This window comes from Crocodylus siamensis, chromosome 8 (genome assembly GCF_052110815.1).
Source record: "Crocodylus siamensis isolate JL-2025a chromosome 8, ASM5211081v1, whole genome shotgun sequence".
Classification (NCBI taxonomy): domain Eukaryota; kingdom Metazoa; phylum Chordata; order Crocodylia; family Crocodylidae; genus Crocodylus; species Crocodylus siamensis.
Window position 1 is genome coordinate 61,373,478 of NC_143402.1, and position 72,089 is coordinate 61,445,566.

A 72,089-nucleotide genomic window follows, 5' to 3' on the forward strand; every position below is an offset into this window, starting at 1 on the left:
TGTGCTTCAAAGATCTTAAACATATCTTATCAAACACTTGACTTCTAAATGACTTACTTTGGGGAGAAGAAAAGTCTGTGTCTCAATCATTTTTTCATTTTTCTCATTTGCCAAGTAATTCAGTTTGGGTTGACTCAAAAAAAACATTTTGAGGTTTCATAACTCTTACAGAATTGACAACCCATTTTTTTGTGCAGACCTATTTTAAAAGCTCACTGATATAGGAATCAAGAAGACAAAAGATGATGCAAGAATCAAAACTAAAGCAAGCTGCACCACGGTGAATCAGCCACATATGAGATGCAAAGTGGTTTTTTTCCCTCTGTGATGACTCCACTTTTGTTACTTTCTCCTTGCCCTCCTTCTGCCTCAAGTCCCAGCTTCATCAAATAAGGATGATAATATTTATGCACTTTTTGCAAGGAGGGAAGAGGATTAATTGATGTTCGTTAAGAACTTTGCCAGCCTTGATTGAAAGGTGCCATCTCAGTGCAAAATGCTAGGATGATTGATTGGAAAGTGTAATGCAGTGTTTCTTCTCCATAATTATAATTTCATCATGTAATAATAATATGTAATGATTAATTGTGTCCCTTCACAGCAACAGGATGAAGTTGTTAGCAAGAACTGATTGATAACCTAAGCCAGAACTTGGATGGGGACAGTTTTCTTTTACATTTTGAAAAAGGTGAATCAAAATGACTTTTAATAAATAAAGCTTTTCAAGTTCCCAGATTATGAAAGGGTAAATAAGGTCCCCTTGCAGCAATGACAGCTGCAGACATAGCAAAGAGGGGGATTAGCACAGACTGGTCACTGTGCTAATGGACCGGCTATTGCTCCTACAGATGTTCAGCTTCAGCCTCAGGGGTGGAGAAGTGACGGTGTTGTCCCGTATTCTGCTCAGGGAACCACTAGGGCACAACCCAGCTGCTGAGGCCCTGAGCTGACTTTCTAGGCTTGGCCCTACAAGACTACAATTAGAGATACAATATATAAATTGTATAATACAGAATGTTTTAAAATCACTTTATTCATATTCCCCTTCCAACGTCGGAGTTTAGGATCTGTCCCTGAGTGATGCTAGACACCAACAGGCCCCTTCCAGTCTTCTGCTTTTCAGCTGAACATCATCCTTGGCAGTCAGGGTGGTGGAAGGAAGGCAAAGATTGTAGTCGCCTGCTGTGAAATGACAGCAGTCGCTGAAGGCAGAACTCTAGTGTAGCGGGATCATGATCTGTGACCAGGATGTCTTTGCCACTTCCACAATACTCCCTGAGCTAATACAGTGATGATGATGCTATTTTTTGGCTTGTCTTGTGTGCTTAAATTTTAAAGCACTGTGGACCTTCCCTTACAACACAAGTGTCCTCCTCTAAGCACAATGAGCCAGAGTCTATTCCACCAGCTGGGCATCGAAGTGGAGTTAGGCACCTAAATGCAATTCTGTTCCACTCTTTTCAAGACCCTGAAAATTCACTGACACTCTGCTCTTGTAACAGCCCTTCATCTTACCCTTAAGCCCGAGTCAGAAAAAAGGAGTGAGAAGAGGGACCCACCCACCTTTTGTATTAACTGGTTTTCTTGGACTCACCCAGGGTGGAACAGAATCATTCTTAGGCATCTACGCGGCACCACTTACGGGTCTGACAGGCGGAATAGAATCTGGCCTGATGGGACCTTGATCCTCTTTAAGACTTCTGGGTAATACTGTATTAATTTTCCTAAGCATAGGTAAATGCAGAATCATTTCTCCAACCTATCACCACCTTCAGGAATTATTAGGTTTCCAGTGAATTGCAAAGAACAAATGACCATAGTCAATGTGGTGCAGTAGCCACTCAAGAACATCTATAGCCCAAGTGAGTTCTTCTGCAATCTGACAGGGATACAGAGCTCACACTCTGCTAACATCTGCCAAAATGTTGGCAAGCAACCATCTGTCTGTAACTGAGCTCTCAGAAGTATCTGCCTTGAGGTGAACTGCAGAGAAGTTTTACAAATGAAGATACTAGATGTTTGTCACGCACAACTAGAACCACTTGCTCACCTGATGAATTCTTCTTCACTAGCAACTACAAGTACTGAGTGCAGGGCTGAATTTGGTTCTGTGCCTGTGTTTGGTGCATATGGACATTTGTATACACCATGGGGGCTTACTTTGTAGGGCCATGCGAGGCTTCAGACTGTGCTTCGGATTCGGAGCAGATTTGGATACTTCAGACACCGAAGCGGCATGTCCAGACGGAAGCACCGACTTCTTTAGGCTTTCCAAAGTGGTTCAGAGCTTCAGGGCCTGATCCTAACCTGCCTTAGGCAGTGGGGAGGGGAGGGCGAGCTGCAGGCGGGCCAAGTGGTCCCTGAGCTGCAGTAGGGGAAGCTGATGTTTCCCTCTGCAGCAGCAGTGGCACCCCCCAGGCATCACCAGGCCAGGCAGTCCCAGGGGGCATTGCCGCTGTGGAGGGAAGCACCAGGCCCCCATGCAGCTCAGGCAGGCAGGCAGGCTCCGCGGAGAAAGAAAAAGACCAGGCCCGCCTTTTGTTTTTTGCCTTCAGTGGAGCCTGCCTACACGGGCTGCCTGCACAGCCCCTGAGCTGCACAGGGCCTGGTGCTTCGCTCCGTGGGTGTAAGGTAGCAAATTAAAACACCTTGGAGATGTTTTATTTTGCTGCGTCCCAAAGTCATTTAACGCACGTTAGGCCGCTGACATGTGTAAACAGCTGCACCATTAAAGCGGTGCAAAGGGGCTGTAAGCGGCTTTAAAGGCCAATTTTGTGGTGTGCACAAATGGCCTATTGCTACTAGCTGACATGGAACTCGTTACCGTCCTACACTGAATGGAGCTGCCTCTCTACTATGATGAAGTACCATCTTCTTCTGCAGTACATTATCGAAAACATCCTCTCACCCGCATATGAGTGCAGGGAATGAGCATTCCCCTCCCTCCTCCCATGTTTAAAAAAAAAAGAAAAAAAAAACGGTGAGCCTCAGATGAGGAACTTGCTGAAAGTCCTGCAGGAAACCTGCGGCACAGTTAGGAAGAACTTGTAACTGGACAAAGAAGCAGGAGTTAGTCTCATGGGAAAAACAGTTCCTCTTCTAATATGGATGCACAGGTTTTGACACAGCCCAGGAAAGACTACATGAGCTATCCAGGATGACCAAGCAAACATCCAGAAAATATGAACCGAGATCCTCAGTTTGGCAGATTTGTTTTGCTTGTTTCGTGAGGAAGTTTGCTGGAGTAATCATCCAGACTTTAACCCCAGGGTGCCCCAGGGTACAAACTGAGGGAAGTCTTTAAAGAAACGCGCAAACTGTTACTTTATTAGGGGACAGGCTGTCAGATCCAAGCTTTGATGTGTGGCCAGCCTCAGATACCCCGACTGGCCAATCAGCTATGCCAGTGAAGATGCCCCAGGGCTGCCTCTAACCCATCCTGGCGTCGGAGGTCTCAAGAGCAGCAGCAGAAGGATGGCTGCTGTGGTTCTGCATTCGGAGAGCGTACGATTGCAGGAACAAGAGGGAAGGGCGAGCCAAGGAGTGGTCCAGCTGTGGCTTACTGCTGCCATGGTGCGGACATGCCCTTTCCAGGCTAGATCCAATTTTCAAACCTGAATGAGATGCCTTGCTTCTTTTTAGGTGTTGAAATTTCATTGAGAATCTGATACATAAATACTTTGGAAGTGATGAGCCATAGGAGCCTAAATCCGATTGATCTACGCTCTATTGATCTCACACAATAAAATATCAGTCCTTAAGTGCCCAAATCATTTTGAAAGTGAGATTGTAGATGTGTTTGTAAACTTTACGCAGGATCTTTTGAAGATCCAGTAATAATCAGAATTTCCCCAGTAGACCAGAACAGGTGAACATCTTTTTTGAGGAAGGCGGGGGGCTGGGGGGGGGGCAGGGGGAATTGACTCCAAATTACTGAAACGATGTGTTTCACAAAATTGACTCAGATAAAGTTGTAAGGACCTCCTGGTTGGACCAGCTATGGGGATTGAATCCTAATTGTTGGCAATAACTACAAACTGCTACCATGTGAAACTAACTTCATTAGCTGTTTGTCATCCAGTGATGATCAGCCACAGATAGGGATATGAACATATTTCACCAGTATGTTTTACACTTCCTCCCCCAGCCTAGGGAAACTCATCTGAAACTCCCAAAAGCCACAACAATTCAACTCCATCTGCTCCTACGCCATATGCAACTCATCATGGTTCCACCATATTTTCTGTTCTTTTTTCCTATTTTTAAATGGTACTGTTCAGAACATACCGAGGATATTGCTCAATTTTGTTACAGCTTTCTACATGTGTACTTAAACAACTGCATTCTCAAGCTTGCTCTCAAAGCAGTATAAAGAAAGCTTACGTGTAACGAGATCTTTGCGCTGTTGCTCCTCCAGGGCTGAATAATGCTATCCCAATACAGGGTGTGTGAATTTCCTGAGGCCTGACAACCAGCTGGATTTCTAGTACAACTGTATCATTTTATGCAGCTGCAGCCATGCCAAGGTATATGTAATTTGAATCCAATCCTGCCGGAGCTATGTAGCTGCTAGGGATGGAGTGGTAAGGAAACAAGCAACCTGTCCAGGTACTCTCCCCAGCCCCACCTTTCCCTAAATACCTGCACTTACCCGAAGTACAGACTGCAGATGTCTTAGTCACTGCACTAGAAGAATCTGCATCTTGGTCAGTGGAGCTATGCAGATTTATACCAGCTGAGGATCTGGCCTTGTGTGTTAGTATTTGGAGAAACTACCTAGGGGAAAAATATTGCTTTGTCAGATTCTCTCTCGCTGGCCTCAAACTCCCTGTCCCAGACATCCTCTGGAAAAGCGGACAGCATGTATTGCAGATGGATAAGTAATGCATACATACAGCTGGGCATGACTGATACACAAGCATTTGGTTAGGTATTTGCTAACTTAGGCACTGCACTTTAAAGGGGCTCTCTCTCAAAGCTGTTCCAAAAAGATTTCCTTTTCAAAATGTTCTAGTCTGATGACAGATTACAAATGAAGGAGCCTTGGAGGGCTCTTCCATTAATGCCATGGGGTACTTTGCAGTACGTGTCCTACAGGTTTCTGTTAAAATAACTGCGACTGGGTCTCACTTGTCTTCAAGTTTGATTTTCATTCATCTTTTCAATAAAGATAAAGCAACAAATTTTGGTTCTATTTTATTAACTAGAAGTGTACCCCGACTAACCAGCAGTCAGCAAATCTTTCACTGTTTTCCTATTTGCCTGCTCAATAGTGGATGAGCATCTATTACAGCCATTAACTGGGAAAAACTACCAGTTAATTTGTACTACAAAGACTGGCCCTTTCAGGTGCATATGTCCAAAGGTTGATCCCTTGTGGGCTGGCCAAGGTAGTTGCCATTATACCATCAGACTGTCTTCCCCCTGGAACTGGATAAGATGAAGGGCTGGAGAAAAATTCTCAGTCACAAATGTGTTTCAATATAAATATTCCCCCTACACACTTAAAGTTTCTTGCCAAAGCAGGCAGTGTCCACAAAAAATAAAAATTGTTGAACAAACAAAATCACGTTTGCTTTCAGCAAAAAATGTTCATTTTGGAGCTGACAACATTACAATTTTCAGGTCTGGCTTTGTCAATGGCAAGTTGAAGTTTTCTGCATACAGCTGAGATGAAAATTACAGGGGGTGGGCTGGGGGGATTACTTTCAAAAGAGATTTTCCACAGAAAATAAAACCATTTCCAACCAGCTATAGTTGCAATTGCCCAGGCCTTGATGGAAGAAACAAAGCACTGAGAAATCAAAAGTATCTCTTCGAATATATTCATCAGTTTACCTATAGAAAATATACTGATGTGCAAAGCAAGGAAAGCCAACTATGGTGTATGACAGCCATCGTGGTTTTCTGCGAGCAGCTTGGCCACACTTGCTTGATATTACTTGCTTTAAAGCTCCATGCGTTAGCTTAGAGCGGGGAAGGATAGGGTAAACACCAAAGCAGTGCTGTTTCTCCTACAGCAGGTCCTTTACAGTGCTGTCCCTTAAATCCTCCCTCTCCCAGGTCAGTGTTGCTTAGGGGCTCTGGGCAGGGCGTATCTGGCTGGCTGCACCATTGCCCTGTGCCCTGCCCTCAGTGGCTGCTCAGCCATTCACAGACCAATATGCTTCTACCGTTAATGACTGTGATAATGCACATGTGACACCCCTCAACTTCATTCATGCTACTTTCCCCTTCTGAGATCAGCTTTAGAAAGCTGGCAAGTAGCCTGGCTCCAGAAGAATGTGCGAGAGAGAAGAGGGGCCTGTTAAATGTAAGCCAGCTGCCGCCATCCAGCCTCTGAATGCTGTTGTAAAAAACACTTTAAACGGGAATGCCAGGCTATAGGTAACCTCTCACCATTTTCTTATTCCAAACCAGCAAAGGATGGTGGTTTGCTGTTGATTTGCATTTCATCATATCCATGCTGATGTTCCAGATGCATGTATTTTCTTCTTCCATCCATGTGATGGGGCGGGGGGGGTTCTCTGGTAAGCGGTATCACTGACATGCCTTTCCTATTCCAGGTCATTTGTCACAGGGCTACAAAGTTTCAGACTCGACTGATACCACATCCAGTAGCAACTGTTGGTTGTTTGAGTAGACTGAGAGCTACCTGGAGGAGACACAGAGGAACTTCTCCAGGTGCCTTGGAGCTGCAGGCTTTGTTTTATTGTTTGAAACAAGGGAACATCTCAGAGGTTAGCCCCAATGTACATGACCACCCAAGGTCTGAATGCTTTACAAGACAGATCATCTTCAAAATAGGACAGGAAATCTCATGGGAATAGACTGTCTCTGGAGATTTTGTGACTTCTTTAGATATCTGAGTTCACTCATTAAGAGGACAATGACAGAGAGAGCTCATGACTGCGGATGGAAAGAAAGCAGGCTTTTAAATTAAGGGCTTAGTACTCAGTTATAGCCACACTCTTCTTCATGAAGTAGGGAAGACAGTAGTATTTGTACCTCCATAAACTTACAACTGGCAGGGGTTAAAGCCACGGAGCAGACATGGTTTCCTCAGCTCAGTACCAACACAAGCAAAAACTGTGGTCCTACAATACCAGCCTATTAACTTGGAACTAAACAGAGCTGCCAGAGGGAAACCAAGGTAGGAACTACAACCAGTTCTCCAGGCCTTAGATTGCTGATACTAAAAAGTAGGAAGACTGAAGTCTACAATAACCATTTAACACTGAGGGAGACTCAGGTGTGTAAGGCAGAAGAACCAAGGCTATCACTGCCAAAATCAAAGTGTAGCCACGCTGCTTTGGTCTGTTTCTGTTGGAGCAGCCTATGGTCCTGCAGAGAATGGGAAGTCCTCAGGCTTCTTGCTGATGGCCTACGAATGGATGGATAACATCCTTTCTGGAACCTGCAAGAAAGTGCCGGACATGTTTCTTACAGTCCATTGAGTTTGCTTTCTACTGGGTGAGAGGATATTGGGTGCACTGGACAATCATTAGAAGTTGTAAGTGCAGGGGGCACATGCTAGGAAAAGCTTCTGCTTTTATGGATAGAAAAGGTCCCAGTCAAACCAGACTTCGGGAAATAAGACGCCTGCAACAGAATTAGTGTACGGTTTTGGGGGGGGAAGGGGGTCAGAGGGAGGGGGGTTGTTAAGGCATTTTTTGCTTCAATGCCAGAAAGAGATATAAAAAATAATTCATGATCAGATTAATGAGAGAGAGAAAGTCATTAGAAATCAAAAATGAGATAATCTTGCTGTAGACATGAGTGATAGCAGTAAATAAATTATATTTGGCTGACACAACTTAATTAGTTGGAAACATAGTGCTTTTTTAAACTTGCTTAGGTTAAGCTTTTAAGCTTTGGTGCATAAATTCCAAGTTAAGTATCCTAGATGTCAAGGCAGCCAGATAGATCTTTTCACTCATGCCATTATTTTGATCACATACTTTAAAAATTAGATTTAATAATTTTAAAATTTTGGTTGCTACCAGAACATAGGGCATATTTTTAAATCAGAGCACAGCATCCAGATCCTAGTTTATTCGTGAGGACAGCTGTTGTCACTGCTGTGGAGCCACTCTTGATATCACCGGCAAAAGACGAAGACAAATGGCGTTGTCTTAGTTGTTGTAAATGGCTTTAATAACTAATAATGCTTTGCACTTCTACAACACTTCTCATCTGAGCAGCTCAAAGCACTTAACAAGCACAAATTAAGCCTCACAACTACAGCCAGCTGGATAATTGGTAGCAAATAACATTCCTTGTGGATGTTGGCAACTTTTCATTGAATAATTGTTCACAAATGCTCATTTCCATAATTCTGCTTGCAAGCCCCTCCTGGAGTAGGGGAACATTAACCCCATTTCATAAAGATGGATAGGCCAAGGCCCAGAGAGGTTTACTTGGCTTGTCCAGTATTATGCAGAGCCTAATTCAGAAGTCTGTTAAAATCAACAGAAGCCTTTTAAGTCCACAGTGAGCAAGATGTAAAAGGAGAAGATAACCTCAGAAGTCTTGAGATCAATCCATTTGCTGTGTCCATTAGATGATGTCCCCTCTCACACTGAATTAGTAGCCATAAACTGGCAACACTCTGCAACACTTATTTTATTGAGTTACTAAAACTATAAAACTATGAGGAATTGTTACTGGCTGCTCCAGAAAGCGAGTTTTCCTTTTAGTGGAAAATAGCATCGACTGAGAGCTCTTTTTTTTTTTGAATTAAGCTGTTTAAAAATGTACAGAGCACTAACTCTACATAGTGACATTTGAAATATTTATAATTAGCTAGTAAGTAGCATTACCTCTTAAGATAAATATGTGGAGGAAAAAAAAGTAGTACTGTAGCCCTTAACCAGCCAGATAAACTGGGGGATAATACAATTAGCATTAAATAACGTACCAGTGGACAGACCTGGGGCAGAATTTGATTTCACTTTGTGCACCTAAATGGCAGTTTTCTGTCACACAACTGGCCTTTTTGGCACATATGCCCTGTTTATTAATCTATTACTGTGCTGCGTGGACACACGCATACTGAGCCTGTCATGGGCCATGCAGCGGCCAGGCAAGTATGCCGCTACATATACCCAGCTCGCCTACACGTACAAGTCATGAAATTGTATCCATACAAAACCCCTGTCATCATCAGGTGCCCGATGGAGGAGAGCAACAGCAACCCTCCCATGTTTTAACCCCAGTGGCTGGGTAACTAGGACACTTGGGAAGCAGGAGATAAACGGCACTTTTACATGTACTCTGGGGGTGAGAGGGGGCAGCGCTTTAATTCGAACAGCTCTGAGACCTGTTCTAATTAAAGCACTGCTGCATTTTGTGTATCTCATTCAATGAGCGTGAATTCAAGCACCCCCACTGCCATCTTTAAGTGTGGGGACGCTGATACACGAGATGCAGGAGGCTGCTGCAGTGCGGTAATGGCCACGCTCCAGACGACTCAATTAATTGGGTCTATTCTGACACGCTGGAATTCTGTGCTTGTGTCTAGGCCCCCCCATAGGTACCAAGCTCCCCTCCATCCCAAGGGGTTTTGAGCCTGTATCACTTAAACTTTCCTGTATATTACCCTAACCACAATACCACAGGTTAGGCTTTTCCCAAGCCACTCTCCATTGACCTGTTGACCCCATTACCAGTCACTAGATAAGATGGCTGGAGAGCAGTTCAGTGGGGAAGCAGCTCACCAACTGGGAGCAAGGGTCTAGGCACGAACCCACTGTCTGCTCCCTTCCAGAACAACACTCATCTCACTGAGCCATGGACCCTCAAGCCTCCTCACTACTTTTCCTCCAAAGCAGTGCTTCACCAGCTCCCTCCTAGCAGCTCTCAGGAAGCCTCCAAAAAAGCAGACAAAAATACAAACTAAGCAACTGCCACCCCCCTGGTTGGTCATTGTAGGTCCTTCCCAACTCTCCACTCTTCCACCAAAGCAAACTCACAAGACTGCTTCTCTGAAGGTTTGTCCTTATTTCAAGGCCTTTCCAGAGAAGTTATTACCATCCCTGCATCATTCCCATTCTTTCCCCTTTGCCTGTCTTCTTTCTAGGCCTAGTACAGAGGCCATAACCCAGCAGCTTCCTCCCCTAGCCCTGAATGCCTTCCAACTCCTTCCTGAGCCTGACACATCCTCCAGTGGTAATTAGGCTGGGCTAGCAGAGCTCTCAGAATATTGTTAATCCCCTCATGGTATGTGTTGAGTGAAAACCATATTACCCTATATTATGCAATGCTGAAACAAGACTGTACTTGGTCTTTGCATCTGTTACTTTGCAAGGCAAAGCTGTCCTGGCAGTTTTACCGAAGCCCAGCACAGCAGGACTTGACTTTACCAAAAAGTAGCTTTCAGTTGGACAAGCTAAACTGAAGGTCTTTGTGTCTATTTATGCAGGGGCAATAGGTCATCAACTTTACCCTGGCTTCTCTCATTAGCTTCTTTGTCTGAGGATCATCCATACAAAAACAAACATTACAGTAACAGCCAGAAACACAGAGCTATCACTTTTCAAACTGCAGTGTCCCAGAGAGTTGCTGTCTCACTTTTAAATGCCTCTCCAAAGGGGTGATCACCTTGCTTGATTTCAGCTGAGATGTCTAGTCACCACATTCTTTGGAAAATGCCTTTAACATGCCCCTTTTGGGAGCAAGCTCATTTGGCCCCACAGGCCAGATCTGAACCATTAAGTATCTCAATGGATAACCTGAAAGCTGAGGCACCAGCATTGATCCCCACGGTTGCGGGACTTCACTGCATTGGCATATGGCTCTGGAACCCATGGGGTTAGCACAGCCACCATTTGCTCCCAAACTTTTCACCCGACACTGATTCTTAGTTTCCAGTGGCACCAAAATCCCCCAAATTCAGTTGCAGGTAAAGGGGGAAGGCCGCAGGGAGCTACAGCGTTGACCCTCTGTCTTCCAGAGCCGCACTATGGAAGCAGCCGTGGTAGTTTATTGAGCTCATGGGGATGGGCTGTCTAGTCCGATGGAAGCCACGTCCGCAGGCTGGCTCTGACCCATGCACTGTATGTTTGACACCCTTGCAATAAAAGATATGCGTGCCTAAAATTCATGAGTTATCACATCTTATCTTTAGGCATACAGCTCCTGGGTGGAATCCTAAACCCCAGGGTAAGTGCTTCAAATAGGAATCAAAACAAGCAGCATGCTGAACAGGGAGCCATCTAAATTTGTATATTCAGCATGCAGCTGCTGGGAGCCAGTCAACATATACTATATTTACTTGAATATAAGATGATCCCCCCAATAATTAGATTTTACGTATGGAAAATGTATGAATTTGTTATAATTTTCCAGTTATAGAATCTAATTAGTGGAGGCTTGCCTTGAATTTCTCCCCTCCCACTGCTACAGCAAGGAAAATAAATCTGGCGGGGGGGGGGGGGGTTGTCCTCTGCCCACCACTTCTTCCACCAGCAGCCCCTACCCCACCCCCCTTACTATTAGGCCCTGTTCTCTCTAAACATATGGAAGCAAAAAACAAATTTGAAAACACTTAGAAATAAATATGCCTACATGCAAATTACTATGGGCACCCATAAACTTAATTCATCCAGAATTGATGCCTTTTACCCGTTTTGAAACTGCTGCAAATTTTATCATAGATCTTCCATAAACCTATTTTAAGCAGTATTTTCATGCCTACTTATAATATAGCACAAACTATGCATGCTAGTAAACTAAAACCAAAAGGCTTCTGATTTGCCATATAATTCATTGGGCTGGACCCCAGCAGCCAACAGTGTTTCAGGCCATAGTGACCCCATAGCTAGCTCAGCACTGCTCAGTATGTGTATGCACTGCAGATACCCCCCACAAAGCATCCATGTGCTAATTAGCCCCATACTCGTGACTGGAACCAGGTGTTTTTGTCATGAGTCCTGGGATCCTCCAAAAATGTATATGCAGATAAGGCACAAAGCAACCTGATTTGGCTTCACCTCACGGAAGGCAGGGCCACAGTGATTATATACAACAGGCTGGGGGGGGGGGGAGACAGACAGATTCTGGGTGAACTGTTTGGGTTCCCATGTGGTGATGTCTGCCAGGCATTTATGGCTGGTAAATAAACAGGAATCATTGGCTATGGGAAAGAAAGGCACAGCTCAGCTGTAGAAGTGAAGAGGAAACAAAAGTGTATTCAGCATGGTGGCTTACCATGACTTGAAAAAGAGTCAGTGTTGAGGGGGCCCGAGCACATTAAGTGTTACCATATATGTTATTCAGGCAAGTTACGCTAGTCTGTCTTATTTGAAATATTCTTATTTGAAAAGTATGGGTTTATATCTAATAGTACTAACATTGTGAGGCACTCTTGAAATGATCTCAAGGTACCCTGGTTGAGAACCATTAGCCTAGACTATGTTTCAAAGAGCTGAGCAGGAAGATCACTGGTACTTCCCCTTTTATATCAAGGGGGGTGGTTAGAAACCTTTCCTTGGAAAACCACCCAAGGCCAATTTCCTTCTGAGCTTAAAGGGGTTCAAACCTCCATCTCATCCCCCAAAATAATATCTTAACCACCTGGTGCACTCTGCAGTCCTCCTGTTGAAACTGTGTCACTGTGCAGAGACTCATTTTGTCAGGTGCCAGATCTGTAGTGATGCTCTGAAAACACATACTGGCTCAAGGCCCTTAAGGGACTTAGGTGGAAGAAAAGCTCATTTCTGGATTCAGGTGCAGGTATAAGCTAGGTGTCAAAATCTTCATCCCTGTTCAATCTGGAGAAGATCTGGACAGAAGCAGAAGTACACTTGGGAAACTTCAAATTAAGAAGTGCATCCACCGTATTTAGGCACCTCTGGGGTTAAATAAAAGACCTCACTTTCCTACTTCCCTAACACAGCAAACCCAGTAACACCAAAGACCCAAGTCCTGCATGAGGGAAGCTAATGACAAAATTCCCATTGCCTGTAATGAAAGTAGTATCAAATGCAAAATTCATTTTGATAAAAAAATAAATTATTGTTTCAATTAAATTGTGATGGCTTTATTAATGGTGTCTTTAATGTTGCTTACACATTGCTCTGGGTACATATTACTTAGCAGGTACTCTTCTGAAATCCCAACTTGTTTATCATTAGGCATGGCCCTTGATTCTGGCTAGAGAGACCAAATTGCCTGCTCTGGTCTTAGATTTTTTAAAAGGTGCGGAGAATTCTTCACTTTCCTTTGAAGAGCGGAGAGCAGTAAACACCTCAAAGAGCAAGCCCCCTAAAAGCCTAGCTGTACACTATTGAAGATAGTATGCGTTTTGAACGGGAGTTGGGACAATTTTGATAGTTACAAATCAGCAAAACACTTTGGCATGTCCCTTTTCATTAGAGGCCACCTCTTCAGGAATGCAGCCCTGTTCAGGATAGGAAAATAAGCATATGCTTAAATCCCACTGATTTAAAATTGGACTTTGAACACATGCGTTGGTGCTTTGCTGAATCAGTGCCCATATGCTAACATGAAATTTCATTGACACCAATGGGAGTTGCAAGTATCTGAAGGCAATCAAATACTTGGTGACCTAAAATACTACTAAAATAAACACTGGACCCAAAATGCTATTAAAATAAACAATGGAAGTGATACCATACCAATTACAGTTGCAAGTACCCGATGGCAAATCAGATACTGGTGACCCAAAATGCTACTAAAAATAAACATGGAATATAATGTTCTTCATTTACCTCCACACATCCAAATGAAAACAAATAGGTCCATGACTTGGTAAAATATATTTTATTTGTTCATACAAATAGTATGAATTATCAGAATTCCATTTTCCTAGAAACATTTTTGTGTAAAATTAATTTGTGTTGTACATACCACAAAATACTTGATTTGCCTTTTTTGTTTGGGGCTTTTTGTTGGTTTTTTTTTTGTTTTTGTTTTTTGGGGTTTTTTGTTATTTTTTTCAGGGTTTTTTATGCTTTGTTTCTTAAACAAACCGGCTATTCTACCATACCATATTACAGACAACAAATCGCTAATATCTGTACTGCACTTCTGAATACAAGGCTGAATGAAACTCAGCCATAAATTAATGTTACAATATGAAAAAAAAAATTCTAACCACACCTCTGAGTTTAACTTTTTCTTAAGAAAACAAAAACGATAATATTGACTCCAGTATTAACAAACCAGATGGATACTGTAAAGGAATTCATCTTGGTTGCCGTGTTGGTTAGGTAAGGCCTTTCATATTATGGTAATTGGTCTCATAGGGCTCCTATACACATGCAGGGAGGTTGCTCCAATGCACTGTAATTACAGCGTGTCAGAGCAGACTCTATTAAGTGAGACTGCTGCAGCATGGCAATTACCGTGCTCCAGCAGGCTCCAGCATCACACGTATCAGCGTCCCCACACTGAAAACTGGTGGTAGGGTGCCTTAAACTAAAGCTTGTTCAACGAGCTTTAGTTCAAAGTGCCTGGCCACCATTTTTCAGTGTGGGGATTCTGATACGTGATGCTCTAGGTGCTTTTAAGTAGCATGGCTCTTGGAGCTATACTAATTAAAGTGCCTCCCTTTCCTACCGCTGCTAGGAACACATCTATAGAAGCCCATATAGACTGTGTTACAAAAGATGGTCAGCTGTGATTAGCAATTTGCTTAAAAGTATTTAAAAGAATATTAACTTTACGTGCTTCTGTAATCCAACCTGGTTATCTCATGAAGCTATTCAGAAGCAAGGCTCAACCTAACAAAGAAGAAGAAACAACGGACCCTAAGCCAACATTGTGACAAGTTCCGTACAGCTGAGGAAGGTATTAGGAGATGTTTATGGTTACCAAGCATGTTCAGCTCTTGAAGAAACCAGTCTGAAATAAAATAAAGACATGGCAGCATGGATACCAGAACTTTGCCAAGTATTGGAGGGGGAGGGGGGAAGAAGATATCAAATGCTCGGGCAATGCCACCACATCACCATAAAGTGACATGGTTTTCACGAAAGCTGAACAAGCAGCTGGAGAGCTTGACTGGTTGCCTTGGAGAACGAGAAAGAAACAGAAGACTTAATTCCACACACTGCATAAACTGTCTAGTAGGAAGACACAAGTATCTGTAATAACTATTTTCTTCTGGTACAGTACTACTTTTCCAAAGTAAACACTTTCTCAGTTATTCAAGAGTGTCAGGCTAGTAGGCCTTTATGGTAAACTGGACATGCTAGTGTATTTAGTACTTAGTATTAGAGATAGGACCTAACGCCCCTTCTCCACAGAGCTGAAGCCAAAAAATAGAACTCCGACTAAACGTGTCTAGATCCAAAATGCCCCTGAAACTTGTGAAAAGTTTGCATCTGAATTTTATGCCTTGCTTTCCACTGTATAGATTACCTGCAACAGACTGGACACCACATAAAGAAGACTTCCTTTATACGACTTCTAAAATTGACTGACTTGATCCAAGGTCGTGCAGCTGTATTGCTGGAACTGCCCATGGCAAACCACGACCAGCCAGGAAACAATCCCATTTCCACCTGTGAAAATGTCACCATCCACTTGGGAGTAGGAAAGGTTTAAAACGCAAATACAAAATTTGTTCACACAATGGCAGACATTTGACTATGCTAAGCATCCGTATCTCCCTCTGGACCAGGGGATTTTTGCCTCTTGCAAGGGCAAACTTGTATACCACTCTCTCATCCCTCACTGATCTTGATGTGGTCTTCTCCATCCCAGTGACATTGCTAAACGTTGTTACTTCCCATGCCCTGACACCACTCGCGAGTGAAACCACCCTAAGGGCTTATCGGGGCTCTAAACTGGGCAGACCTTAGGTCCAGAAAGGAATATAACTGAATCTGTTCTTAAGGACACCACCTTGTTGCTCCTCTTGCTTACAGACCCAGAGGGCCAGATTGTTGGTCTCAGTCCCATTTGTGTAAACCTGCTCAGAATTGGGCCCAGAGAGAGCAGAGGCCTGGTAACTGAATTGTGCTGAAGGAAAATCGTGCCTGCATTTTCATCATTAAACAGCTGTAGAGACAGCTGTATAGGACAGGCAAAAGCAAAGAGACTGTTAAAGAAAAAGCCGTATCTGGGGAATGCCACAGAACACACACCGCCACAGCTGGGCATTGTTTAGTAACACGGGATTACAACTGTACTTGCTGTGGATGGGGGAGGAACAGGGGTGGAAATCAGACTAAGTTATATGGATAACGCACATGAAACTAGTGCATCAACACAAAGAAAGCCATGTACTGCTTGCCCATTAGTTCACTTGCTATTATTGCAGTATTATCCACACAGGATTTTTACAGTTTTATTACACTGCGCATATTATGCAAGTACTCATGCAGGAACATCAGCATGTTTATTTAGCAAATACCATGGTACTCCTACTACATACATTTGAAACACTCCTGCATAACACTCAATTTATACAACTTACTGAATGAAACCTATGCTCCGTGTTAGAGACTATAGAAATATATGTGTGTGCGTTCACCCTGTAGCTGCACAGTAATGATGGCACAGCTTTGCTTTTATTCTTTTCTGCAATTGCAAGGCTTTTTTGCAATCGCTATGTGACTGAAAGGTCCACTGAAGACGCGAGGGCTTCAGCCCAGCAAAGACACGGAAGGTGTAGAAAGATTATCCAGAACACCCGAGTCTGCAAAACTTGGCCAGAACTCTCCTTAGAGAAGGATTCCCTCTCACTAGCTACTTCTGCACGGGCTGGAAATTCTGCAAAAGCAGCTGCTCTAGTGCATTTCAACCTTTTTGTTTCCATTCCTGACTGGCACCAGAAACTGGGAGAGTAGAAACCTGGATCCGGAAAGCTCACGTCCTCGGAAGGCATTCAGCAAAAAGAGCAAAAACTGGGTTCTTATTTTATCCTCACTATCCAGAAGAACGCAGCAGTTGCTTCTCCGAGTAAGAACAGCACTCTGAGTAAGAACAGTTCCCTCTCAGATACCACTGGTGTTTGATTCTGGATCTCTTAACCCCAAATTTCTGGAAAAGTAACTGCACAAGAATAAGTCCGGCAGCAATGGTAGGCAGCAAGCCGTGTATACATTTCCCTGCATGGTTCTGTGGATTCCTCTGAACCTTGCCCGGGACCACCCTCTCCTACTTCAGCAGCAGTCCCTTTAGAATGGGCCTTTGGCTAAGAGGTTACACCGAAGAGTGATGTAGACAAATCAACATCCAACAGGGACAAAACTGAGGGCCCACTCTCATTTCACTGGTGACCCACTCAGATCTCCAATTACAGTAAGTGGCAGCAGGGCCTTACTTTATCTCTTTGCCACTAATGAGCACTGAGATTGATCCCACCCTCCCTCCCTCCCATCCCCCTGAAATGGCTCCTGTAGTTCTATTGATTTCTTTGGTGCATCTAAGCAGATTGCTCTGCTTGCATACTAGACTAGTGCTTTTTAGAATGGGCTCTCCACCATACATGCATATGCACATAAGAGTGGGAGATTCATTTATTCTTGAGTATTTCATATCAGCAATAAGCATGTCATCTCTTTACTAAGGACAAGATTAAGTTTAGGAAAGAAATGCATAGAGTTTCCAGAAACTTGTTCTAGATGGGCACACGGGGTATGGTGCATGAGGGAGTGATCCTCCTCATTAAAATAAAAGAAAACTGAAAGACTGATGAGTCTGCTCTCCCCTTGGACAGAGGCCTCCCTCTGTTGGTGCTCTTTTCCATAAGAGAAGCTTCTGCACCAAGCAAAGCCTATGGAGGACACTAAAACAAAAAAATGAAAATCAGCAAGACTCTCAGGAGCACTAGCAGCTGCACAGCTTGGGAGCAGAAATACTGAATACTGATGGGTTTTGCACATCACACCTCTCCTGTAAAGTAGCTGCAATGTTAGGTACAACTATGTTCCACAAGTAGTGTAACCGCTCCCTAACCCAGGGTTATTCTGATGGCCTAAAGGAACATGGCTGACCAAAACCAGATCTAATGCAGTAGAGGGGGTGTGGTGGGGGTGGGTAAACAGAACACTAGTGGAACAGACTTAAGAGTTGCAAGATGAGAGCATTTATAAAGGCCTAATACCCGTAACAAAAATAAAGTTGTGCTTTTTTCCACCCCCTCCTCCCATCCCCTTATTTAAATACTAATTTTATTTAGGAAAAATGGAAGCACCAATTACAGCCAAAGAAAAAAGACATTAGAATAAAATACCGCGGAATGTTAAACAGGTTATGGGCTAACATTCTAGCCAGTGTGGTTAGGCAGCTTAGTGAATTAATTGCTTAAGAATTAAAAATAAATTATTATAAAATAGATTTCTGTACATTTTACATACATATATCTCTTTATATAAGCAAACCGTGCCACACGGGTAATTACAGAGGAGTGCGACTGCATCAGCCTCAGTCCCAGCCGAAGTCGTGCCCAGTCATCTGGTAGAACTTCATGTTGAAAGGCCGGTAGAAGTCCCGCAGTCTCTGCACCACCTCCTGGTCTATCTCGGGGTGGGGCCTGCCTTTCGTCTTCCCCAGACAGTGGGGTTTGCTGCTGCCTTCAGCCTTTTTCAGGCACGGAAAACCCTTGGTTTTGTTGAAGTAGAAGTGTTTGTCTGTGATGATCCTCTTGAGGCCCAGGAAGTCCTGGACCCTGCCCAGCTCCCCAGCAGGGTCGCTGATCAGCCGCTCCCCACTGACAAAGAGGATCTGCCCGATGGGGAAGTACAGGAGCCAGTTCTCCAGGTGCTTGGCATAGATGCCAATCTGGATGGCGCTCCACGAGGTGTCGATCAGGCCTGTAGTTCTGTTTTTGAAGGTCAGGCTCTCAAAGGTGGGGATGTCAGGCTTCTTAGAGAGAGTCTGTGTGTAATCAGATATGGCTCTGGTTACAGGGTCCCTTACGACTACGATGAGCTTGGTGCCCTTCGACATGGCGGAGATACGAGCAGGTGCCTCCTTGGTGACGAAGTAGCTGGGCGTTTTCTCCATGGTGATCTGCCCGTCCAGGGTCCTGGGCATCAAGTCTCTGCCAAACAAATACATGTTATTTAGGAAGGGCAGATAACTGGTTCCCTTGCAGTGTAAACCTTTACAAGGCCTGCTACTAGCACACCATCATTTCGACTCGCTTACAGGGCCTGATATTAGATTCCCAATGCCCACACCACAGTAGTAATTTATACTTTATTTGGTTCCTTCTATGCATACAATATGTTAGTCTGCCTCCATAAGCTGTGAAATTGCTGAGGTCTCAAAATTATATCAGTTCAACAAAACACTTTGGAAAAAATATCTGCTAAAGCTGTGGTGCAGAGAAGAGGCATTCAGCTTAAAATGCTTATATAGTTATGAGGATTTTTGGTTGTAGCCATGTTGGTCCAAGAACATAGGCAGGAACCTTGCCTGCCTATATAGTTATCAGGCACAAAAAGGTAAATCTAATTTTTCCTTCTTGTCCTTACCCTGTCATCCCTTCCCCCAACCTTCTTCCTTCTTTCAGTGGGAGACTACACTCGGCGAATAAAATGCTAGAAGTGTGCAACACGCGTTGTGAATGTGCAACCCCCCCCCACGATTTGTCAGCATCAGCTCCACTATATTTATTTACTGAATTATGAATTAATTTAGGATTACTCTGGCACCTCTTATTTCCGTTCCTCCAGCTCCCATGATAATTACCTAAATAAGCTGTAGAAAATTCAACTGATGGCCTCTCCATTGCACCTCTGAGATACTAAGTCAGCATTTGATATTGTTCACTCCTGTATCATAATACATTGCATCAAGGACTCAATGCTATTATTGAAAAACAGGCCTATTCAAAATATATCACAGCGTTCCATGCATGTCTTTCACTGTATCACATCTATTCAACTGAAACGTGTTGAAATATCATTAAGATGCATCATAGCTATAACATGGCCTTTCAGATCTACCTGCCACTTCCACTACAGACAACATTTACTGTCCAGAAAACCCACTCTCCTTAAGACAAAGTATGAAATGGCCATCAAGACAACCGAGAGACGGCTGGTGGCCTTTGTACCTCGCCTGAATACGGTAAAGGCCCTCTTGCCAGCTGTGCATATAGGCTCGTATAAAGGGCAGGCATGTAGCAGGTCACTGGAAGTGTCACAAAATCCATACTTAAGTGAATACAGAGGTGCTCATAACCAGGCCACTTGTGGAAGCAGACTTCTCTCTGAAAGACCTATACTTCTCCCATGGCAGAGGCCAAATTTCAAAAACTTCAGGGCAAACGCAGCACATTTTACCAATGAAGTGGCTACCCCAGATACTGCCAGATAAAGGTGAGGGAGTTTCCAGTTAGAAACCAGTTTACTCCAAGGCCAAAAGAAGTCTTGGAGAAATAGAGCAGTACTTTTCCTGGGTCGGCTGTTCTGCGGTTTGGTAAATCACACAAGGTGAACAAAGAAGGGCGCAAGTCAACAACAGTACTGAGAGCCGCTGTTAAATGTAACTAGAGCAGATGCAGCTTTTGACAGACTACTCATTAACCAGCATCTCTTTCTAACATTAATCCAAGCCCTGCAACTTGCACTGGCTGCCTATCACTGCCCAGACTGGGTTTTAACATATTCATTTCACCTCGGAAGATTAAAGCAGGGATGCTCAGGTGCTCATCCCCCAGCCCACGTCACCTGGCCCTTGGGGCCCCCATGGGTCTGGAAATGTGGGCCCATCAACTAAGTTTCTGGACCCACAGGGAACCCCAAGCCCTACACGTTTGGTCTGGTGCCCAATCCCTGTGTGCAGGGCTGGGTGTGGGGTGGAGCCAGGTCCCGATCCTGACATGAGGGGGACTGGCACTGGGCCCCCAGGAGCTCATCCCAACGTGCTGGCGTAGGGGAGGGGGGTGACGCCAGGCCCCAGGAGGCCAATTCTGGCATGCTGTGGTGGGAGGGAGCAGTGCCAGGTCCCTGGGGACCAAGTCACAGAGCACAGGGCAAGGAAGTTGTGGTGCTGGGCTCCAGAGCCCAGTCCTGACACACACTGCTCAATTTTGCCCGCAGACCTGCCTGCCCCACTCATCTGGATCATGGTATCAAGGATTGTGGTATCAAAAGACTGAGCACCACTGCACCAACAGCATAGGATCCGCCTGTTCTGTCCCTGAACGTGCTCCTGTTGCTGTGTTTAGGAGAGATGCTCAAGTTGGAGCGAATTGGTAGCAAGGGTGGGGAAAGTCAAGCTAGTCTGCCCAGGCTCTAGCTCTCTGGAGCTCACTTCTTCCCCAGGGCCTGCTCTCAGTCCTTTGAGAAGCTGGGAAACTAGCGATGGTTAAATAGTGATGGTGCATGGGACTCTGAAACTATGCACAGCGGGGACGTAGGTGGAAGCCAATTTCCATTTTATTTATGGCAGTCCAAACTGAAAGCGAAAGCTCTGCCTATTGTAGTTTTAAAATAAAAAGTGTCAAGAACATTGACTGAGAACTCCATTCTACTTTGGAGAGCTCCAAAACAAATAACTATTAGGAAGGACACATAGCTGGTAGAATGATTTAATCTGTATCTCTTCAGGATGCTAGGAGTGAGGTCTTCATTGTAGACTATAGTAGTTATTTCTCCCAACAGGTCTACTGGATTCCTGATTTTAAAAAAAATAGTATTGTCCAAAGTATACCACATCCATTACCAGCACACTCACAAAATAGCCAGAACTTGCATTTGCATATTGTCATTGAGTCCTCAACTCCACTTTGTTTCAGCAAGATATGTGGGCACTCAGTTCTTTGCAGGATTAGTCTCAAAGCCTTCCACCCAGCAGTCCCCTGTTGAGGGAAGGAGTCTCAAAAGCAAAGTCATCTGAGCTCCCCCTACTGGGCCTTCACCGGCTTTCTGTAAAAAGATGCTCTTTCTAGAGCTATGAACTTTCCTACGGAAATGCTGGCACAATAACAAAGACAACAGTAAAATAGACTTGCATTGCTAATTTTTCTGCATTTGAAGATCAGAAGTCTTTTCCAGTGGAGATAAACAGAGCCAGCAAAGAGAGAAATGTGATATTCCAGCCTCTATAACAGCCATTATAAGCAAAAAGAGCAGCAAGAATAAATGAAGGGCTTCTCAAGAGGTGCATTACCAGGACCTAGTTCCAAAGCAAAAAAAAAAAAGATTTTCCCACAGTACCAAGGCACTGTTTTTTAATAGTTGCATCTTAACACCAGGGTCCCACCACTAGGAATCACAGCAAGTATATTAGTTTATCTTACTTTAAAGAGACATGTAGAATCCATAAGACAGCGAGTGTGTTTGGATATCATGGCCTGTTGAGACTAGAGGTTAGATAGTACTGTCACAACACCCTCCTGCTTCAGAAAGTCAGGATACATGCCCAATTTCATTTTTGCCCCTTCTCTAGCTGAAATCTGCACCACGGTTTTCAATATTTTCCTAGAAAGATTAGTTGGTTTGCTGACAACTTGATACTGGAAACAAAGTTACAGGCCTGAGATGTTCACAGATGGAGAAATTGTTGATACCTAGCTTAAATAATAATGGCTTGTAAGTAAACTGCTGGACTGACTTACAGGTGAACCAGAGAGCAAATGGGTGGGAGCATGGCACAGAGTCCAATTTCTCAACGCACTGACATTTGTCCTAAAAGCCTTCAATGCAAGTTATTTCACGTTTTAGAAAACTGCATGGCTCTAAGGCTAGGGACAGAAGTTACATATAAACTGGTATATAAGTGATGGGGAACCAGTTGAAATCTGTAACGCAACAGAAGTTTAGTGCGCATAAACTGCTTTCAAAATGGTTGAAGCTGGTTTAAGATAAACCTGGACGGATGTAGTATCAGACTTAACTGATTTAGGTTAAATTGGTTTAATCGACTCTGTCCCAGACCCCCTCCAGATTCAAGTTAACTTGCAATTCCCCAGCATCCCAGGATGCTTTGCACCTCCCTGCAACCCTCTCCCCCACACTTACAAGGTGTGTGAACTAGCCTTGGCCCAAGCTGTCTGCTTCAGCTGAGCAGGGAGGCATGCCTGAGCACCCCCGGTTTCTGGCCTGGGCCACTGCAGTTACATGGCTGCATTTCCAGAATCAAAAGTGAATGTTTGTTCACTTGCTTATCAGTTCAATATATGCAACTTAGACTAACCTGCAAAAATTGAATCAATTCAGCCTTGAGGTTTTTGACTGTCTGTACATAGCCTAAAAGGCTCTGCCAGGGCTGCAGAGATAGCAAGAGCAAACCAAAAGTAGGAGACACATTTGTGAGAAGAAAGCAGGACACAGGTCGGAAAACTGTCAACTGCAGCACTGCCAGGGACACACAGATGATGTCAGACTAGACCGCATCAGGGCTAAAGGATGTATTGATTTTGTCCCACTACTATTGATCCAATGTTGTATTCAGGTTGAAGTGGCCAATGCTCTGTTTTAACTACTCCCCAACTTGTCCAGGCTGCAATGCTTCAGCTTGATCCACCATTCTGTAGGGGTTATGTTCACATTAGAGATTTGGGTAGCTTCAGTCTCCAGTTTTGTGCAACCTGCAACTCTAGGAGTCTGGACAAGCTGCCAATATAGGGGGAGACTGAAGCAGAAAGGAAAGTTAAGCCAAGGGAACCGAGTGCCTAATTTCTTTTTGTACCCTTGAAATTCTCATCTTGGTTTGGAGACTAGATTCATAAATTTCAGAGGAAGCTTTCAGAAGCCACCGTTACCTGGCCATCCCTTGGAAAGAAGGATTCTGCACTGAATGCAATGGGCAAAGCTGAAAAGGCAAGTCTGCCTAGGTCCACTGACTCCCACTGAAGTGCAATAATCTACACTGGACTGCTTATGACTGGGGGTGAACAAACTGCAGTTGTACTTCTGAAGAATGGAGGAAGATGAAGGAGAAAGAGACAAGAGACCTGGAAGAGATGGCACATGTTTCATGATACAAGCACAAAAACAACAGCTGAAGATTTGCAACTCCATGAATGAGGACAGGGAAGAAAAAGGGGAGGGTCTGGTGTTGAGGTGGGGTGTGAGATGGGGTGGGGGTGGGTTGGGAGGAAACTAGAGGGGGTGCAGTGAACTGAGTGGTTAACTGTTAGTGAAGTGCTTTGTGAAATGTTTGGTCATGATGCTGACATGTACAACCAAACAACCGTATACAAGACTATTTTTTAAAAAGCCAATCCCCCCTCCCCAAACACAACAGTTTACATTAGCTGCAGATCTGCTTGGTCAGCTCCTGTGGAATAGCTTCTCAACAATGCAATAGGGTTGCTTCAGAAGAGCAGAGCTATGAATTTTCTGCAGGCGGAGAAGAGCTCCTAACTCTGAGCTATTAACATGTCAAGGGAAACAGAGGAAAAGCTTTTCCTTTAATGAATTTTACTTCAAAGCTTGCACCCATCGTGGGTGAAATGATAGGCTTAGCTTAAAGATGGATTGGCCTACTTTACCTATTAACCACTTAGACTAATGTAATAAAGGCTCTCTTTATTCAAACAGTTCTAATCCCCAAGCCCTTTGCAGTCCCAAAATCTTTATTAAGGCGGCGAGCTAAAATAAATGCTAAAATGCTGCAGTTTTGGAGGCAGGGGATTTGAAGGGGGGGGGGTTGGTTTTGTTTTTTGTTTTTCTACATAAAACTTCTCTAATGTGAAAAAGGGACTTGGCGAGAGAAATTTACAAGAAGTCAGAATGACAGGTGGCCACATGGTAATCCGATCCCTGAAGCCTAATGCCCTTTGTGGCAGCTTTTTGTCTGCACAGAGGGACTCTGAGCTAATCTGTTGACACTTCTCAATAAAGAATATTGAGAGAGGCGAGGGGTGGTGGGGGGGAACGGGACCCAAGTTGGGGTTTACAAACTGTTGATTTGTTATTCATTTGTGACAAGTGTGCAGGTACAGCAGACCTATGTTTGCAGGGTGGACAAAAGCCTCCTAAGACTTGCAAGGCAACCTCGACTGAGGAGCTGCAGTGATGGAGCAGGCTTATGTTAGACCTGGTGAAGGGACTGCCATGGGCTTATTGCAATGGGTCACAAAAGTTTTTAGCATTAAGGTACCTCCCCCCCCGCCACCATAATGTGCCAGCTCTTAGCTTTCATTTGGTTTGCTGACTGCAGAAAGATAGAGCAATTCTTCTGTTGCACAGAACTCCGAACGATCACAATAGGTCAGCATGTTTTTGGTGTTATGGATTCCTACTTGAAATCTTTGGGTGCCTATACATGAGCCAGGAGGCTGGTCCAGCACGCTGTAATCCAGCGTGTCAGAGCAGCTCCAGCAGCCTCCCGCGATCATCAGGTCCAGCCACCCTGCTCTAGGGCAGGAAAGACTGCCAAGATCAGATGACCCCAGCAAAATGTGCACCCAGTTGTCTTTTGAAGATCGCCAGGGAAGGTGACTGTACCACCCTCATATTTCAGCGTTCTCATGCTTCAAAATGATAGCAGAGGCACTTTATCTAATGCTTTTTTGATGAGTTTTAGATATCTCCTGCCTCCTCACCCTTTTGAAGTGCAGGGATGTTGATACAGGAGATGCTCAGGCTGCTTTAATTAGAGCAGCACCCCCTATCCCCACCACTCCCAGAACACATGTATAAATGCCCTTCGTGTTTATCATGTGAACTGTGTTTGCACAGCTAATAATGCTAACAGTGTGGCACCCATAGCACTCCTGAAAGGATCAAGGCACCGGGGTGCCAGGGCATTCTGAGTATCATTGGTCTATTCTATGAAGAGACATGCATACAAGAAATTTTGCATGTACACTAGGGTAGAGGAAGATGGGTGGACAGTTGAACCCAACTTAAAAAACACATTTTAAAATGCCGGTAGCATACAGAACCCAAATCACTAAACACCGAGCATAGATGATATAACCACAGCGTTATGACCCCAGTGGTTCTTACTGTCAGGAATCCTATCTGGAAATGTTTCAATAACACCCACAGCAAAACAGATTCAGTTAAGAGATTCCCCAGACTCGCGTGAGGTTGCCCAGATGAACTTTTATTAAGAAAAGCAGCCATTTTCACTTGTTCCTGCTGCTCATAGAAGTGGCAGTTAGATCCCTAGTTAGGAGTCCCAATGTCCAAGTCTCTTTGCAAATTTAGTCCCACACACCTGTTTCCCTACCTGTGTATGCTTTTATCCAAAGTACTATTAATGCCACCTGGAAGGAGCTCTTCAGCAGAAATCAACTGCCTTGAAGTATTTTAAGGAGTTGAGGAAGCTCTAGTGAATATGATCCAGACCCTATGCATCACTGAAGGTCTGGCAGAGGAAGACACATTGGGGCACGTTGGAGCAGGTATACGTGTTGTTTTATCCCTCGGTGACTCGTCTCAGGGTTATCTTTTCCAGTTGTTCATTATCATGCTAGAGAAGCATCCAGGCTATTCTAGCTTATGCACAGGTCCAGGTGCATAATGGGGATTAGAAAATAGCTCTGAACCCTTTTCCTTTATTGCATCCACTACTAAAGATAGAGCCAACCAGCAGACATTACCCGGTATCGTGCACCCTTTATTGTTTTTAATTCTATACCTTTTACCAAATTCTTACTGTTACTGAAAGTCACCCCCAGAACAAGGATGGAGAGATTAAAAAAAAAAAAAAAAAATCATGATCTTTGCTTAAGGCCTACAGTGCTTATGAACTAAAGTGGTGTTTTTGGTACAATACTGATTTTTGGCATTGGATGGTCTGAGTCTCTTATGGCAACCAACCATGGAGCAGGCTCAGACTGCATCTTGCAGCTCTAGTCTTGTGGCCTGAGCAATAGACAAAGCTCCAAGAACTCCTGAATACTAATTCTAACGCCATCTCATGTGATCTTGGGTCAATCATCCTTTCTGTCAATCTGTCCATGGGCATCAACTTCCTCATATCACAGAGGGGCATGACACCAGCCACAGTTGTATTTAGAGTGTTTTGCAGTTAAAATACTATAAAAAGCACGTAAAATACCTGGATGCTTATGAGAACCTATAGAGCTGGGCAGGAAACCACACTCTTAAGCCCATGGCTTTGCCTACTTTGGGTCTGGCTGCACATGGTAGGAGAATGGTCTTTTGCATTGTATTTCTGGATGTTGTTCCCAGCCCTTCCCTGGCAATAAGAAACAGAAGAAAAGGGATATGGTGAATTAGACAAACTGACTGGCTGCAGGTCAAACTGTTAAAGTTGAGACCTGTAATCCAGATCCGTGTGCCTCTCAGACGGATGTCCATGTGGAGCTCGCAAAACTAATTCTGCCAAATGAGTTGTTAAAAGAAAGAGACCAAAGCAAGAAGGAGACTGTCAGGGTCTATTTCTTGTGGAAAGTATTCAGATACTGCCCCAGTAACAGGACGTCCAGAAAACGTAGCAGCAGCCTTTCCTGTAACACTTCTGCTTGTCCTCTCCCTGGTCTTGATATGCACACTGGTTCACAACTGAGGGCAAGAGCTTGCAATGCCTTATCTGCTTCTATAGGACTCCCCCCCCACACCACTCTTTGGAATTGCTGGGAAAGGGGGCAGCTGGATAATAGTCTTCCACTGCTTTATTGGAGGCAACAACTGAAACCCATCCAGTCATACTGCGGATTCCCATTCAAAATAATCTTCAGCTACTGGAAATGCAGATGAGTTGACTTCTGCCTCCCTCCACTGCTAACTTTTCAAGAAAATAAAAAATTGAGGGACAGGGTACATCAGGAGTTAAATTTAGCCCAGAAGAGCTAAGCCTGGTGTTCCTGGAAAAGTTGGAGTCGCTGTAAGAGAAGGAAGAAAATATACCCCCGTTGCTAGCACCAAGCAGCCATGCTGTACATTTCATCCACTTTGCCAGGGTGATAACCAGTTGTTCCTCATCTCCAAGATAGCAAGCTGCTGACAGGAAGGAGGAGAAAATTTACAATGGTTATCAGTACAGCTGAGGGCCAGATTAAAAAAAAAAAAGCCAGCTTGCAGACCCATAATGGCGCCTGGTAAGTCTGGGAAGCCAAAAAATAAAGCAGTAAGGCAACTTTCTGCAGTCTTTTGTCTTCAGTCAAAAGAATCTGTTCTTACTCGCTGCATCCTTTCTGCACATAAATCCTTTGCCATCTATAATGCATTAATTGTTATTTTGCTTCCACAATGACTTGCAAGCTGAGACCCTGCCCACACGGTACCTTTGGACTTGCACTGGTTCCCACAGAAGAGGATGATGAGACTTTGTAGGCTCTCACCCTCCATCGCTAACTGGTGTAGATGGCACGGCCAGAGAAGGGACAGAGCCAGAAGAGCTTAATGTCACTGAGAAATACTTGATCACAGCTTGCTTTAGTGTCACACTTCTAGAAGGGCTGAGTGTCTGGGTCCAGTCCAGGTACAGTTCTTAGAAAATGTTTGAAAAGAAAAAAAAAAAAAACCCCAAAAAACCACGTCTACAGATAGTTTCACTAGGGCGTGGGGCATTAGAAAGGATTTTAAAGTGCTTCTTGTTCAGTCCCTGTCCCTTCCCATAAGGGCATAACATAACTTTTATTAGTGGTCATCATAAAAGATGATTTATTAAAAAGTTAAACTGTTGGCACACAGCTCAGCTCATGTATTGCCGGTCTATACCATCATAAGCGAGTGAAGCTCTTTTCAATACCTAAGAAAATATCCAAAGCAAGGGAAACAAGGGCTGGTATGCAGAACCAGATTTTTCAAGTCTGTGAGAAAAGTTTCACTCTCACCCACTATCAGTTGCTGAAAAGAAACCTACATTAAAACCCCCCAAAACACAAAACAACCCCCCTATAACATTCATTATTTAGCTAGCCACTCAAAAAGATGTTTGAAGTTTTAACGGCTGCTCTTTTCTCCAGCTTGATAATAAAATAATCAAATCCCAGAAATCTGGAAGAAATACTATTTTAAAGCAAGCATCTGACAGGCCCAGTGAAAGAATGTTAAAGTAATAAAATGTTTTAATTGCATCAAGGAGGCTGCCATCAGCACCAAGGTCAACTGCCTTTGAAATTACCACTTGGCTTTTGTTCCATGTTCTTGTGGTGGCAGATGGAGAGGGGGAGGAGATGAGAAACCTGCTTAAGTTTGGCTTTGGGTTGAGACTGCAATATGGTTTTTCATATATATTTTTCCAAGTAATACCAACTCTGGGTTAAGCTAGCACCTCTCCTTAAAACGCAGCATACGGACCCTTACAGTAGCAATGCTACTTCTCAATCTTTTATTACCGACTGGATGGACAGCTTGTGTGCCTTCATCTCAAGTGGGAGCCCATTGTTCAGGTTGGCAAATTATACAATAAAATGAATTACTGTGAACCAACCTCGGCCTTTTTGAAATGGATGTAACTCAATACTGCTCCGTCAAATGCAGACCCTGTAACCTACACAAAACAGATGATGGGAATTAATGAACTTCAGAGGGAGGGGGGGAAATAAATTGGGCCTGTAACTGAGATGATTTCTCCCTCCAACAAACACCTCTGCCAGTTCTCCCCCATGTGTCATGGAAGTGGAAGAAGATGCAATGACCCGTCCAGGATTCTGGCGTAAGCTGAGGAAGAGACTGTATCCAAGCTTAAGACATTCATAGGTATACAGTCTGGGTGCCACTGTATGAATCACTTCTGGCCCAAGAGCCAGGATTTGTTCGAATCCTACTGAAACCTAGAAGAGGGGGAAAACAAACAAGCAAACACTCCCCCTTGGTAGGGAAAGTGAGGCACAGGGAGGAGAAATGGCTCAACCAAGTCACTATGCGACTAGAACCCAGGACCTGCGGTTCCACTAGACAAGGCCTCCCTGGTCAAACTCTTTCTGAACCAAACTGTACACAGCATTACCGACTCTGAAAAATCTGACATACAATGCACAGTCCAGCCACAAACTAGCCCCAAAATACACCAAAACCATGTTTGTTAAAGTTCACAACTTTGGGGATTTTGCAAGAGCTCATGGGAAATTTAGTGCATACTTCGACTTCAAGTTTTAAAAGGAAAAAAAAAAAAAAGAGAGAGAGATGAAAGGAGAGAACCAGCTGAATAGATAGGGATTACCTGTGCAACTAGGAACGGCTGGCTAAGTGTGCCTTTGCCTGCTCAACCGCTTTCCCCCTTCTACAATCTGGGAGCCCTCCAGCTCAGCCCGAAAGGGCTGCTAACCTCTTCTGAAGATAGAAAGAGACACCTCTAAGCCATCTTCAGAAGAGCAGCGGCTTCGCAAGCACAGAGGATGAACGAAGGCCTCAGTATAAGTGTCCATGATTTCAATAGAACGACATATTTGTCATAATTGAGGAAGAGGGGAACCCCCAGAAGAAAGCCCCTTCTTGCAGGGCTTCAAGCCTAGGGGAGCAATGGAGAACACGCTCCCACCTTTGGATTCTCCTGGAAGCCCTAACCAGGTCATCACTTCTCTCATTCTTGGTCTCCAGCTAATCGGTTACATGACGTTCAATAAAAATAAGCTGTCACTGCAAAGCAGTTCAGAGATTTCATCTCACCACATGCTGCAGTGCAGACACACCTATGCCCTTAAGGGAAATATGGAGGTGGAGGCACATCTTGGTGGCCTGATTCTCCACTGCCTTGCACCATCTTGTTAGCAAAGTAGGCAGGAAACAGAACCACTGTGATACAGGAGCGTTAACACTTGCTGCAGTCTGGTGACAGACTCTAAACCCATGCCGAGTCAGGACCACCGCGTACTGAACTACGATGGGACGAGACATGGGAAGCTTCCTCCGTCTCCATCTGTTCTTCTCACACTTTTCAGCAGCAGCTTCAATGGAAGGAGACATTATAACTGCTCAGCAAGGAAATTTTCCTCCTCCCTTTAACCACCTGCCTTGCTGGAGCCAGTCAAGATATTAGTTGCCTCTGCTGGCTCATTATGCAGCGCTTTCTTTTTACATAAACACCGAAGCCTCTCACTGCTCTGAGTCATATTTAAAAGCCCTGAACTTCCACTAAATAATGATCTTCATTTGCTGGGAGGGGTGGGGTGAGTGGGGGGGAGCACTTTACATATCAAAGGGCTGCTTTGGAGGGATTTACAATAATTTAAGATGAAGTGGTAAATATTCTGTTCACTTCAGTTCATCTGCAATAATAATTATAATCCCATTAGTGAGGTTCCAAGAAAGTGATTGCATTATCTACAGAGAAGCTCGCTAGATGGTTTCTTTCTGTTTTTTTGGGTGGGAGGGAAAGATGGAAAGCCAGTGAAGTAACAAAACATGCATTTGCCAGTTCCTCCCCCTTTCCAAGAAGGATTTGGTCTCCATTGTCCTGATACTTCAATGGTGCTTTGGGCTGAAAGCAAAAGGCTTTTGAGTGCAGCAAGGGGGTGGAGCCGAAATGAGCATCTTACTCCTTTTGGTCAACTCCAGCTTCCTTTCATTCTTTGCGGGGAGCCCCAAGTTGCTGTTTCACTTAACAAAGACCACAAGTTCCTGTTCCTGGTGGGGGTGGGAGGGGAGCAAAGGGGACAGGGGTAATGCTTGGATTAAAAGCTAATTGCTGTTTATGGATGAGTTATTCAGAATACCTCTCATCATGATCAGGTTTTGCTGCCCACTGATCAAGTCATGTGACAAGAGTCATGAGTCTTCATTTCCTGAAAATAAATGTTTGGATTCAATTTCCAGGAGAGGAGATTTCTGGAACAAGCAGATGATGGTTGGGGGGAGAAAGGGGGAGAACAACTCTTCTAAACCCAGCTGGAAACACGACTGAGCTAAATAGCAAACTGGAGTCTGTTGGAAAAAGAGGTTTTGTCCCAGAGGCAGATGTCTGAATCACCCTCCAAAAAAAAAATCTGTATGCAATAGCAGACTTAAGGACAACTTTACCCCCTTGCTCCCCACCTTCATCAATACTATGATTACACTGCAGTAGTCTTATGGAGAGTCCCTCCATTGTCCTGTGGCTTCAGATATATCAGAATTAAGCCTAATAATGCTGTGTGTTATACGGTACTCTAATGAGGCCTCCTCCTCTCTTTTCAGAGGTCAACTGGCATGATTCAAACCCAGAGCAAACCCTTTGTTTTCAAAGCTTAAATGACAGAAGTTAATCTCTGGCCTCATATCGCCAAAAGCAGTATCCCACTTACATGCTTCATTTGTAAAATGAAACAGAAAACATTTTTTCAAAAATCCAGAATTATGTTCAACAACAGAGATTAGATATAACCACCGTAACAGAGACTTTTAGACTAATAGGCTATGGCAGCTAAGAGCCTCCCCTCAACATTAAATCAACGTTAAAAATATAAAGCTTACTTAAGTTCTGTTAAACAAGGACTCAGCCATTCTTCACATTTCCATTATTACATAAGTAGCCTGGTTCTTTGAGCATAATCATGAACCCTGACATAACCAGTTTGACATCTATTTCACAAGGAGCTGTTGCTTAATGCAGGGAAGGGTTCACCTCTCCGGCTGCTCTCTCACAAGCACCATGCAGAAAAACTGAAACCAAAAAACAGCAAAACGTGGACTGACCCAATGGTGACAATCAACATTCCACCCCCCTACCCCCCCCCCAAAAAAGTCTTGATTTCTCATCTGTCTAAACTAAAATAAAACAAGCCAGGAAACAAACCTGTGAAAATAAGCCTGGCTATCACAGGCTTAAGGAAGGGAAGCCTGGCTTGGAAACAGTTTAGAGCAGTGATCTCCAAAGTGGGGTGCGTAAGATGATCCATTGGGGTGCAGGAAGAAAATATTAGCTCTTCTATATAAATATACATATATTGGGGGTGCGTGCTCAAACATTTTTTACTGATAGGGGTGCATGATCAAAAAAGTTTGGAGAACATTGGTTTAGAGAATAGATTCAGGAACATTTTAAAAATGTACAGCTGCTGGAAATCTAAGAGACACCACTTACTATCTGCAATAAGTACTGGGGAAAGGCAGCCTTTATAGAACAGGGATGCATAGGCTAGTAAAGATAGCCCATACTATTTGGGGGCTCAATCCTTACTACCCTTTGCAATCAAAATGCAAAGGCAGAAAACCCACAATGCCCCTCTTGTTGGCATCCACGGGAGGTAGACTGCCTTTTTTATTTACAGCTGTTCTATAAAGATACAACTCTTTGCCACCATTGCTTCTAGCCTAGTTAATCCTACAGGAATGATGTTAGCATCAATTCTTTGCATTACATGGGCAGAAAGAAGCATTAGCAGTCTTGCGATGACCAGCTCTCATCGAAGACTAAGTTGAGGGCATGCCAGCATGTGAATGTACAATGGAAGATCAGTTTCCAGAGGCTTGTAGTCTTATGGAAGTCTGCAGACGCCTAGTTTACATGCAGGTTTTATATCAGCATAATTGTGATTAGGAACAGTCTACCAGTACCACCATAACTCCATAGCTGGATTCATGTCAATATGAAGCTGTCAGTGTGGTACAGTCTACTTCTAAGCTATACAGAAGTGCCTATATAGCCTCACTGACATAGCTAAATACCAGATCTCTGGCAGAAAAAAAAAAAAAAAGCCACCTGAAATTCTCTTACTTTCCTCCACACTCAGACTTGTTTTGACAGACTGAACCAAATGAAGTTTTATCTCATACGATTAAATCCCCAAATGAGACAGCGTCACAGTCCAATTACAGCTCATTTATACTTCGCCTCAGTCGGCAATAGGAAAAAATGGCTGCAAACAGCAGATTGTCAAATTATCCAGAATTGCAGCAAATTTAACAGATTATGAAGCTGTGGGTTTTAAATTTGCCTCTTCTGCTAGTGGCAGCATCTCAAACACATCAGCAGGGAGCCTAACAGAAACAAGAGGACCTGTAAGAATTTTTGTTAAGATTCAACAATAAGCAGCTTTAGGGGGAAGTATTCGACAAGCAGCAGGTCATTAGCTCAAGTGTTACTCATTCTTTCAAAAATGAATCAAACCCAAAGTAAAGACCTCTTGTTCCCAAACTGCTCCCCCATTGACTAATTTGTTTCCTCAAATCTTAGCACAGCACTATGCTGTTGGCTGCGATGCCTTTCAGATGGAAGTTAAAACCCAGGCATCGACAATTTGCCTATATTGTCTCAGTTCCCTCCTTCCCATGGTCCCTGCAGAGGGTACTTATCTTGCAACAAACCAGTCCTTTTATAAAAGGGAATGCATTTAAGAAAAAGGTTTCTCAATGCAGGATGTCCTATTAACTTGAGAGTTTGGGATAGCATGAGCTAGGTAAAGAGTTAAAAGGTAAAGACTCCTGGTTAATCAAGTGCTGCTGAAGTTCTGTCCCCAGGTCTCCTCATTAGGTCCACTGTAGGTTGAATGTTGAAGAGGTCCATCTGGCCCATCTTCATCCCACCCCTCGGCAAAAAATAACTGCTTTTAGGAGGAAACATTTCTACAGCTACTTCAGTTTGGTTCATAGAGTCCTGTTTACTGGCTTTGCCCCTTTATACCAATTTACTGCCCCTTTAGACAAGTTCTTATGAATCCAGTGCCCCATCTTCCACAAGGGAACTGATAATTCTGTGGCAGCTATCTTAAAAGAAGTTTCTCTGGCATCCTACACCTCAGCGCTACCTCAATTTTACTTATGTATAGGATCAAGAGGTGCCTGAAAAAACAAGGGAGTAAAAAATGCAAACTCTCTCGTGAAGAGTCCAGATGGTATACTGCACCCCAGTCTGGGTCAATCACTCCTCCATACCAGTTAAGTAGCCTCCTTATTGTAAAAATGCAGTGAACAAGTACAGCAACTCCAGAGAGATTGCTCAACAAGTCCAACGAGTATGGCACTGGTGGGAACTGGATTTTAAGAGGAAGAAAAACAAAGAGTCAGGCTTTAGCCAGGTCGGTGTCACCACACAAAGCCATATTATGCCTGCACTGCTGCAGCCGTACGCTATGAGGAGCTGGGCACAACGCTACAAGGGAGGCCAAATGTGTCGTCACAGTAAGCTCCAACACTTCTTGTAGGCCAGGCAGAGCACCTACAACATTCATTCTGCCTCGAGTAGCCATCCCTTTCTGACAAGAGTTGAGAGGACAGTTATGCACACTACAGCATTCAGTTAAGATATCAGCCTTATTTCCTCTCCACTCAGTCTACGGCACAGGGAGGGAGAAAAAAAAAAACCCAACTGCCCTGCCCTGGCTGATTTAATACAAGCTACAACTCTGCCCCCCCCCCTTTTTTTTTTTTATGTATTTATTTTTTGAAATACACTATAACTAGGTATTTTAAAATGGGGGGGGGGGGGGACATCCCAGGTTAGAAGAAAGAGGAGCTACCAGATCTATCCTCCTTCATCAGGTGATACTTCCTCCCTACCCCCCCAAATGGGTGAATCCTCCCATCATGCCAGCAGCACAAGCCCCCACCCAAGTCCCCCTGCTGATGCAAGTGGATAGGCAGCAAGCTCCCCAGGCCTCCCCGTTACACTTCCGAGTCAGCGACCCCAGGCACTGCAACCAGAGCAATGGGGTGAGGGGTGGTGGCCAGGCAGGAGCCCACAGGCTGCACTTAATCACTCACCAGTTGGACAGCCCTGACTTAACACAACTGGGTACTGCGTAAGTGTGAGCAGACAACATAAAAAGAGCAAAACACGTGTATTGCCTCACTGATGCATTTCATAAATGAAAACGAGCTAGAACCACTTCCTAGCAAATGCAGAAAGGGCTCTGAACACAAACTAAACGCATGGTAATCGGTGTGCCTGGCACACAGACAAAAAGAGCTGACACAAGACAACCAGGTAGCAAGTTGTACAAGGTAACGCAACCCTTTGTTATGCAACTATTGAAGTGGCTCAAAACACTTGCACAGGGACTGCATTTTTTACTACGTTGACAAGTTTCCCCTAATAAAGCCCAGTCATCCAATGCTTCGGCTTTAAGGCAAGGATTAGAGATTCACTTCCCAGTAAAAGCAGAGTCCCTTTTCTGTTCACAAAGATGCATCACCTTCTACAGCAGTGGTTAGCGACTGATCCTGGCCAAGGACACACTTCAATGCGTGCATGTTGTTTCGTCTGTCCTCAGGGAGTGCATGTTTTTAAACACTAGGAACAAACATTAGGCAGAGCCTTCGAGTAAAACAAGTGTCCAGCATCCAGTATTCAAGCTGTACAAGCTCAGATTTGCTAGAGCTGGAAGACAATGGATTTTGTACCATGCTCTACACCTCCTGCAATGCCCCTGGGAGTCCTCTTTTTACGATGTCGACTTCAGTTCTGGGGAAAGTAAACCTCAGAACAAGGAACAAGACATATGCAAAGGAGCAAGTTTCCTCAAGGAGCAGCATGAATGGTCAGGAACAATGCTGCATGGTCCACCATGTGCAGAGCGGCTTTCTGGAAACATGAGCATTTGACACCAAGTTCCTGTCAGGCTGAGTCGCTTTTGTTTCCATCTCCAGCAGGAGATTCCTGTCTCCCCTAGCCATGTTGTTTCAACCGCCGTGCACTATTCAGCGCTGGGCTGGCAGAAGACAGGCCACCCTTAGCAGCCCCCGTCCTTCCTCCCTCCCCCACCACGTTCCTCTCACAATTAGTCTCTGTAATTCCAAATGAAAACAATCCTTTCCATTCCCCACACCCACTTCTGCAGCCTCCATAATAGAAAAGATACAAAAAACCCACCCCACTGCAGAACTAGCCAAACTGCTACAAAGGAGTCATGCAAGACCTTGTGCAAGGTTAAGAGCCCTGAAGAGGACTGGCTGCAAGTGGCAACCATGTGACAGGTCTGCTACAGACCATTTTCTTTCCGGGGACTAGGTGCTGATGGAGGGAAGCAGATATGTGCACCCCCCTGGCTGAACACACTGGAGAATAAATCGACTGATCTGCAGACCAGCCATTTCATTTATCCAACAGCACTTCCCCCCGTGGGTCTTAGCTGTGCTCCTGGCACCAAGTGTCCTCAGTACTGCACTGCTTTTACTTGGTTGCTGAATGGGAACCAGTTTGCTGACGCCCACTGAGCCAGATGAGTTTCAGAGCACTGCGCCAACGGCCATGTGTGGGGGGAGACCCCCATGGTGGTGCAGAAAGAAGAGAGGTTAAATTTAAAGTAACACAAAAAAAAAGAAGTCTGGAGGTTTTCTAAAAGCCTTTGCACCAAGACCTCTGTATTTTAAAGCCAAGGGCCATCTTCAAGTACTCAATTTGGCACTTTAAGTGTACCCATTCTGCAGAGAGAAAAATACTCAGGCTTTTCTGAAAAACAGACCCTGGCTCCAATGGGGCAGGAGCTATCCTGCTGCTGTTTATCCAATGAAGTACTGAAGTGCAAAGTACAGAAAAGCCATTAGAGGCCCACAGCAAAAAGCCAGTGCTCCCTCCCTTTCAGGGCCACATCTGTTCACTGAGCCCCATGGCCTCCGGATTACACTCGCCCTCTGGCTGCCCAGGGGCCAGAGCACATTCTGGACTGGTGGCTAAAGTACTTTTTTGGGAAATCGAATGTGCAATATCAAACCTCCTCTGACTGAGGGGGCACAGGATCAGGACATCTCGCTCCAACTACTAGGCTGTCAGGCTAGAAGGTGCAATGGTCTTGGTTCTAGTCCTTCAAATCCAGTAAATTGTGTATTCGTTGGTGAATGAAGTTTGGGGCGTAGCTATGTACCCAGCGGGTGCTATTCTTCCCTGGCCTCTACGCAGCCGTAGTGCAGCCTTCCGAGCATGCGCAGAAGGGAAGTGCAGGGTAAGCACAGCTACACAAGCACAACTAGGAATCCAAACACTACATGCCCAAAACTGCAGTAACTCCGTTACATAAGTGACACTTTGAGAGATAACGGTGAAATAGGATTTAGCCCAAACAGTCAGATGTAGATGAATATCAGCGATTCAAAGTCCTGCTCTGTCATCTAGTGCTACCCATTTAGTGCGTGTTACTGCAACCAACTCACCATGTGGCCTTGGGTAAGCCACTTAACCCTCTGCAAAATGGGGATAAAACTCTGACATTGGCTGATATGGGAAATAATTCTATGAACACAAGCAGCAAGCATTTTTAGGTCAATAAATTCTTTTCCAGGCAATGTTTGTTTAATTGTTTATGGAACAGCCGCCTCTTCAGTGTTGAGTTAAGTGATACTTCTTCCTTACAGCAGTACTGGTATTTGACCAGCTCTGGTACTTGCATATTGTGTTGAAAGGTTTAATGCTTTGGGATCCCTAGATGAAAAGCACAGGAAAAGTGCATGGGGGGAGAAATCAAGCTGTTCTTCAGAGCTGTAGATCTACAGCTCAAATCATAGATGGTCAAAGGCTCAACCCAAGGTGGTCTACTGCAAGCATTCATTATTTTAAAAACTCAGCCAATAAAGCAGCTCAAGATTTTAACACTGTTGTTGACACTTTATTCCATGCCATCTATCCAACTACTGTAGTTCACTAGATGCTCTCTCTCCAGGATAACCATGTGCTCCACTCAAAAGGATAGTCACGTTTTACTCAGAGGCAGGTTAGGGGATTGAGGTGGAGATCAGCGTTCAAGTCTGCTTTCAGCTAAAGTTGACCCGGACAGCACATATGGTACCGAGATGAACTATATTTGCTACCACCTGGCATAAAAGGTCTAGCAAAGCAATACACCGTTGATCCTCTCAGTGCTGAGCCTTAAATGCATTTTAATACAAATGGGATTGCCTTCTCAACTCACTCATTATTGGATTTGTGATTACAGTCATAAAGGGAGTAGCCACTGTCTAGGAAATTAAATTAGCTTTGTTGTAAACAAAAGAAAATCAAGGCCAGGGAATTTTTGGAAAGACGTTCCTAGTGCAAGACTATCAACTTTGATATCCAGTTACTGAGCCAGCTTCTACCTTGTCCATCTCCTGTCCCTCTCCCCTAACCAGATAGGCAAAATAAAAAGACAGGTTTCAAAAGAGAGGTATGGGGGGGGGTATTGGGATTGCTGCCCAGGCAAATGATAAAGGGTGCTGCTTAATAGGACTAGAAGGTCACAACATAGCTCCGATTTGTCTCTGGATGGCAAAAAGAAAATGCCAGATCAAAAGAAAATAAATAGCCTTTGGAGAGAGTGAAACTCCCAGAAAAGGAGGGAGACAGGCACCAATTACATAAACATTAAGGAGCAGGTGTGTCTGCAGAGTTCCCTCATTAATTATGTGGGCTCATGACTGGCATAAATTGTAAATTAAAGAATAGTCAACTAAACATTGTCAAGAGGTCTTTAAAAAGATGAGACTCTCCCATGAAGATGTTCTCTGCTGTAGGTAAAGCAGATGTGAAGCAAAGCTTCTAATTACATGACTACACTAATTAAAGACTCTCCATATCCATACCAAGGATCTGATCTAGTCTAGTAGACCCAGAGTATATTTAAAAGGGCTCCCTTTTGATCTCGTCTCTCACTTCTGGAGTACCCAGGTCAGCTTCATGATAACCCTGGCAGCTCATCCTATTCACCAGGACAGTCTGCAGGTGGTTAAGGACAGATGTGGCTGGAAGGGCATTTAGACAAAAACCAGATCAAACGCCCAGCATATATGCCTTTAGCTTTTTATTCTGGACATGGTACCCACAACTGGGAGTGATGAGAATACCTCATTCCATAACCAGCATCTTCACTACACAGTAGTGCACATACCTTTCAACAGGTATCAACCTAAATGCTAAAAATAAATCAGCTCAGAATTACTCCCTACTCCTTTATTCACAGCTGTGCTAAGTACACAGGTGGCTTGTATGTAACAACGTAATAAAACCCAAGTTAATGACTTTTTCCTAACAGTGGCCTCTGAATGAGTGCTTTGTTATTCAGATTCAACCAAGTGTCAGATTAACAAAGCAACGGCCATAAGAGATATAAAATGGGTTACCATTGATGTCTTTCACATATCCAAACATATGGATGAACTAAATCTGAATGGTAATGGACTCACCCCCTCTTTGATCTTTACACCCCACACACTCTCAAATGAGACAGAAAGAGAGACACCAGGCTCCCCCATGCAGCAGTGCTGCAGGTTCCCGAGGCCCCCAGGACAGACTGGACTGCTGGCCCCAGCCTCCCCTACCCCACCTGGAGAAGCCTGCTGCACACTAGAGCCCGCGTGGCATGGGCGGTCCCCAAGGACAGGGTGTGCCGCTGCTACTTGTCCCTGTGGAGACGCACATTCCCACTTGTGGGGATGTGCCCTCGGTGTCCAATTCTCCCATGTTTAACCATGCAGAAATCAAATGGGGGGAGTCTGGTGTCACTCAGGCCAGAAGAGCAAGCCCTGTATAGGAGGTTCAAGTGGCCTTCACCTTGTCCAGCAACCTCCTATGCCTGACTGTTCAAATTGCCTACAGTGATCAGGATAACCTCTGTTGGATTTAGAAGCAATGATTCTCTTTCTGGAGGCTGTTTAAAAATAATAATAATAATAATCATCATAATAATGAATTGAGAAATAACTGAAAATTAAAAAAAAAGTTATTCCTTCAATATTTGCTTTGGGGGTTTTGCTGTGAAGTGGTTTTGCCAAGACTTGGGTAGATCCCAAAAGGCAATTAAAACAAAAACAAAGAAACAAAGTTTTGGGGGGTGCAAAAATCTCAAGGTTTGTCAGAGAAGTCTCACAGCTCTGCAGGAAGCTCTCACCAATGTCTGCTACCTCAAAATCCTACACACAAGAAGACTGCGGCCCCACAACTCCAAGTTATTAGTTTGTAAGTTTGTAACCCGTGACTACCTAAGGATGTGTCAAAGTTAGCGCAGCGCTGTCCTGTGCCCCGGGGCAACTAGCAACTTCCCTGGCAGCAGCAAGGGTCACAGACTCCTGCTGAAAGGAGAATCAGCACTCGCCGTTCGCAGTATTGGGCACAGATACCAAGTCAAGCAGTTCTAGTTGTATCCAGTGGAGGGCAGGAAGACCACACGCTATTCAGCTCATTACAGCTTAAACAAAACCACTGACAAAAGGTGGCTGCAAAAACAGAAAAGCCCAACTGTCCTGAAGTGTTCGCCAGAAAAAGCGGTTTCATGCAGCTGTATTTTTTGTTCAACTAAGGCATAATCACTCAAATTCTTAAACGCTGCCAGTGAAGTTCCTTGAGGAAATCTGAGAGAGTGCAGCAATTGTAGGAGCTGGTATGCAAAAATTGGGAGAGGCATAATGCTCCCACCCCCCTCTTTAAATTAGAAAATTCACAGGCTGCTTTATACACAGCTTAATTAATTATTACACTACATTTAGCAGAGTGACCTTGACATAGCCTGAAGTGAGCTAATAGCAGTTGCATTAAAGATAGTTCGGCAAAGGTTAGTACAGAGAGAGATGTTTCAAAATACAAAAAGGCCTGATGCTGCAGAAGTGTTAGTGGGAAGATGACTCACATTTCAGCAGAAACATATCTAAGCAGCACTGACGAACAACCTCTAATTAACAGGCTTAAAGTACAGACAAGCAGAGCTCCCAGCCCGTATCTTTTTGCCACGAGACCCGGCTTGAAATGCTAGCTTGCTTATCTGAGCCTTATCTTTGGTGAGTCGGACATCTCCTTGGGCTCCCCCTGACCATTAACTGTATTCCATAAGTCTTTCAGAAACGCCATCCAGGATCCAAGGTTGAGTTGCTACTCAGCTAAAAATTGATATAAATCAGAATCTGACACAAAGCTGGTAGCTAACAAGTTGTTTATAGGGTGTGGGAGTGAAGGAAAGAAGGGAGCAATATCATTAATCTACTTCTCATGCACTCCAATAAAGCATAAACCCATTATATAGGTGTGTGCGCGCGCACACACACACACACACACACACACACACACACGCACGCACGCACTTCTAACTATACATGCACACATGCATTATAAACAGTATTCCTGAACTCAATTTGAAATTCTGCTAGTGTACAGCACACTAGGAATTTCTCCTCCCAAACACCAAGCGATTCTGGTTTGACAAGAATGGTGCATAGCAGCCTTGTTTTTATAAAAAGCTAACCTGTTCATTTCAGCATTGTAATACCTTCCACTGGCATTTATATGAACCCCAAAGATCAGGAAAAATTTGCTCTTGAGGTGCTTACATGACTTCAGAGCCCAAGTTCTTTTTCCAAAGAAAAGTGATTTTTAAGTGGATGTTGGGCTCTTATGTCATACTGTTGAAGATCTTAGTCAAACCACTAACTGATCCAAGAAATCCATCATGTGGCATGCTGCAGCACTATGGAAACTTTGTACAAACTTTGATCTAATTCTCCTTCCTTTTTTGTCACAAATTCAAACATACCACTTGCAGTACAGTACTTGTGTAAGTCAATTGTTACCACTTCCCATATTGGCTCACCTCTGGAGTTACACTGGGAATAGCAGCTGTAGCTACTTGACACCAGTTGTGTGTAATATTGTATCATGTAAACGAGTTGAGGTTAAGGCCTATCTGCAGTAATATCAGAAAATCTGGTACTGAGAGCAATCATTTCTCCAGATTTAGAGACAAGATGGTGCTTAGATTCACCAGTTCTTAGCAGCTTCGAGAGTTCAGACTATTAAGGTGTGTTGTGCCTTAATCCAACCTGCTTCACTGAAGTCTCTAGTTTCAAGCTTGAGCTACTTGACCCATAGGGATGTGGGGAAATCAAATGGAAGGAGACCTGAAGCTCAAGTAGCACTAAAACCTTGACCTACTAACAAATTCTCGCTGTACCGCCAATTAAATTGCTCCCGATCTAATCAAATGTTGAAAACAGTATTAGACCCATATTTCATACAACAGGTGTCACTGCATTTTGGCAGCTAATTTCTGATTTAAAGTACAAGATACGGTTACTGCAAACACATTGCTATGTTTAAAGAATGAGACACTTAGGTGCTTACTTATAGCAGAACAATGCTAATTTTATTTAGTGAATTTTCAAATCCAGCAATTCTTTAAAGGAAAGTGAAACATCTGAAACCCGTTGGCCTTGCCAAAGTTCCAAGCAAAACATTTAGGAGATAATAAAATACCTTACTGATTCATTGTGGTGCCAATTCAGAGAAGAAACTGGTTCAAAGTTGCAAGGCATTTTAGAGGACACCAACATAGTAATTTGAAAATGGCACAGCCTTGGTTAAAGTTAAAAAGCAAGTAACACATTGCAATGCATCTTCTATTGTCTGCTACCTTGATCACCAGCTTGCATAATTCAATAATCTATAACTCATCTGCTGGTCAGTGTAAATTATCATATTTGTAGCCCTTTACATTGTTTTAAGAGCTATTAATGCACGTGTGTGCACGCGCATACACTTAATAAATATTGGAGAGGGTTGCCTGTGCCTCTCAAAACCTGCAATCACACATTCCTGCTCAAAGAACTGTATTTAGGAGGGCTGAATCCTACAGCGCTTAATGTAACAAAGCTCCCTGTGCCCAAACGCAGTTGGAAAGAGCAATTCAGGAGCCGATTCACTGTAATGGCAAGAAAATGACTAGCCATAGCAGCAGTATACTTTCCTCTTCTGAAAAGGTTCTTGTGTGGCATGGAAACTTTCATGTTTTAAAAGTATATTTTGTAGAAGGATTAAGAGTACTAACCCTTGCTACACTCAGTTCTGCCAGTCGCAGGGTGCATCTACACTTGCACCTGACTGCACAGTTGTTACTGCACAGTCAATTAATGCTTGCTTTACCAAGTACTAAGCAACTGCACAGTAACTGCTGGTAATACGCTGTCCCAGCATCACATGGGTCATTTCTGACCCTACTGCACAACAGCTTGTTGCTACTGTGCAGTAGTGGCGGTGTCATGGTTTGTGCCTGCCGATGCTATGTCACTATGGCACCTTGTGTGACCCAATATGAAAGTAGTCACTAGCTTTGGACTGATCACTTAAAATATTTTTTAAGTATGTCCTGAGCCAAATCAGCTGATGTTAGTCCCTCAAGGGGAACAGAATGTAGCATTTTAACTGAAGCTTTTTATTGAGACAAAAAAAAAAAAAAGAGAAACTTCTCATTTAAACTTTTTTGGTTTACCTGGACTAATTTAGGGGGATAACGATGAAGCTGCTTGGCACTGGCCAAGGGGGAGAGAGCAGAATTTTTTTAGATTAATTTTGACTTTAAAAAAATAAAAATAAAAAAAAATATCAAGGCACAAATGACTCACTAGAGTAGTGATAACTGTGTTACTTTGCTAGACAGAAGAAAAAGAAAAGTTAAATGGAATTGCAGGCAGCATGAATTTTTATTTAAAATCTAAGGGTCTAATCCTACTCCATAAATTTTATTTAGGGTCTGCCATTACTCCAATAATGTACTTTGACATGAACAGGCCATCAAAGGGACACTAAGAAGGAACAACATGCGCATTTTTGCCAAATTCTGCCTACCTCCTGGTATTACCCAGCTAACATTGAAGCCATCAGTTGTGCAAAACATGCATCCTTTACTTAAGGATACAAGAAGAGTCTCATTTGAGCAAGCTGAACTAGCCGGAGTAAAGTTCAGCATAGATAGACCTCAATTCTCCAATTCTCTTAACTAAAATAAAAATACACTTCCCCAGCTGTTCATATTTAACATCAGTAGTGCTGCACAGAGAATCAGTTTCACAGCTCTGCTGACATGTCAGGAGAAGGGAGAAAATTTAAACAGGCACACACACTACATAAATATAATATATTTTTATGCACAAATATTACACACACAGGCAGAGAAATAATTTCTAAAGCCAGAAAGACTGGCAAAATAAGTCTGAGCCACGTGCAGTACTCAAACCTACTTGTTTGACAGCAGTCTTTCAAATGCTTCTAATCTCGGATTCCATTGCGAGGCAAACAGATTTTTTTTCTGTGCCTTTCCTGACCATCCCTAAAGCCTTGCGAATCTGTTTAAACACAAGGTGTTCTTTGTGAAGAGATTTGAGTCCTAATCTTGGTTTCAAGACAGCCCAAGTTTTCTTACTCTCAGATCATGCTACAAAACCTCTCTTAGGTCAAGCATTTGCTTGGAGATCATCCTCAAGGAAATTCTTCTAATGGTCACACATCACTGGTAGTGAAGCTATTTTGGTGATTGATTAAATTCAATTTATTATTCATTTTGAATATACACAATTAGCCATGTCATGGTAGTGTGGGCCCAATGATCAATACACATCACTGAAAAGAAGTTAAAGGAAATGGAGATTCTACTTCAGGATATGCGGCCCAAAAAAGTCCCCCCACCCCCCATGCCATTTTATATCCATATTCAGCAAGGTCTACATCAAGCTACTTCATATTTAAAAATGAAACTATTTATAAAGTTATGTGCAGTGCTTCAGTTATGAACGAGTAGTGTCTTCTGCCTCAGATGACACTCGGTTTAACTACTGACCATTCCTGCAACTAAAGTGGTTGCTCACGTGCTATAAAGAAACTATTTAGATATCAAGAACCAGAAGACACCTAGAAAGAGTGAATTGTGCCAGTGTCCTCCCAGGCATTGAGGTATTTTGCATGCCTTAAGTTGAAACACAGTAACAACTGCAGCCCAATTCTCTAATCTCTCAATGAACTAGCAAGATTTTTTTTTTTTTTTTTTAAAAAGGCATTAAAGTAGAATAAAGAGACTCAAAATTACTGGTAGTATGAAGATCACCTGCACAAATTTCTTTCTATGCTTCAGAGAATAGAGGCAATTAGATTCAGGCAGCGTGCTTGGAAGGTTAATATACATTTGTAGGGACATCATTTCAGTCACTCCTCAAAATGCTGCATGGTGACAACAGGTAGCAACTGATAGCTGTGATAGCTCCCTGACCCTCTAATTAGACTGCTGAAATAATGTGACCTGGTATTTGTTGTTCTTTAGGGCCCATATGTTAACTGTCCAACACAACTCTGGCCTATTAATTATCCCCTTAACCCATTCATCACTAGTATTAATGCCAATAGAAGTAAAAAGGGCTCATACTGAAAGATAATTCAACTTCCTACTATGGGGAGCATAGACTCTCTGCTGCTAAGCCACCCCAAGGAAACCAAATACTTAAGACCTGTTCTTACTTAGTGCTGAATATCCAAGTTAAGAAAAAGTGGAGGAAGCGCCTTTAGGGCCAAGAAGTGAAGCACATGACAGGCTGAAAGCAAGGCAGAAACGTGACTCCCTTGCAGTTAAATGGAAGGCTTTAACTTGTTCTAACACCCCAAGTAACCCTAAAAGATCAAACATTACGCTGCAAAGAATTCTCCCCCACCAAAAAAAAGTCACCAAATACTACAAGAGTTTCTCCCGTCAGTTTTATGCCAGTCCGTGACAAAGTTCCCTTGCATGCCACAAGATCACACTAATCAGATTAGCAAGGCAGATCCACCATCCAAATAAGTCACGCCCAACGCATGGCCAACTTTGAAAAGTTCAGCAGCTTGACAGGTGAGGCTATGAAACCTGATCATGGCAGACAATGTAGTTCCCCTCAGCGTCGTGCTGGGAAGAACTCGTCACGTGCGTCATATCGGGCGACATGCTTGAAACAGAGTAGAGCACTGAAACCCCAGCAACACGAATAATCTTTGCCATCTGTTTGAACAGCTCAACCCTCCTCAGATCTAAAGGCATGATCCCACGCAAACACAAGGGCCTTGCTGACTGATCATAGCAGTCCAGCCCTCCTTTTTGGGAGCCATTTTGTTCATAACTTCACTAAGTAACTAAGACAATGTCATCTGGGTCTCTTGGAATTTGACTGAGGGCATTAAATGCCCTGCAGAGCAAATTTGTTTTTTTGGAAGAGACACAATGATAGCTCCATTTAAAAATCTTATTGGACTCTTGCCTGCAAACTTTAATGAGCGTGTGGAGAAAAAAAATCCTGAGTTGTTACTCATTTAAAACCGTACTGTTCACAGTATAGATTGCGAGATCTACTTTTTCTTTTTCTCTAAAAAAAATGAAAGGGGGGGGGTGACCCAAAAGGGGGAAAACAGGTTTAATGCAAAACTGGTCCAAAAAGAATAAAGCCTTCTTAAGAAATAAATTGTAGTTTTTCTTCCAACTAAATAGAATTCGAGGTCATGTATTACAAGAGCTAGTCTTCCTTGCACAGATGCTATAGTTCATATGCAACAAGCTTAATCCAAAGAATTTGGGTCCAGTCCGAAAGAATTTCTGTGAGTCTTTAAAAAGCTCAGTCTTGTAAGCATCTAACTGCCCCCAGAGACACGCTGGCGGTAGATGGTACTCAGCTCCCAGCCTTTGTATCAATGGCCCTACCAGTCAAATACCCTGACGGACGGAGCTGGGAGGAAACAGCTAGTCCTACACCGTTGTCATCGCTGTAAATCAGGTATTTACAGAGCAGCAGCAATTGTGGGTAGTCCTGGGCCGCACTGAAGTCAATGCGAGTCTGAGATTAACTTCATAGGGCCCCTGTAATTTTAGTGAGACTTCACCCAAACAGGAATTGGTTTGGCGCCCCCATCCATCCTGTTTATGATTTTTAACAATAATCTTAGGACCAATAAGAGACAATTTCTTTATAGCAATTATCACGTTTCTGTGGAAAATGCATATGAAATCCCTCTCCATTCTACAGTTACTGTGAAACAGCTCCACCTTTGTACAACAGAGTCCTAATCTTCAGCTGGGATTCCTAGAGGTTACCATGATAGAAGAAAGAAAAAAAGGAATAAATATAGCTTTTAACATGCTTGAAGGAGTCACTATACATGCATATGTTCTCAGAGGAGAGAATGAGAAAAGCAGGAACTGTGAACGTGCAGGAGAACTGAGGCAAGCTTTGAGTCATGGCCTATCCGTATTTTGCAGAGCACAATGCACATTCATGGCACTGTTACTTAACTAGCTCTGCTGCAATGCACATTAAGGCACTTTCCAAGATTATTCAGAGCAATTCAAGAGGTGCTTGGTACTGCAGAAAACTGGGCCTACAGTAGATCAAATGATTCCCAATTTATGTTGCCTGTTGGCTTTTGGGTCCCTCGAATTATAATTTTGGAGAGACAGACCTTTAGGTCCCTAGTAATATTTAAAAATGCCTTGTTATTGCACAAAAAAGGAGGGACACAAGGGAATAATAAAAAAGGAATATGACCTAGGCTTTTGAGTGACATTTTTTTTTTTTTTTTTTTTTTTTTAAAATCAACCTATAAGGAAGCAATAGTTCTGTATAATGAAGCATGAGGGTTATTTCCTTCTCCCCACGGGTACACACAGATTATTGCTGCACACTGCAATTTAAGAAAATCCCAAAGAGGAAACTTATTAAATATCAAAAATTCCATAGTCCACTTATAATTAGTTTGCAGTAATGGCTGGATCTTGTTTCTTTTCTGTCATGGTAAATATTTTCATATGAAGCAGCTAACATGCTGTATTCATTACCCAAAAAAAATGCAACACGTGTACAGAATTTGTTGCCATTGGATCTCCAGCTATCTCCTTATCAAAAATCCAATCAATTTATCCTCTTGTCACTTTGCTACTTCAGACACTATATTTGTCAGCACCACCTGATTTTACTTTATTTTGGCAGTAGTAGAAAAATCACGTTATGCTTTGCTTCAACAACCCCTTTACCTAGCAGACAATTAGACAGAAAAACAAAAATCAATTTTGCATTTTGGCTCTCCCCCTCACAGGCCATTACACCATGCAATTTATAGACAAAAACTTCAGGCACAAAAAAAAAAAAAAAAAAAAAGAAATCAATTGATACGATTAATCAAATGCTGTTTGAGAATGGAAGCTTTCATCAATGTAATAAGCAAGCTCTATTTAAGAGCAGTCTCGCTGATGTGTACACAAACTTCTTTAACTCCAGAGGGATTGTTCTATTCTAGAACCAACTTTTTCAGCAGTTGGTACTTTTTGTTAGATACCGTAGCAAGTGTCCCGGTGAAATATTGCTAGACCAAGACAAAGACTCTTTAGGGCCCAACTGTTAAGTGTTTAAACTTTTCATTTGCATAGAAAGGACCCAATCCTGCAATACTTATGCACATGATAACTCTACAACTGCAAGAGTCCCACTGACTTCAGTTGGGTTGTGTGTGAACAGTTTAAGAAAAAAAAAAAAAAAAAAAAAAGGAAAGGAAGAAAGAAAGTTAGGAATTACTCCAGCATATCTGCATTTAGCTCAATAGACATTTTATAGAAAGAATGTTAAAAAGTCACCTTTATAAACAAACATGACCTAAAAAAAATGAAGGAATAGATGTGTATTGATTTGATAACAAAGTAATAGAAAAAGTCTCAAAAAATATTATAGAAGTGTTTGATCTTCAATGAGTCTTAAAACCGCTGAAGTCCAATCTTGAGCATCTCAGTTTTAACCCTAGACTTTAAACAGAAACTCTTGCACTTAATTCAGCTAGTGTCAGGATTTCACAACACACAAAATTTAAATTTAAAAAGACGCCATAAGATTTGAAATAGTTCTACATAGTTTGGCAAATCTAGCCTTTTACCCACTACAGTATTCCTGCAAACAATCAGGGTGATACATTCATGCACATAAGTAATTTAGAAACCTAAATGCCACTGAAGTCACTTTAAAGTGTATTCTGAACATGTAAAGACCAAACTTTTGAAATTGTCCATTTGAAGTAAGGAGCCCATTTGTACTGGTTACACGCGCAACTGGAGCGACATCAGGGCCTCTGAATACAATTAGCTTTTAATCAGAGAATTCTATGTGAATGAATCATTCAAAAACTGATACGAATACATTTTGATATTGCTATTTCAAATTTCAAGTGAATGTTTCCTTTAAATATTAACTTTGACTTGCTGCATATGGGATAACAAATTAATTTATCATAAGTGTTTTACCACCCCCCCCCCAACTTGTAAGAGATTAATCAACCATTTTATGGTCTAATTTAGGTACCTAATTAAAAACAGAGTTCAAGACAATCAACACCATTTTTCTAATAAATCTTGACAGCTCTTTTTGCTTTGTAACATGCAGGCTCTCCTTTCAAAATGCTGTATAATAAATGCAGTTTCTTTTTTAGATCAGTTTAACAGCCCTGGGGTGGGCTGTACACTTTGACTGAAACTCTAGATTTGGTAAAGTGAAAGTGATTTCAGAGAGATTTCTTTTTAGCTAGATCTTATCCGATTCCTCTCAGTAAGCGCTGCATAATATATGTTGTCGGACTTTAATTTCTGTTAGTAAAACAGGAAGTGGGGCACGGGGGTGTCTTTCTAACTGCAGTCAAATTAAAAATGTAGAGAGCTTAAAAATGCCACGCAGATTTTTACCTAAATTCACAAGGTGGAGCTCATTTTCCACTTCTAATTTTTATATTCCCTCACACTGTTTTTTTTTAAAAAACCTGTTGGCAAAAGTTCTTTCAAAAATAAAAACCCAACATACAAACATATTAAAAGATTTGTGCTGCATCACTTTTTGTGCTACTTATATGCACGTTTAACTATGCAGGCGAGTATTTGCATTGTATATGCAAATGATCTTTTGGGGACACGGCTAAACATGGGCTTTAAACATCTGACCGAGAGACTGGACTTCCCTCCCCTTTAAGGGTCCAATCTTGTACATCCCTGTGCACATTAATAATCATGCACATGGAACCTCTCAGATGCAGACGTATTTGTGTATTTATACGCTTGTAAATAAAGCAATAAAAATTGTAGATCAATTACACCGCATTTTATGATAATGCTCCCTGCTAAAAACTGTCACCAAACGTATATTTTATTGCTCTGAAACTTCCTGCAGATAAAGAGAAGTTTAATCTCATAACCCAAACAATTCTACACCATTTTTACTCCAGAGAAGGCAGCAATTCTATTATTTTCATAATGCTTCCAAACGAAGCAGCCTGTCTGTTAAATAAGAGTCCCAGATAGGTGTGTCTAATGAGTGGGATAAGAGATGCTAGGGAAATTCAAGTGGCAGAAGTTCCAAAATGTTGTAAAATACCTTTCAAAAAGAACAGCCAGTAATATGCTTTAAATCACAGAGCAAACTGCAAGTTTTCTTTTGTTGTTGCTCTATATTTTCAGTACAGGTCAAAAATAAAAGCCTGGCTCTGTTAAGACTGCCACACTGCACAGTCTTGTTTCAATATCAGAAAAATGTGTAAAGCATCCTAACAATGCTAAAAGTAAGGTTTAAGATACTGAAGAGGGGGGAGGGGAGGAAAGAGAGAGGGATTTCAGAAACAGTAAAAGTAATATCCATGCAAACTGATATAAAGATCAGTTATGCAGTCACCAATACAACTTTTATTTGTAGCTTCTGTGAGTAACTGTGCTTTTAGCATGAATTGCCTATTCTCTCTTCTAAAAATAGATTCCAGTTAAATATTTGTGCAGATTAGACAAACTATTGGGCAATATTAGGAAAACAAAAAGCACAATGTTAAATGCCCACGGGTACGTGTAACCGTTCTTAAAAAATGTGCCAAAAAACAAAAAGCTGATGGATGCAAATGGGGGCCATGAATCATTTAGAACAAAAATATTTTAAACCTGGTCAAAAATAGGAGTGCAGGGGCTCGCTCTTCCCAATTCTGAGTCTTTCTCCTATCACAACAGTAGGAAAGGTGTGTGTGTGGGGAGGGGGGGTGGAAATAAAGCAAACTTCTAACAAAACTATCACCCACAAGTCTCTTTTTGTTTAAAAGTTAACAGTATCTTGTCAGGCCAAGTGGAACTACCATCATATTCTAATGGTTAATGCAGATTTCAACTGCTTTGCTACCACAGCGCCTCTAATTATCAATCTACAAAATCATTACCTACCTAACGGTTTTAAGCAGGGCAGTTCACCAGAAGAGACGACTTACAACGTTCCAGCCTGTCAAGTGTACATTATACAAATCGGGCAATAACTTCTGAATACCCCAAACAGATAACATGTGTCACATGGCAGAGTACAGTCTAAACCTTGAAACATGGTAATAAATGTCTCTTCCGCCCACGCTTCCATCTTAAGAATGTTCTGCGCGCAGCATTGTTTGAGACGTATAAATACTAGGCATTATTTATGTGCTTAGGTTACTGCATTCATACTAATAATCCCTGGATAATTTAAGGTTTCCAATTAAAAGGCAGTAACAAGATTCTTCATTAGTGGTACACTTCTAAACAAAGACAAAAGAAAAGCCACCGCCCCCCCCCAAAAAAAATAAAAAAAATAAACACATACAAAACCCATCACTGCCCAACTTTCTAGAAAGCCCAAATCGGTTCTATTTTTCAGAGGAAAAAAAAAAAAAAGAATCACAGCGCCTAGCTGAGATGCAGGTCCTGCACACTCAGCCCACTAAAAGTTTCCTTTGCTTAAGTTAAACTTTAAGCCTCTCTGCTTCTAGTTGGAAGGGACTGGGTGGATGGCTTTTCACCACTTATCAGGAGGTGCTGGGATACAGACTGCCTTGCTGGGGGTGGGGAGGGGAGGAAGGGAAGCAGTATTTTAATAAAAAAGTTCACATTTTTCCACCCAATTATCTTTCCCGGGCTGCAGCAGGATCCTAACGCTGCTCTTTCACCAAAGATTAGTGCAGAAGTTAAATGTTTCTCATCACCCTGACAGCTCTGCTCATTAGTTGTGCTGTAGTTTATGGGGAGGATGTTTTAAAAAAAAAAAAAAAAAAAAAAAAATCTAGTGCCTTGACTCTTCTTCATGTATCTTCCTTGAAGGTAATAACTGCGACAAGATCAGTCTCTCCTCAACCTCTGCTAATGAAGTTGGCATTACCCTGCTAAACAAGTAATAAAACAAAGAACTTGACATGGCCCCGATTTGAGTTTGGTGGCTCCAACACCCTGAAAAGAAAAAAGTTTTCTTCCCTTGATTCCCAACTACTCCACACGGCCAGGAAAAACAGCCGGCAGGGAACTAAACCGAATGAGAGAAGATGAATCCAGCAAATCTTAATAAGGACAAAACAGCATTTAAAGAGTTATGACTTCTGCACCCCGTCTTCAAAGGCCATCAATAAAGCAGCCTGCTCCCAAGAGTAACTGGGCTTTGGTTCTCATTCCTTATTTTGTTACTTTTTTTTTTTTTTTTTTTGGAGGGGAGGGGGGAAGGGGGAAGGGAGGAGGGGGGGATTGGGACCCAACAGGTCCCAACATTTCAAGAGTCTGCAAGAAACTCTTAAAATGTGAATTAAAACAAAATTTGGGGTTCCCCCCAAAAAATATTTATAGCTGGTATAAAAAAAAAAAAATTATATATACACACGTGTGTGTTTAAAGTGTTGCTGTTCTTAGCTTCACCTATTTTATTTTTGTGCCCTCTCAGGGAAAGAAAAAAAAGTTTGCAACTGAGAAAGATAACCTCTTCCCTCCTTTGGGGGTAAATTGCTCAGACTCCAACAGAAACCCTCCTTACTTGAAGAAGTCTTGTTTCTGGATTCAGGACATGATATGCCCGAATGTGTCGCAACACTGGCCAGTTTGCATTTTTACTTGAGTTTTTCCTAGGGAGAAACGAATCGCAGCTGCAAGATCCAGACAAGCAAGTTCAGGAGCAGTGCGAAGCTCATGATTTACATTACCTGCTGCAGGGCAAGGTTAGGAGGAGAGCATTTTCCTTTAATTCCCCCCACCCCCAAGGACAGCATGGGGTTTCTCTGCCCGGCTGAGCATCGGGGTGGATGCATCTGAGGATAGGTATAGCCATGCGGTGCGGTTTTTTAGCACCGTGTCCACACACACGCAGCACTGAGCGCCCAGCCCAGGCCTCGATGGAGAGAGGGGCCGAGGCCGAGGAAGGCGGCAGGTGATCAGTCCGCTCCTCAAGCCGGTTTCAACTTTCCTCCCTACAGTTCTCCGCGGCCGCCCAGCGCCCCGGGCACGGCTCCTCTCGGGGCGAAAGCTGCGTCCCCCCACGCGCAGCGCGCTTGTCCCGCCGTGCGGCCGAAGCCCCACGACCACGCCGAGGAGCGGCCGCGCGGGGGCCGGGCGGAGAGGACAGAGCCGGCGGGGGCCGCGCTCGGCTGCCCCAGGCTCCGCGCGCCCGCAGGGTCCCGCAGCAACCGCGCGGGGCTGCAATGCGCTCTGCCCCCGACAGAGATCACTGCCGCCCGCCGCCGCGCCGGCCCCGCGGGCCCGATCCTGCGCCCCGCGCACCGGCCGCCCTCGGGGGGGAGCGGGACCCCCGGGCCCGATCCGGGACACCAGGGGCCCGTCGGGGACGACTGGGGGGGGGGGGGGCACCGCGCAGCCGAGGCTGATCCCCACCCCCGGCATACACCCCGCGGTGGCGGGTCCGGGCCGCAGGTGCGCGCCCGGGGGTGGGGAGGACACGACACGTCCCCGGGGTACCTGTACCAGGCGAGGCCCCGCTCGTAGTTGCGGTCGAAGAAGTGGGGCTCGGCGCCCACGGCCCTGACGTCCGGGTGCACGCGCAGGAACTCCAGCAGCGCCCGCGTGCCGCCCTTCTTCACGCCGATGATGACGGCCTGCGGCAGCTGCTTGGAGCCGGAGCCGTTGAAGAAGCTGGAGATGGGGCTGGGCGCGTCGGGGAGCTCGTCCGGCGGCGCCTTGGCGGGCGCCCGCAGCAGCAGCTTGGGCAGCCCGGGCGCGGGGGCGGCGGCGGGGGGCGGCGGGGCGCCGAGCAGCACGAGGCCGGGCAGGGCGGCGCAGGAGCCGGCGCACGAGTAGAACATGCAGAGCCAGAGCGCGAGCATGATGAGGAGCAGCAGCAGCTTCCTCCTCACCGGGGCGGGCGGCGGCGGCGGCTGCGGGGGGCCGGGGGCATCGAGGCGGCGGCGGCGGCAGCAGCTCAGGCGATGTCCCATAGGCCGGGCAGCATGGCTCGGCGCTCCCGCCCCGCCGGGCAGCACAGGCTAGCGCCGGGGCGGCGGGGCTCCGCGGGGCGGCATCCCGGCTGTGGCTCAGCGAGCGGGGCTCGGCATCGCCCTGCCCCCGCCGCGCGGCGCCACGGCCCCCCGACGGCTCAGCCGCGCACTGCCCGGCCCCGCCGCAGCCCCGCAGCCCGGTGAGCAGGGGCTGGAGCGGCGCCTTGACAGGCAGCCCCGCCGACCTATAAGCGGCGCGCTCCAGATGCTAATGAGCCGGCCAGGGCAGCCAACGGGAGGGCGGGCTGCGCCGACGGGGCGGGGCGCGGGGGCGAGGAGGGATCCTTATTGGTTCAGGAGGCGTTAAAGAGCCGCGGGCAGCGCGGGGCTGGGCAGTGCAGGGTGGGTGCACCTTTGAGCGGTGCTGCCGGTTGTGTGGGCGGGGGCTGAGCCCGTGTCGGTTGTGGGTGCGAGAACCCTGAGGGAGGGAGGGAGCCTGCTGCACGTCGGGCGGGACAGCGCACTGGCGGGCTCGGCCTGCACAGCCGGCCGGGAGGGGCGCGGAGCCGAGCGGTGGCACCAAGGGCTCCGCACATCCGTAGGACGGCGGAGCGGGGGGAGGCCGAGCCCCGCGCGGAGCGGGAGCAGCCCTCGCGGGATCGTCCCGGCCGCCAGTCGGCGTTTAGCGGCTGCCAAACCTAACAGCGCCCCCCAGCAGGCACGGCCGGCTCCCGCCGCCTCCACTTCCCGGCGCCTCCCGGGCCGCGCCTCGGCTGGCGGGAGCGGGGAGGGGGCTCAGCCCTTTACTCGCCGGAGACTTTCTAGGAGCAGGAAAGAGCTGAAGGGAGAGTCGAGCCGGCACCGGAGAGCAGCCCGGCGGGGCCCGACCGCGGACGGGCACCCCCCCACACACGGCCCCCTCCCCCCCCCCCCACTGCTTCTCACACAGAAACACACACGGGCCCACCCCACCCCCGTGTCTCACACAGAAACACGCACACACACCTCTCCCCCCCCCCCCAACGTCTGGGGTCGTGCTGGAAGGGGCGGGGGGACGTGTTTTAATGTCTTAAAATAAACACCTCACGTTGCGATTGTGGAGGAACTATCCAGGCTGTAGCATTATTACGGGGGCGCTGAAACTCTTCCTTCAGCAAAACCGGGCTAAGGAGCCCTCCCTGGAGCTTTCCTCCCCGCGCTGCCGAGTCCGGGCTCCGGCGCTGCCCCAGAGGCGGCTCCCGGGGGGCCGTTGCTTCTCGGGGGGGGGCGGACCCCGCTCGGAGTCTGGCCGGGGGCGGATCAGTGCCAAGACTCGTTTCTAGCAGGAGCTCAACTCCTTTGCATTTCTTCGCAGAGCAGCAGAGCCGCCCCCCCGCACACACAGCCATGTCCCATCGGTTTCTGGCCCCCGCGACGACGGCGACGGCAGCCGCGGGCCCGCAGCAGGAAGGGCAGGGCACAGCCCCGAGGGGACGGGCTGGGCCGGGAGCAGAGAGGAGCCACCTGCCCGCAACACGCGCGGGACCCCCCTGCCGCCCGCCGCTCCCGGCCCGGGCTCCGGCGCCGTCCGGCTCCCGCAGCGGCAGCCCCGCGGCTCCCGCCCGCCCGGGGCAGGACACGGGGGAGAGGGAGGGGGCGGCCGGCTGTGCCCGGGAGCGAAGGGCCGGGCCGGGGCGCAGCCGCGGGCAGCAGCTGATCCCGTCGATGCCCCTTTTAATTAACCAAATCCGGAGCGCCCCCAGCCCGGCTCGCTTGTCCCGGCGGCGTCTGCCTGCAGCCGAGACGGAAAGTCTCCCTCCGCCCCGGCGCCGGCGCCGGCCCCGCTTCTCTGCCCCTCGCGGGGGCGCCGGGGCTCGCCGGGCACCCACGCCTCCCGGCCCGGCCCGGCCCGGCAGTGGGGCGGGAGCGACTCGGGGAGACGCAGCGCGCGCCTAGCGAGAAGGAGCAGGGACGTGTCCGGTCGTTCCCCGGCCTGGCCTCGGCAAACTGCGATGCCGGGAGCGGCGAGAGGCAGTTTGCACCTGAGAGCTGGTTTTGAAGGAGTCCTACCCGGTTTCCAAAGGGATTCCTCTGCACTGCTCCCTCCCGCACGGAACAGGACGCCCGGGGCAGGGGCGTGTTGCACTCTTATCCGGGCACTGCCCGGGTGCAGATGAGGAAACCTGTGCCAAACCTGTGCTTCGTGGAAACCGGTGTGGAGAACTGTGGAGCCTGAGAGCGGTTTGCTCTTCCCATCCTGCCAAGCTAAGCAGCTTCACAGGGCTGGGGATGGCACTGGAGTAATGACCAGTGTAAGGAATAGCTGGGATCTGGGACAACTGACACTGACTGATGCCTCGTTTTAAGGAATAGTAGCATTTAGCCAACATTTATCCAGGCTTCCACATGATGGATAGCACAGGACCCCAGTACATCAGCAAGGTGCCTGTACACAGAATAGAAATAATGTCTAAATAATGGCACTGAGAAGTGCCCTCTCTCTAGCCCTTTCACAGGTCGCATTCCCATTAAAGTCAAGGGAAATGGTACCAGTTGAGATAAGGTCCAAAGGTGACCTCTCTTTTGTTGTCATTTATGTTTTGTTTCAATGTCTGCTCCAAAGTCATTCCAATGTGCTTGAATGGGCATGAATCCCAAGAAGGGAGTAAGTATGGGATCAGGATTTGTTTGGTATGTTTACTGTATCAGGAAAAAAATGTCCGTGTGTTTGAAACTTGTCATACATATCTCACATTTATATTAAAATGTAAACATCTTGACTTTTGTTGGTAAAGATCCCGCAAAGAGAAGCCTTTTACAAACGCTCATAAAAACATATAGCAAAACGATAATATCCATTTACCACAATAGAAATGTGCTCTATGACCCAGAGCTCATACAGGAAATATTAATAGATTGATAGTTTTTAAGGCTAGAAGGTACCATTAGCATCACTTCATCTGACCTCTTGCAAACCTCTAAGGAAACTCATCCAGTAATCTGTGCATCAGGCCCATGACTTTTGTTTGAGCTACTGCATCTCTTTAGGCAAGAAAAAAAAAAGATCTCAGGCCTGATTTACATATACTCAGCAATGGAGAATCCGCCACATCTCTAGCTGAGTTTTTGCAATGTTTAATTACCCATGCTGTTAAATTTTGCAGTTTATTTTTAGTCTAAATATGTCTCACTTGAGCTTCTTGCCATTGGATCACGCAGGGGGGTTTTTTCCTGCTGTATTAAAGAAGCACCTGCTATCAGAATGAGTTCCCCAAAATATCACATTTCCTAGCATTTCACTGAAGGCTCATAGTGAGACTGTAAGAAAAATGGGGATAACATTGGATTATCATTCTGGATAGAGCATGTGTTTTGGGAAGAGTAAAGACAGAATCTCTCTGCCTGGTTGTTTGTTAGTTGTTCCCCTTGGGATGATGCTGAGCACTGAGAAAGCCCACAGCTCCTACCTTAGTGCACTGCAGAGAGCTCCAATCTCACTGTTTTGCTCTCCTGGAAGTACAGTCTTGCAGTCCAGACACTGGTCTGGGGATCATGAGACCCTGGTTTCATGGGCAGACCTGGGATTTTGAAAAGCGGGATGCAGATGATGTACTGCAACATCACATAACACAACGCACTTTCCTCCAAGTAGAAAATAAAACAGAAATCTACAAGCCTTACTAATATGCTAGGGGCCTGTGGCTATATTATTCAGTTTAAGATTAAAGCAACCATGAATATCACCTTATCTGAATGTGCACAGATTTGCTAGATTATATATTAAATTGGAAAACACAACAAACTAGGCAAAAGTAGTCAAAACCTATTGTTTTATTAACCCTATATTCAAGATAGTTAAATGCACGTCTCTTCTTCTGATTCATAAAACAAAATCTAGCCTCCTTCAGCATCTTGACAGTGCATCCAACGCTTCGATCAATCGTTTCCATGAGTTAATATTCGCATGAGTTAAATGTTACCACACCTGAGTTAAGGTTTTTAGCTACAACAGTCGGCAGGGATGTGAAACAGAAGAGAGATATTACCAGGAATAGCTACCAGACACCAAAACTACAGAAGGAAGGATAACTTGATTAATGAAACATGAAGATCATTAAAAAAAGAGCGGTTCATTAGCAGAAATCAGGTACACTATAATAAGCCACGAAGTCAATCGACTCCTTTAGCACTGCCTGAATAGAAATGCTGCTGCGCCTCCCAGGCAGGTGGTCTAAAAGTTTAGGTGGAGCAGGAAAGAGAGCAGGGTGCAATCACACCACTGCACCCCCCCTGCCCTGGATCTCCTGCTTCCTGGCTCAGACACAGGCGGAGAGAGAAAATACTATTTGCAGGGCCTGAGCGCATGCACGTTTGCATGCACACGCGCGCACACCCACCAGCAGGTGAGTCTGTTGTGGGGAAGAGGTGTGTGCGGGGGGAGACTGAAGCTCTCATGATGAGGGAGGGAGTGGGGCAAAGGCCAAGGCAGGGGTGAATGGGGCCCCAGAGCCGGGGCGGGTCATGGGATGCTCGGAGCCTGGGCACCTCGTTCAGGGGCATGGGGAGGGCTCCTGCCACTGTGCGCACCTCGAGAGAGGCCTGGGGGCATGTACCTCCCGGATCTGTGTGCAGGACTGCTGTTGCAGACTGGGCTCTGTGCTTCGCGCGTGGCAGGCACATGGCATCGCACTGCTCCCGAGACATCAGCAGCAGGGCACAGAGCCCAGCCCGCCTCTGCCCCATGCACTAATCTGGAGGGCATATGCCCCCGGGGCATCTGCCAGGGTGTGCACAGCAGTGGGAGTCCCCCCCCCGTGCCCTTGGATGAGCTGCCTGGGCTCTCAGCATCCCATGACCCATGTCGACCCCAGGGCCCCATTTCCCCCAGTCCCTGCCCCTGCAGCCACCTGGAGCCTGCATGCGGGCAGCCCTGCTGCCCTACCTGCTGCCCCATATTTGTGGGGGCTAAGCCCCATTAGCTCCAGCCTTCCACCACCAATGGCTATAGCCTTGTTTTGAGACCTGGGGCAAGTCATTCACATCCAGATCAACACAGGTACTGTAACACAGGGTTATGGTCCCTGTAGCGCAATCCAGAGTCTTGGGGTAGATACATAAATACTCTGTACACTGTTTGGGGAAGAGAGTTAAGTGCCACATAATGGGATCCACAGAAATGAGAACATTGAGCAGGGAGTTGCCCAGGGTAGCTAACAGGGAAATGGTGAAGACAAGCATGTGCCTTAAATCCTGCCCTGCCCTGCTCTGCCCTGGGTGCCACCTTTTCTCCAAATATAGGTAGGCATGTGAGCCTTTTCTTGAAAAAAATGGAGCAGGTCTTTCCCTTTAAAGCACAATCAGAGGGGAAGTTACCACCTCCCTGTTATCCAAGGGTCTACTGGTTACAGCACTCATGGAGGACAAGGATGTAGAACATCAGGTTCAATTACCTACCCCGTTTACAAACCCACATCTTTCCCGCTGCCCAAAGGACAGCATCATAAGACCTGTTTGGAAGATGTTTTTAGTTATTATTTTGCATAAAAGAGTTAACATTTACCTGAAGCAGAGATGGAGCAAGACTGTCACCTGATAGCAAGAACATGCAGCTGGGACAAAAGAGCCTGGATTCATATTCATTCTCCAAGAACTGCTCATGCATTTTGTATTGAACACTGCTTAGAGCAAAAATTAGAACCCAGACCTCCCTTCTCACAGATCAGTGCCCTAACCACAAGGTTACAGTCAGAGTCATTCTCACTCTTGCTTCTTCTCTCTGGCCTAATGAATCTTTAACTTTTATCCTGAATAGATTAGCTTCAAAAGGAGGGATTAAAAATATTACCTCCCCCTCTCCTGGCCCAGAATAGCCTCACACCTGCTAGTTAGGGCTGTCTTCTAGGAGGTATCAGAAGTGGGTTTGAACCTTCTATAAAGGGCAGGGAACAAGAACTCCTTTTCTGTTGTTGTTTTTTTGCTTTAAAAGAAAGTGGTAGCTGTCTTTGACTTCTATGCAGTGCCTGATCTGTTAGGCATGCTCTGAAGACACCTAGGGTGAAGTTACATATTACACAGACTGTATTAAGGACATTTGAAATGCAAGTGTCCGCATGTTAAAACTTGTTAACTCATGCTAAGTGCCCTCTGAACATCTCCAAGTTGAGCCATTTCAGATGAGGGTTAACTCTGGGCTATGCTACCTAGCTCATGTTAAGGTAACTCCAGTCTGCTTCACAGAGATAAAGAAAGCAATCTGCAGTCCTTCAGCAGTTCAGGATATACCACTTCCAGCTTCCCCCCAGAGCAGGGATAAAGCCCAGGGCTAAGTACAGACAGCGAAAACCTTAGGCTGAAGTGATTCAGTCTTTGCAGGTTAGTGTAAACTGCAGAGATTAAATTGAAACAGAAGTGGACAGACATTTACTTTTGATTCAGGCAATGCAGCCGCATGCCTGCAATCGCTCAGACCAGAAGCTGGTGGGGGGGCACTAGAGCGTGGGTCTCTGGCACATCCACTATGAGCTGTGTGTTTGCTTCTCTGGGATTTGTAGTCCAAAATCACAGCTGCAGGACTCTGCAAACTTGCTCATCATTTCCTCTTCATGCTTCCAAGCGCCTCTGGGATTTGTAGTCCACAACTGCAGCCAGCAGTAAGTTTGGTTGGGAGAAGGGGTGTTTAACCCCCTCCCTGGCCCCAGACCCCAGCCAGAGTTTGCCTGAGGTGAGCAGTCCCCCTCCCTGAAGACTGGATTGCTTCCCCAGCCAGGCTTGCCCCCCGCCATCAGCCAGCCCTCACTGCTCCATCTAGGAAGCAGAGGCGCAGGGCTACGAAGCATACCGGGGGACTCTGATTTAACTTGAAGCAGGAAGGGGACAGAAGTTTGATAAACTGGTTTGACCCACATCAGTTAAGTCTGATATTACATTCAACCAGGTTTATGTGCACAGAAATACCATGCTGAAAGACTGACCATTACTGTCTCAAAAGGAATATAACCACCCACTTGTCATAAGTACCATTCTGAAGTCTACTATCTAGTTACTGACTCATGGCACAATCATGGTATCCCACTTGCTGGAGCTAATACAGATACTGGGGATCAGTCTTACAAAGCTTGTGAGGATGATGTTTCTCACATGGAAAGTCCTTAAGTAAATACATTAAAGCCACGGGGCTACTCATCTGCTTAAAATGAAGCATATGTGTTTGCTCGACTGGGGACAGCTTGAAAAATCAAACTAAACACTTGCTTGTCCAGGAAGGATTTAAATGAATTATAGGACATTTCTGAGGAACTTGATAAAGCAGATGGAGAATTCAGAAATTTAGTCAAGGGAAACTAACACACTGGGTGTGACAGTTAGGAAGAGCTGGTTTATTTCGATGTGACTATTCTTCCCTGATTAAAAGCACATTTGCTTATTGTATTTAACGTAGTACCCAGGAACTTCACCTGAAATTAGGAAACTGGTAGGTTTCTTTTCAGAGCAGTGTGGCCTCGCAGACGGATAGAGAAACTAAGACTTGGAAAACCTGTATTTTACTTCCAACTTCGCCACCTGTTCTCTGAGGGATCTTCAGTTAAGTCACTTTTGCTTCTTAAGCCTTACTTTCCCCACCTGTAAAATGTGCATAAATGATCCTGATCTTCTTTTCAAAGCAATTTGGTATTATTCATGAAAGCACTACGTAGGAGTTAGCAGTGGTTATAATGTACTAGTGGTATGCAGCCACTGACTGAGGTGATAGTCTACCTCAAAGATCTTACAATATAATTAGACAAGACCAAAAACCCCCCCCCAAAAAACAAAGAACAGAGAGTGAAATGGAAAGGTGAAGTGACTCAGCCAGCAGGTTAATAGCAGAGTTAGAAGTAGAAGGTAGGTCTTCTGAGCCCTAGCCAGTGCCCTGTCCTCTGGACCCTAATCTCTTCACTTGAAGCACTAAAGAACTTATTGCATGAGATCCTTTCACACTTCAACTATTGTGTGAAATTATGAAATATTTCCAAATGTTTCTCTGCATCACTGTAAATCAAATTATTTTCCCAGCACCAGTGATGGTAGGAAACAAGCTGTGGAAAAAATACAGATATAGAAGAAAGCTATTGAATCTCTTGCTAATTCCTCTATGTGGCTTAAAACTGTAGACACCAGCATGCTGCTTACTACATCAGCAGGCTGACTCCACTAGTTGTGACAGCAATTCAAAGCAAATGAAATTAGATGGGAGAATTCCTAGAGACAATGTCTAAATCAATACTATTGGTAGCTCTTGATCAACATATTATGCAAACTGGCCTGTCCTTGTCCAGGTTGGACTGCCTTTAGGTAGGAAACTGTTACAACTTTGCAAACTTTACTGTTCCTTTATATTTGTAAGGACTCTTTAGGGGCCAGCAGATGTTCTGTAACTCAGTACTGAGCAAACACATACCCTGTGTGCAACCTCGTACAGACTTTGCTCCTGTTCTTACTCCCATAATATAAAAAAAAAAAGTTATTTTGCTCCAAACAGCTTGCAGCTCCTTGCACACGCATAATAAGGATAAAATCAATACAACGTCACAGACAGTTGAGGCCTTAAAGCAGAGGTTCTCAAACCGTGGTCCGCGGAACACCACTGCCCACGAGCTCCATTCAGGTGGTCTGCAGAAAGGTGACCTAAGGCTAAAGCTGACAAACCTTACACCTGACTTCCCAGAACTTTGCTCAAAAAAACCAGGCACATCCATCGCATTAGAAAGGTAAGACTATTGATATTAAAATACGAGTTGTGTGCTTTGATTTATACAACCAAAAAAAAAAAATTATTATGTGGTCTGCCGAGACCCTCAGCAATTTTCAAGTGGTCCGTGAAAAAAAAAGTTTGAGAACTACTGTCTTAGAGCATTGATCTGAATCGTATAAAATTTAGTTTGGCTTTTAAGATAACTTATCACCCAGACATTGATGCAGTAGAATCTGTCTTCAGCAGTTCCTCAGTAAAAAAATTAAGCAGTTGCTCAATAGAAATGTATCCCTGGCACACAGCACTACCCATGTGCCACGTCCAGGTGTTGGAATCCTGGGCTGCCCAGTAGCGTAAGCCTCACTTGGCTCTCCTGGGAGCCAAAACGGGGCTTTCCAGCAGGGAGGGCCCCTTTTACACTTACAAACCCTTTGCAACCACCAATAGAATTACTTACAAATATTTAATTATATACAATTTAATTATATACAGAACAAGATATAACTAAAGCAGATACAAATTACAAATGGCTGCCAAAATAACTCTATATACAGTACCCAAAAGGAGCACTGGTGGTATGGAGAGTCAGTTGGGTGCCTACGGGGTTCACAAACTGATAACCTTTCAGGTGTGATATAGGTTAAAGAAAAAGCATAAACAGTAATTATAAGTTGAAACAGATAAACGAATTGCTTGGTATTTACATGAGCTAGTGGTTATTTATTTATAAACACTGCTAATGACCTTTATTCATAATGAATTTACGCACAATCCCCAGCTCCTCCCATTGCACTGTGGTGGGTCCTTCGTGGCTAGGGTCCTCCCGTGCCAGACCAGGCGTTACCACACTGCTTGGAGCTGCTCCCACGTCTGGGTCCCTGCAACACACTATGTCCGCTGCTCGGGGCTGCAGCCCCTGCACAGTGGGTCATGCAATTTGGGCTGCACAGGTGAACACATGGGCACACTGGGTTGGGCTCCCGCAGCCTGTGCCCTCCCTTTAGATCATGCACACACCGACAAATTGGGGCCAGTTTCCCAAGTCTCACCTCCCCTTGTCTGAGCAACAGGGAAGTGCTGGGCCAGGCTTCCATAGCTGCGCACCCCTCCTTTAAATTACGCACATGCACTAAACGAGGGGTTTGCTACCCACAAGCAAGCTCACCTGCTTCTCAGAGATCACCCCAGTCCCTCCTAAGCCCCAGCTCAAGTCCTGGAGCTGTGAGTGCTCCTCTGACCCAGCAGCAGCTCCCCACGGCTCTGGGGGGTGAGTCACTGCAGCCAGGCTACACAGCCCTCTCCCCACAGCGCACCCTTCTCTTCCCCTCTCCCTGTCCCCGGGCAGGGAAAAACTCCCCCCTTTTAAAGAAACCCTCCCAGCCAATCTTGGGGCTGGGATTTTTGCAGGCTCTCCCTAACTGTCTCTCTCTGATTTCAAACCCCTGGCCATGGCTTTTCCATTCTTTACCACTATTAAGGTGCCCCTGTACAGGACAGCCTCATTTTGCCCTGAGTACAGGGTCCCCATTGGGACACATTTCCTTTGCCCCAGGACAGTGTCTCTTAAAAGATCCTTGTTGTGGTGCACCTTCTGGTCAGGTAAGCAAGCAGCCCTTCAATGTTACAGAAATTATTTCTGCCATCTCTGTTCAGGTCTAACATGTAGCCTCTGCCCTGGAGACCTTAAGATTTGACTTCGGTCAACTGGGGATCGTTTGGTACTGGCCTTCAATCAGTCTGGAAACTTGTACAGGTTTTACTGCACCAGTAAACTCAAAGGAAATCAAAGGTGGGGGGACTATCTGTTAGTGTTTAGAGTAGGGGAGTAATGCAGGCAGTAATGCCAAGGATAACCAAATGCAGCTCTGATGGAGTCCCACAGGTACTGCTCCAGTGCAAATAATCTTGTATCTATTCTTGTCTATCAAGCAACAAAACAAAACATATCTGAACATGAATCTTGGATGTCTTCAACAGTACTTGCTAATCCACAGCTGCACCCCAGGCCCCCATACTGTCCCAGTCCAATACAGGAACTGGCAGCCAAACCAGGATCATCCATATTTTCTTTCTGCCTCTGCCTTCATTAACCAGCTTCAGAGTTCTGTTCTTCTTCCCTCCCTGCCCCTTCCCTTTAACTCAGGGGAAACAAAGTGCTTTATAGCATGCCTCACTGGAAAGTTGACAGGGGCTACACTGAACCAGGGGCAGAAAGGGTGGGGAATACACAGAGGGACTCCTGCAGGAAAACGTCAGGGGCCAGGGAAGCAGGCTAGCCAAATTGTCACTAGCTGGCCCTAATTACATGAGCTGGCCAGTGGCCTAACTACCCCTTCCTGGCCCCAGTTGCCTCCTTGTAAGCTGCAGCCATTCCAGTTTCCAGCAAGCAACTCAGTAAGTCAGATATCTCTCTGTCTAGCTTTGGGTTTCTGACTCTCTGCTCTTTGTTTCCTCAGTCCCACCTATTTGTTCCTAGTTTCCCTGGTCCTGCTTGTTGTCTTCTGGTCTTCCATGCCCGGGGTCCTGCATTCTGACTTCATCCTGGTTCCAGACTGGTTTGCCAGGTCCTTGACCCCTTGTGCTCTAGACCTGGGTCCTCTGATATTTGTTTCCTGGCTAGCCAGATAATCACCTACATCAGGGGTAGGCAAAATACAGCCTGTGGAGCCATTCTATCCAGCTCATGGGGCTCCTAAAATTTTTAGAAAATTAAATATTAATCTGCCCTTGGTTCCTGTTAAAAATGACAGGAACTAAGGGCAGTAGGACCCAGGGGAAGCCTGGCAGTCTCCCACAACAGCAGGGCCCGCCCAGCCCTGCCCCCCCAGCTGGAAGCTCCAGTAGGGGCTTCTCACCTGGGACCACATGGCTGCCCCGGCAGCGCTGGAACCTCAGGTGAGGGGAGGGGGGGACCCCGGGCAGGGAAGGAGCCCAGGGAAAAATGGCCTGGGGAAAAGCTGAGCCTGGGGTGGTGGGAAAAGTGGCCCCTCACCTGCCCCATGGCCGGTGACCTGCACTGCAGCCACTCGCAGCCTGTGTGGGGCTGCTTGTGCCTGCTCAGGACAGCCCTGTGGGCTGTGAGCACCTGCAGCAGGGACCACTGGCCACGGTGCGGGTGAGGGGCCACTTTTCCCTGCACTCAGCTTTTCCCTGTACTCAGCTTTTCCCCAGGAGCCTTACAAGTGCAGAGAAAAGCGGCTGCTCCACTGCCCTATGGCCACTGCTCCCTGCTGCAGCTGCTCGCAGTCCACATGGGGCTGTCCGGAGCAGGCACAGGCAGCCCCACGTGGGCTGCAAGTGGCTGCAGTGCAGGGCGCTGGCCATGGGGCAGGTGAGGGGCTGCTTTTCCTCTGCTGTGCTCAGCACCACCTTGCAACCTGCCCCCGGTGCCGGTCTGGGCCCCACGCCAGCTCCAGGCTCGCCCGTCGGGGCTGTGTGTGGTGACAGCAGCTGCAGCCTCCCCCCCCACTTGCCGCACCAGGCAGCATTTGTCACCCCCACCTGTGGGCTGTCCAGCATGCAAGCTCCAGGTGGCCAGCAGCAGCCAACACTGCCCTGTGCAGCAAGTGGGGTGGGGGGGCGCAGCTGCTGTCACTGACGGGGAAGCCCCTCAGCACCAGCTTCTTCCCTGCTGGCAAGCAGGGGGTCAAGGTTGTGCACTGCCCCCCCGGCTTGTACCATGGGGCTGGGGGGCACTGGGTGTGAGTGGGCGTGGGAGCCAGCAGGAGCGTGGCTGTAGGGTCCCAGCTGGCACGGGCTCTATGGAGCCAGACCAGCTCCGCCTTCTCCCAGCTGATGCAGCTCAGCCCAGCTCCACAAACCCCTGCCAGCCTGTGCCCTGCTTTGGGCCCCACCGGTGCTGGCCCTGGGACACTGGTCCCAAGATAGCGACCAGGGGGCAGGGCACCTTTCAAGGGGTGAGGCTACCCATGCGGCCCTTGACAGCTTGCCAAAACCAGGCAAGCAGCCCTCCTCCCAAAATAATTGCCCGCCCCTGATCTACATCCTGGTCCCATACAGCTACATCTGCCTGCTCTGGACTCCCTGGCTAATGATGCTGGTTTGGATCCCTGCCCTTTTTTCCTGACTCCTCCTTAGCCCATTGTACTATACAGGGTATCTGGCTATGTCCTGGTCCTCTATTGACCTGTGCCTCCTAACCTGCCTGCTCTTAAACCCCTGACTTCTGCCTCTAGTTTGGACTCTTGTTTCCCTGACTTTGCCTGTTCCTGATTCCCTGGGTTGTGACCCTTCCAGTCCTGTCCCTGACATGAACTGCCTGTTGGGAGTCTCATAACCTAGGAGAACCCAAACCCATGTGTCTCCAAGAATACAGCCTTGTGGTAATGAAGACAGAAGTACCTACTCAGTAGCATGGCCTCAGGCTGTTTAGGACTTTGTTGTTAAAAACAACAACATGATTGGCATAGTATTACACCAGGCAAGACCACTGGCATAAAAATCAAATGCAAATCCAATTAATCAAAAATTGCGGTCAAAATACTTAGATACCTGATAGGTGAATGGTCTGATACCACTGTAGATAAGCTAATCAGATTGAAAAAAGATCCAGGCACTGGCAAGAAAAGTACCGTGTAAGCTTTTATGTGACTTCTCAACCCCCCAACCACCTCTCTGAGAAGCAGGGACAAAGAGAAGATGGTGCATGCTACACCCGGGAAATGAACTCTCAGACCCCACTAAATAACTACAGCAATCTCTTGGAGTATGATCTGTCAGTGTGAATTGTTCTGCTGATGTTCTGCCCTGCCCTGCCCTTTTGTTTCATTAGTTTAGCAGGGGTGTTCTCTCCCAAGCATGATGAAAACACAATCAGGCATGTGTGCTAGATTGTGTGTCTCATTGCTGCTTTCCTGAGTAGAAGCACAGAATATGCATATCATCTGTGACCAGTACAAAATCATCGTAATTTGTCTCTGTGGAGTTTTTATACTTCTTTCTCCAAATGCAATGGGCCAAATTTACTGCTAACTTAACTGCACTGACTTTAGTAAGGAAGAGTGTTTAGGGTGCTCCAAGGAGGCATAAGTAGGAGTGATGTGATAGAACCAAGTCAGGGAAAATATAGACTGACTGTCAAGATGAGTCTCCTAACAGTGAAATCTATAGACTGTGGAAGTTCCTCATGGGAAGCAGCAGGAACCAAGTTGCTTAAGTCATTTAAAACAGCACAAGAGAATAGGAGACTAGAGAACAACCCAGCTTTGGCCAAAAAAGACTAGATGACATAATACTACTTTTTCTTCTCTAGTTTCTATATCTTATATTGCTTTGTTCATGGATTCATTTCCATTTGACTGAGTTTTTTTCTTACCGTCAGTGTAATGTGCTGCTGCTTATTTCTTCTGGACACATTTCAAATCCTGAGCCAAATTCTGTCCTTGATTACAATACCCATGCAACTTTAGCTCCTCTTCTCTGGGAGCATCTATACATGCAAATAATCTGGGACTAGTTTATTCTAGAGTAAACTGTTCTGGGCATGTGTTTACACATGCAGGGATATGGGAGCAGATTTGCTGCTCCTAGCAGCAGACTGATCCTGCTCCCTGCAGCCTAGTACTAGGCTCCTGCAGAAGCCAGGGGGAGCTCTAGGCCACGGGTCAGGAGACAGTTCTCTTGTGGCTGGGGCTGGGTCATTGTTTCCTGCCCCTGGCAGTTGCCTGCTGTTAGGGTGGGCTCCACCACTGTAGCCCGGGAGGAGACAATGTCCCCCTGCGTTGGCAGCAGGGAGCTCCAATCATGGTTGCGGGGCCAGCATTGAGTCTTCTCTTCCAGCACCACCTTTCCAGTTGCAGGGCAACTGTAACACTGCAACTCTACAACTGTAAAATTGGCCCTGGGAGAGAAGGATCTCCCAGTCCTGGCCCCATGATCACGAAGCAGGGCCTGGGAACTCCCTGATGCTGGGGCAGGGGGACATTATCTCCACCCAGGCTCCAGTGGCAGAGCCTGTCCTGGCAATAGGCAACTCCTGGAGGCAGGAAGCAATCTCCTGCCCCATGCTGCCCGGCTGACTGGGAGTGCATTTGCTCCCGGTCAGGCGTGTGCACATGTGCTACTGCGCAGTAAGTAATCTCCAGTAAATTTGCTACTTGCATTTACAGGTAGCAAATTTATTTGCGATTAGAGCCAATTACTGCACAATAAGTAACTGCACATGTAGATGGTGATGCTTACTGCACGGTAGTTAGCTCTAACCTCAAGTAGTGCCTTGTGTAGATGTGCCCTCTGTTTCATTGTTTGTGACCCTCTTTTTGGGTCCTCAAACTTCTTTTACTGAATTGCTAACATTTACAGTCTCTGGTTCCATATTTGTATAGCTGTACAAAATTAGTTGGTCTAATTTAGGAATAATGACTTGGCTCATTCAGGGCTAAAGATCTGTGCACCAGAAGCAATAAGATACACTTGAAATTTAATTGGAGAAAAAAAAAAAGAGTTAGGAATGGAAATCTTTACGTCTCCCAAAGATCCTTCAGGCTGATTTGTACAGAGCTTCTGTTGGAATACTGTAATGGTAATTAGCACATTATGAACCTCTTGTTTCCCTGCTGATTTTTATTTCTGATAAAATACAGTGTGTGTATTGTGTTGTGTTTTGTGTATACACAAAGTCATGTCTGTATAATAAGTTACATATACATTTAACACAGTGACTTCTGCCGTTTCTTGCTTATGGATCTAATATAACTATTAAAGATTAACATTCTCGCATCATATCAACATTAACAAGTAAAAGCTTTGCAGCTAACAACCTCCTACCTCGCACATTTTTCAGATAATTACAGATTAGAACGGGCTAATTTGTATTTTTGTAAAGCTGTCAGAGATCTATGTTTGTTATTATTGTCTCCTAGGTTGCCAGTTGCATAAATACATATGTAAACCTCTTTGATCTTTTAGTATAATGACACAGATTTATCAAATGTTTGCCTTTTTCTGTCTCTTTGAAAAGCCTGATTTATTGAGTGCGGTCCTTACCTCCCTTCCTCTCTTGAAATATGAAGTGTTTGTGAATAGGCGAGGTAATATTTAATATCCTGCCAAGAAACTTTGCACTTCCTAACAAATGAACTACAACCTAACCAAATGGTTCACATCTGTTTAGCCTCTTCTCTTTTTAACTAAACAAATTAGCATTAGAATACCTGGGAGACATACAAAATCGCTTTCTAGATGACAGAACACAGACAATTATTAGCAAGGGGAGTAACTGTACTGAAAGAATCAGGCATGGATCTAGCAGATGTTTTCACATCTCCTGTAGTGTCCATGAATGACCTGCACCACAGCGGACATGTTGCCACAACCTTTTGAAGTGGGCTGGGGAGTCTATTCAGAATGCCCCTTCTGAATGAAAATAAAGGCAGTGACCTCATTTGGTTAAATGTTTCATTTCAACCCCTTCCAGCAAAGAGATTTTTTTTCCACTAAGTGGCTAAAATAAAGAACCAACCCCCAGTGGAGTGGGACTGTTAAAATCAAAATCCTCTGAGTTACATTTCAGTGACAATAAAGGAACAGCGAGAATTACAAATTCTTGATTAAATCTCCTAAAAAACCCAGCTGTGTGATCTGACTCACAGTAGGGTGGGATGGTCTGTCTTATACTTGCACTGCATTGCTACATGCAGCGAAACAGTGGGCACATCTACACAAGATGCTTACTGCACACAGTAGCCTAATAACACTGAGTAGTAATGTGCCGGTCAAAACCTGTGCTAATATGCTACTGCGCAGTGTTATTAGGCTACTGTGCAATGAACATCACAAAAAATTGTGCGCTGGCATTACTGAGCAGAAACTGTAGTTACTGCGTATTTAGTTAGTACTTCATAAAGCAAGTACTAAACTAAATGTGCAGTAACTACTGTGTATTAATGAATGCATAGATGCATCCAGTTTTTAGCTAAGAACTGAGGAAGCAGAGAGACCAACTGGATCATACACACTTCTTTGGGGACATGTAGGCACCAAAATGAATGTTGCTTCACTCTTCTTGCAGAAAAGAAAAAATAACTACTTGTGGGGCTTCGCTTCCTCAACTATAGAGAATAATCAGGAGATGCTATTCCTGCCCTATTTAAGGGTAGGAATACTGCATATGGCCCAGTAGCTGGAACATGGGATGACCTGGAGTCTATTGCTGACTTTACTACTACCTTCTTATCTGAAATAGTTCAAATCACTTAACTTTACTGTGCTGTCATTTCCTGCTCTGTAAAATAGGGTATAACACTTACCTCCGTTCCAGGAAACTTGCAAGTGCAATGAATCTCCCTGCAAAGTGCTTTGAAATTCTACATTGAAATGCCTTACGGAATTGCATAATTATCTGCCCATTGGCAGCAAACTTAGTATCCATTTAAGCAGGCTAAGGACCAATATCTTCCTCACTGATATTGAAGGGACGTGTCTATCATGCAGTCATTGTGATGGGACTCCTGGTGCTAGTCATGTGGCTGGGATGCTAAATAAGAATGCAATAGGATCCAGAGAGACGAACTCCTCTAAGCTGGGCTCTCTGATTGAATTCCTCTTTAAAGGATGAAATCTAGCTTTTATCAGAGCTAACACTTAATTTTTGTTTAAAAAAAGGAAAGTTTTTACAGCGTTCAAGCCCAACTGAGATGTTTCCATTTGCATTTCATCTGAAGAAAACTGAAATGAAAAG

At 45.2% G+C, this 72,089-nt stretch overlaps 1 protein-coding gene across 1 annotated transcript; it reads right to left on the minus strand.

Annotated features, from left to right (window-relative positions):
* Window positions 1-13,839: 13,839 nt before the first annotated feature.
* On the minus strand, window positions 13,840-54,896 carry HS3ST3B1 (heparan sulfate-glucosamine 3-sulfotransferase 3B1). Its single transcript, XM_090059389.1, has 2 exons — window positions 54,206-54,896; window positions 13,840-19,018 (listed from the first exon to the last, which is right to left on the minus strand). Exons 1-2 carry the CDS (start codon window positions 54,679-54,681, stop codon window positions 18,400-18,402), a joined length of 1,095 nt encoding a protein of 364 aa, XP_089915515.1. The 5' UTR covers window positions 54,682-54,896; the 3' UTR covers window positions 13,840-18,399.
* Between the last annotated feature and the right edge of the window lie 17,193 nt (window positions 54,897-72,089).

Bases quoted from the DNA above. Each gene is read 5' to 3' on its own strand.
- HS3ST3B1 (XM_090059389.1), bottom strand. From the start codon at position 54,681: ATGGGACATCGCCTGAGCTGCTGCCGCCGCCGCCGCCTCGATGCCCCC. The intron at 19,019-54,205 runs GTACCCCGGGGA...TTTGTTTGGCAG, and splicing joins CGGGGCCTCGCCTGGTACAG to AGACTTGATGCCCAGGACCC.